Below are 72089 nucleotides of genomic sequence, written 5' to 3' on the forward strand. Positions count from 1 at the left end.
GAAAAGACTCTGAAATATCTCAGAACTTTGGGCTTGCTTGGGACTTCTTAAAGGACAGTACAGCAATATCAGCTGCTAGAGAGGCTGGAAATGAAATTTGTTTGTTTGGGCACGTACTTGCCCTAAAATCACTTCATCCTATTTCTAAAGAGGAAGAATGGAAACTGACAAATAGCAGCATCCCCTGTCTCTCTTACACATTGCAGTGCTTCTGTGATTCAGTTGAATGGTTTACCCTGTTATCTTTACTCCCTGGGGAGGGATGGAGTGAGTTGTTGATCCCACTGAGAGCTTCTGTTATCAGGCTTTCGTAACCTGTCACTTTAACTCCCTTCCTAAGCTATATACAAGGCATCTCAAAAAGTTCAAAATCCTTCGTTTTAGAGGTAAGAAAATATGGGGCAAAGGAAGATGAAATGGCTGTTAATGCTATTTTAGTGGAGCAGTATACTATTTCTTGTTATAAGAGAAATAATTTTCCTAATGTGTTTTTTCTTTTGTCAGTAAAATATGGAGTCAGTCAGTCTGAGGCAGAAAATTCTAAGAGCATTTAAGAAAATATTGGTTCCAGGGGCCAGAGAGATAGTACAGCAGGTAAGGTTCTTGCTTTGCAGGTAATTGACCTGGGTTTGATCCCTGCTATCCATATGGTCCCCCAAACCCACCAGGAGTGACCCCTTGAGTGCAGAATCAGGATTAAGTTTTGGACGAGCTGTGTGTGGGTCCCCCACCACCAGAAAAAAAAAGAAAAAAAAGGAAATACTGGTTTCTTTCACTCAGCCCTGGGTTCTGACAATAACTCCCTGTCTAGCTTTCATTGACATTCTACCTCTGACTGTGCTCTTTCTTGATTTTCTCTTTGTGGGTACAAGAGCAGTCTCCCTTAGGTATCTCACATACATCCCTTGCCTGAGCTGTGCCACCTGGAGATGGTATCTATTCTGAGCTTCTTCTCACTGCCGTGGGTGGATAGTATGAGGTGGCAGAGGGGGAGAAAGCTCAACAGGCTGCAGCCCACATTTTGCATGCTGGAGCCCCAGGTTTATCCCTGGTATGGCATCATCCCTGAAGCACTGTCAAGACTGACCCCTGAGGCAGGTTGGCCTGGGGTCTGCCCAACTGGCAACTGCTTGCTTTCACAATCCAAAATTGCTGCCATACCCCTGGCCTGACTCCTCCACTTCAGGACGGACCTCACCAAGATATAATCTGCTGAAAATTTTGGTATGCAGGTTTTGTAACTGAAATCTCCAGGCTATCTCGGGGTCGGGATGGGCTACCTCCCCCCATGTCCCTATACTTCCAGAAGCCTTGGCTGTCACATCCACAGTCCAAAGCTTCCACGCAACTGAAAAGCTACTCCAGCCTCACCATCCCAATAAAAATACCGAATGCCCTGAACAAACACCATGACCTCTTAGCACCTGTACTGCAAACTGTAATGCATAAAAGGAAAAGGAGAGAGAGAGCAGGAAGGAAAGTGCCTCCCATAGAGGGCGTGGGGGGGGGTAGAGGGTGGGGGCTGGGAGATGGTGGTGGGGAAATGGGGGACATTGGTGGTGGGAAATGTGCACTGGTGTAGGGTAGGGTGCTGGATAATTGTATGACTGAAATCCAATTATGAATAGCTTTGTGATGGTCTATCTCACAGATATTCAATTAAAATTTTTTTTAAAAAGTGGAGTTCATGAACAATTCAATCAGCTTAATCAATGGCTGAATAAATAGCAGTACTCCTGTCACTGTCACTGTCATCCCGTTGCTCATCAATTTGCTTGAGCGGGCACCAGCAATATCTCCATTGTGAGATTTGTTGTTACTGTGTTTGGTATATCAGATATGCCACAGGCAGCTTGCCAGGCTCTGCCGTGTGGGCAAGATACTCTTGGTAGCTTGTTGGGCTCTCCGAGAGGGGCGGAGTAATCGAACCCGGGTCAGCTGCGTGCAAGGCAAATACCCTACCACTGTGCTATTGCTCCAGTACTCCTACATTAAAAACAAGAGTGACCCCTGAGTACTAAACTTGTAGAAACACCCCTTTCCCCATTTTACCCCCCACCCCACGCCAGCACCTGCAATTGTGGCCCCCAAACAAGCAAAATAATAAGTAAATAAAAATAGTCTGAGATGGTGTAATACCTGATGCTCAAAACTGAGAGATGAGACTGGCAGTTTCTCAGTGACATACACTCGGAGCCCTGGAAAGGGAGGGGACCATTACATATTCACTCAGAATCTCATGGGGCAGGGCTCAGGAGTGGGGTGCACAGAGCACTGGGAGGTTGCTTTGCCATTCTCATAGCAGGATGTGATTGGCTAGTTTGAATAGTTACGTGAGACCATAGACAAAGGGGTTATTTCATAAACAGGATTCGGGTAGGACAAAGGCCCAGAGCACTTATGTGACTAAGGTGGAAGATGGATGAAAAGTGTCAGGGAGGAATGCCAGAGTGGAAAGCACACGTGCGGGAAGGATGTGTGGAACGAGAAAGGTAGCAAGATGTGAAAAGTTTGAGCTACTATTGAAAAGGTAAGGTTTGATCTGATTGTGAGTGGAAGTCCATCCTTGCGATGCTCTTGGGGTTTGTCAGACAAAAGATTTCTTATGCTAAAGGGTATTATAAGTCCTGGCAGCATGTGGACTGCAGGTCATAAGCACTGGCCGGAAGTCTTTTCACATTACCCAGGTGTTCCCTGGAGACGTTCTGAGGTCCTTGATCCTGGAGATTTAAGTCATATTCTGTCACAAATTTTCTTTCTTTTTTTAAAAAATAATTTATAAACAGTGTCACTTTTATAAATTATAAAGTATAGATTTGTAAAGTGTTTAGAGTGTTGAGAGTTGGCAAGGACCTTGGAGATCCCCTAGTTGAGTCTCAAACAGAGAACCAAAGGCAGAAGACCAGGAGGCAGAGGTGAATTAGAATTCAATGTCTGGATTCAAAGCTAATATTTAAAGTATTTTCAGTGTAAGTATATATATATATATATATATATATATATATGTGTGTGTGTGTGTGTGTGTGTGTGTGTGTGTGCATGTGTGTGTGTATATGTGTGTGTATGTATATATATATACAGGGCAATTAAACTAGACATACAATTAACTTCATGAAAGAAGAGTGATCACTACAGCAATAGTCTGGAATAAAAGCATTCTAGGTAATATATTTGATTTTAGTCTGACCTCTAAGCAAAGAGATTTCTCCTTACCTGATGGAAGCTAACATATAAATAACAGATGTCAGTTTCTATCAAGAGCAGATGGAGCTGAGCAGCCCAATGACAGATAGAACCTTCAGCAATTAACTTCTTACACTGCAGAATCTATCAAAGGTCTTGGAAATTCAGTCTTCAAAGAGCTAATCATTGAAGATAAACAATTAAAATCCAATATGGTGGGTTCTGTGAACATAGGGACCTACGGTGCTGAGGGGACTGGAAGAGGAGATAGCAGCCAGGGTAGGATGGGGGCTTCCCTGAGAGTATCTGATCAATTGCCTGATGTCCTAAGGGAAGGGCCCGTTGTAAAGGCCTTAGTGGTAGTGAAGGGTATTCCCAGTAGGGGGGGTCACTATTTGTGGGTGCAGGGAGACAGGAAAGCCTGGTGGGTGTGGGGACTTGCTCAGATCCACTGAAGTGACCCTAGCCTGAAAATAAGAAGCACCCACTGGATAAGTACTAACCATTATTATTTTCACCAATACCCCAGGATTCGCCAGCTTCCTATTAGACAAGAGAGCATCATCGTTTCTACATGTAGATCTGTTCGATGTAAAAAAGTACATGAAAACTCCCCTTATTTCCAGGGGTGACACCCACCTGGTTTTCTGTCACTCTTGCTTTGGTGAAATGGAAAGACCAAGAGCATGTCTGGGAAAGGAGGGAAAGAGAATCTGTGGCTGGCTGGGCAGATGGGTCGGAGAGAGACTCCGAAGGGGCGAGTGTGCAGCAAGGAGGCCGTGGAGGCCACAGGGCGAGCTGCGTGGTCTCCTCCGACTCTGGAGAGCCTCTGAGATTTCAGAGGACGGATTCCTACAGCAGACAGATGCTGTCCTCTGGGCATGCTTAAAGATGGGACGATGGGAGGCCATAGCAGGCAGTGACAAATCATTCAAAGGGGCAAGAGGAGGGCACGTGGGAGAAAGGAAGGAGGCAGATGGATGAGACTGGGTCAGTGGCGATGGAGTTTGAGGTCCGAGGGGCGCCATCTACTCAGGACAATCCTGTGTGTGTGCGCCCGTGAATGTGTGCATGCAGGGCACATTCACTCTGCTTGGTTCAGGCCCTGTAACACGCCAAGGGTGGTCTTTCAAGGAAATGGGCATGTTTCTGGTTGTGCATACCACACTTTCCTGCTAATTCTTCCATTTACTTCACATGACCACCACGTGAGGGAGGAGCTCTGCTGAGTGATGCAAAAACCGAGGGATGAAAGGCCCCATGGGGTCCAGTAGGATGAGAACCCCAGCGTTTCTGACCATCTGTGCAACTGCTACATCTGCATCTCCCCACACCTTGCCATATGTCCAGCACGGGGGCCCATCCCTTCCGTGCCCAGCATTCACCCATGCCAAGTGAGAGGCCTCTTCTGACTCCACGCCAGACCACCTATTTGTGCCTCTACTTGTGTCACTGTTTGTGCCCCTACCTGTGCCGTCCAGACCGGGGAAGAACAACTCACTCTTTAACTCTCTGCACTGCAGATCTGCCCTCTGCAGTGCTGAGAGACGGGACACGACTTTCCGGTTCTCCAGTAAACAGTGCTGGGCTTGGGAGGGGTGAGACTCAGTGGTTTAAACATGATCAAACCACAAACTGCTGGGAGAAATTTAACTTTGCTGGAGGTGTTGCTGAAATGTAAACCCATCTCTAGGATCATCTTAGATTTAAGGCTGAAGAAGAGTTGGGGTGATCGGCATATGCAGGAGTTGGGGGCAGCCTTCTGGGATTCTAGATAGAGGCCTTTCAAACATCTACTCCCTGCCACTGCACCTCTTTGCTCCACCCCCCAAGGGAAGTCCCCGAGATTGCGGCGAGTGCTGGCAACGTCTCCTCGGCCAATCTCCTTGGTAAAACTCTGCTCCGGTCAAACCTCCCTGTCAAGTCCCACCACCTCTTAGGAGCCTGCTATGTACTTGACCGTTTGTTTCCTTTTTTTCCTGACTTCCACTGGGGGTACTGATGAAAGCATTAGGGTCCCCCGCCCCCTTACCACCCGTCCACCCTCGGGGTGAAGTCAAGTGTTCTTCATCCATTCCTTACATCCCTTTGTCCTTTTTGTCCCTCTCTCAGGCGCCGGCCCTGCAACTTTAGCTCCAGTGAGGTCTGGCTCCATCTCTTCTGAGGCCAAAGGTCAGCGGGGCTGAGCTTGGGGGCAGCTGGTGTATCTCAGCACACCCAGCGGGCAGGCGGGCGGGAACCCGGGAACCCTGGGCGCCTACAGCTTGGAGCAGCTGGCTCCGAGGAATTACTGCAAGTCTGCACAACTTAAAAAATCTGCAGTTTGGGGGCGGGCGGGGGAGCGCGGGGGTGGGTCCCCAAGCGTCCCATTTCCTCCAGGCGGTTCACTGAACGTTCCGCTCACTGCAGAGGGGCCGGCGCGCCTTCTGGACACGCGCGCGCGGAGGTCCCCGGCCTCCCCCTCTCACCTCGCGCTTTCTCCCCCCCGCCCCCTCCTGGAAGGAGATCCCACTCGCCCCCCGCTTCCGCCGGCTGCCTATTCCGACGACAGCTCTTCTGACTCGGTAAGTCACGCATCCGAGCGTGTCCAAAACAGTTGGTTCCCTTTGGGCGCGTGCGACTGCAGGCGCGGGGCTGGCGGTGCATAGGCAGAACCCGGAGGAGGGTTTTTCACTCCTTCGCACTTTGTTTTCAAACAAGTTGGGGCCCCGCGACTTCCTAGGAAATCCCCGACCCGTTTGCGGGCGCTCGCTTGCCGGGGTCGCGGCGGAGGTCGTGCGTCCCGCTCGGGGTCCAGCGCTCCGAGTCCCCCTGGGGCGCCAGGTATTGGGGGGAGGGTGCGGGGCGCGCTCCGGCTCCCGGAGTGACAGTGCTCTTGGGTGTGCGAGCCCCGCGGGGCTGTATCTGCCAATCAATCCGGGGCCCCCCCGCCCCATTCGCCTGGCCTGACCCCTGGAGCCACCCGCCACCGGCCGTCTGTCACCGCCCGGGCGCCGCGCCCTCGGCCAGGAGAGAGCGCGGGCTGCGGGTCCGAACGCGGGCGGCGGGCGGAGCGGGGACCAATGGGGCGGCGGCCGTGTGCCCGGCTCCGCCCCGGCCCGCCCCGCCGCACCCGCGGCTCGGGGCCGCCGCGCTCCCTACAGCCCGATCCACGGACGGACCCACGCGGGCCACCCCCGGCTCTCGGCGCCGCCGTGGCCTCATCCCTGCGGCGCGGACGGGCGGGCGGCGGCGCCGGGACTCCTGCAGGTACCCGCCGCTGCCTCCACCTCCCCGAGACGCTCCGAGAGAGCCCGCAACTTTGCCCAGCCCGTGTTAGCCAGCCCGGCCCCCGCGGCGGTCCAGGGCACGGCCCCGCAGACGCGCACCTGCGTGGCAGGGGACCGGGCGTCCCGCCGCCGTCGCCGCTGCCCCCCCTCCCCGCCCTCCCCCGAGGACCCGCCTGTTGCGCGGAGCCCGGGTCTTGGGTCCCTCGGATAAGCCGAGCGGGGGGTCCGGGACCGGCTCCCGGCGCGCGTGGCCGTGGGTGGTGCCGTGGAGAGGACGAGATCGGGAAAAGGCGGCACTTGGCCCACGGGGCATCCCTGGGGCGTTTCCGCGGCCGGGAAACCTGCCTTCTCTTCCTCGAGAGGAGGCGCTTTCCTGGCGAATGTAAGTGCTTCCCGGGCCGCCCGCTCCGCCTTCTTCCCAGCCCTGCCTCCCCTCCCCTCCGCCCTGCCGCGGTGCCGGGCGCCCCGCGACAGCCGCGGGACGAGCGCACGCAGCGCCGGTGGCCCCGGGGCCACGATGCGCCCAGACGTCGCCGGCGCGCTCGGGGTGGGGGCGTGCGGGGTCGCTGAACAGCCGCGCCGCAGCCTTTGGATCAGTTGGGAGTGGGTGCCCCGAGATGAGGAACTTCCAGTTTTGGCGCCCCCCCCCAACCTTCACCCCCCACCCCCAAACCGGGAATGTCTTCTAGACCTCGGGGGAAGGAACCTCGGCCCGCGGGGGCTGCGGCAAGCCAGGCCCGGTGTCTTTCGCATTGCAGGGCTCCTACCTTGGTTCTACTCCCCACCCCTTACCCCCCCTTCCCTTCTTTCCTCGCTTCTTTTGAGAGATTCTGGCAGACCGCGGCAGGGAGGGAGGCCAACAAATAACTAGACCTATTGACTCGAGTAACCTGGGGGAGTTTCTTTGGGGGAACCTTCTTTTTTGGATGTTGAGACATGAGGGGTGAAGGGATTCCTTAGGGCCCTGGTGGAGAGGATTCTTGAGGTCCCCCAATTCTTGGTTTTTGTATTTCATCTTCACCCGCCGCGAAGAGTGGGGCGGCAGAGGAAAAGCAGATCAGAAACCTTTCCTGGGCCTTTTTTTATTTTTATTTTTTTATGTATTTAAGTGGCTGGCATGGAATCGCCCCTGGAAATGTTTGTGTGTGGCCCTCGCTGCTCCCCTTTTAGACTGCGTGCAAATGCCTTCCCAGGTAAATTGGGAAGTTTCCTGCTAAAAGACAGCTGCTCTGTGTTCTTGAGGCTGAAGGACAGCCGCCTGGATTCTGGGGCTTTGCTTAGTGCCATGTGTAAGTTTCACGGGTAGTGAACCGAGACATGGAACGTGTATTTGTAAGGAGCTCTCCCTGCCCACTTAGGGACAGGTTCTGGGCTCTGCAGATGAAGTTTCTATGCCAGTGCCACCCTTCTCCATCTTTCCCACCCCCACACCATTTCTCCTTTCTCTTGTTCGAATACTGTTTGTCACTGCGGAACTAAGAATTGTCAATATTGGGCTAGGGAGGAAAAGGTGATACGGAAGTGCTTAAGAACTCAAGCATGTTGCGAATATTCTAGGGAGACAGTGGTCACTCTTGTGTTTCAGTCTTGGTTCTGAGCCATTATTACCTGGAAAAGCTGCCCCAAACGAAAAGCCATTATTGAATGCTGCAAAAATCTGAGCTTTTTTGCCAGTCACATGTATGAGAGCAGATTGGGAGTTTGGAAGTAGTCTTTGCTTTGTTCGGCAATATTAAAATAGTACCAGTCCAATGCTTTGGAGCTTGAGCTTGGCAGCAAAGCACCAGCTAAGTATTTTTCTGCCTTATTGTTGTTTTTTTTTTTCTTTCCAGACGGGGAAGAGTGGGGCCTCCAGAAAACCTCTTCTGTCTTCAGTTAGCTCTCCCCTTCTCTGCATTCCTTCATAGATTCCCCAAACCCTCTGTTCTCCCAGAGACGTCAATCTGTCCGTGGTCTGGCAGTTGGGATGTGTGTCATCTTCCAGGGAGCGGGTACCTGAGGGCTTTCCTCTTGCTCCTGCTTTTTTTCTTTTCTTTTCTTCCTTCTTTTTTTTTTTTTTAAAAAAAGGGATTTATTGGCGGTGTACCATCTGCCAGCTACTCTGCTTGGCACTTTTCCAGGCATTATCTCATTTAATCTTCAGAAACAACCCCAAGAGGCATGAGGCGCTTATCCTCGCTGTATGTCTGAGGGAGCCAGCAGTAGATGGAGTCCCTCCAGGTCGGTGCCCAGTGGGATGGGAGGCCACAAGGACGGGACTGGGGCTGAGATCTCACTAGCAGGTGAGTGCAACTCTGCAGGGGAGGTGGAGGCAGAAGAGAAGGTTGCTTAGTTTATTGCCTTGCTTCTCAGGTGGATTCTCTATCACCTGTCATCTCTATCACTTGTCCCACACACCTAAAGGAGAGAACAGTATAGGACATAGCTGGGGGTGGGGGGTCATGTTTTCCAACTCATTTTTCTGTCTTTCTGAACCTTCCTTGTCTCTTTGATTCTCTGAATCTCAATCTGTTTAGCTAAGCTATTGTCATCTTGTCCTAGACACAGGGTTAAAAGCTCTGGATGCGTTTAAACATTCTGATGACAAGTCGGAGGTGGACTCTTATTATCCTGGTTTTGGATGATGAAAATGAGACCAAGTGAGTAACTTAGACAAAGTTAGGTCAGTGGGACTCTGGATGCTGTTCTTAGCAGTCGGACTAGAGCTTCTTAGGAGATTGTGTCCTTCTTGACTGTCCCTCAAGTCCAACGGTCCTGAGACAGTGCCCACCACTTTGAAGGACTTAGACTTTGCTGAACCAATGTGTTGAAACATGTAGGGTATCTTTATTACGAAGGGACTTTGATCCCCTATGTCATCCTTAAAAGGATTCTTTTAAGACTGTTCTAGAAAAATGTTCATTTGGCTTTTGCCAAAATAGTCTTCTCTATGGTGGAATTCTGCTCAGATAGTTGAGACAAAGGAAGGGAGTTCAGAAAGATCACAGGTTAGGTAAACATTATGGCTATTTCCAGAGACTCTGTTTATTATCAATGGGAGCCCAGCAGAATAGCAGAATGCTGTACTGTGAATCATTCATTAAAAACAAAAATCCCCCAAAAGCCAACAGTAACCAGCCTACCAGGAACTATTGTGTGGGTGCGGTGTACCCGATGGTGAGGCAGAATACAAGACATTTTCACAAACTCAAACTTCCACTGGACTTGAGTCTTCACAACACGAGACACAAATTGTTTGAGTTCTCATGAACATCAAAATGATTATGATGCATTTTGTATAGACTGTTGCGACTGCCAAAATATTCATGGAATTACCTCATTTCAGTTCTCATAGTAACTGCGTGTGATAAGGACTGAGCAGGGTGGGAGCCAGAAGCCATGTTGTAGCTGAAGGAAAGAGCATCTTCGAAATAAAGAGCCTTGAACTTTACCACAGCTAGAGGTCTTGTGGCTTTAAGTCTCCTTCCCTCCCTCCCCCCCTCCCACCCTCCCTCCCTCCTTCCCTCCCTTCCTTCCTTCCTTCCTTCCTTCCTTCCTTCCTTCCTTCCTTCCTTCCTTCCTTCCTTCCTTCCTTCCTTCCTTCCTCCCTCCCTCCCTCCCTCCCTCCCTCCCTCCCTCCCTCCCTCCCTCCCTCCCTCCCTCCCTTCCTTCCTTCCTTCCTTCCTTCCTTCCTTCCTTCCTTCCTTCCTTCCTTCCTCCTTTCCTTTTCTTCCCTTCCTTTCTTCCTCTTTCCATCCTTCCTTCCCTTCCTCCCCCCACTATGGTCTTTCTTTCTTTCTTTCTTTCTTTCTTTCTTTCTTTCTTTCTTTCTTTCTTTCTTTCTTTCTTTCTTTCTTTCTTTCTTTCTTTCTTTCTTTCTTTCTTTCTTTCTTTCTTTCTTTCTTTCTTTCTCTCTCTCTTTCTTTCTTCCTTTCTTTTTTCCTTTCTTTCTTTATTCCTTTCTTTCTCACTCAGCTATGCTCTCAGGGCTCCTGGGTGACTCAGGGACCATACGGGGTACCAGGGATCAAGCTCAGCTCAGCCATGTGCAAGGCAAATGCAAGGCAGATACCATACCCGCTATACTATAGATCTAGCCAGGCCCCAAGTCTCTCATATTTTTACCTCATAAAGAGGAAAAAGAATTGCAGAGCATCCTTGGAAGTGGCTGAATTGGATTTCATCCTGGATTTGTTTTTGGTTACTGGTCCTTGTATTAATGTGCATAACAGGGATGGGGAGGAGGAGAAAGCATGTTTTGATGTTGATTAATTCTTGCTTCCAAGGACTTGGTAAATAAAGTATAGAGGCAATTCCCTATGATGATGACTACAATAGCAATATTTAGAATGTGCAATTGAATATAGGAGGTGATGGGGCCTGAGAGCTAGTGCAGTGGGTGAGGTGCTTGCTTTGCATGCAGCTGACCCTGGCACCACATGTCCCCAGGAGTGAGCTCTGAATGCAGAGCCTGAGTAAGCTCTGAGCACTGCCAGGTATGGGCCCCAAACAAATAAGTGCATGTGTGCGCGTGCGCGCGCACACACACATACATACACACACACACACCTCCTTCTAAGTTATTATGTATAATGTGCAATTATGTATAATGTATAATTATGTATAATACATAATTATGCATAATGACTTAGAAGGATTTCCACCCCCAGTTTCCTTTATCGTTTCTATCATTTCTAGATCAGTGTTTTTCAGCCTGGTGCCATATGTCCCACTCTGGGTCTCTAGGATATTCAAAAAGAACCAGAGGAAAAGATCAAGTAAATGGGTGGGCCACAATGTGAAAGTAGGGGTCAACCTGTAAAATGGAAAAGGGCACAGGAAGAAAACAAGATGGGAAGGGGCCACGGTTATCAAAAAGATTGAGAAACATAATTCTAGATCATCTTTGAGAGTTTGGAGTGCACACACAAACACACATACACACACAAAAAAACACAATCAGATGCATGCACCTCCTTTTCAACTATAACTAGTTATTAGACTAGATTTCAGTATTTTTCTTTGTGGACAAGGGGGTCTTATTCTCTCTGAAATCCTGCAGAATATTGCATTGTGATTGCTTGAAGTGAGACCCCCATCATCATCATCATCATCATCATCATCCCATTGATCGTCAAATTTCTCGAGCGGTCTCAGTAACATATCCATTCGTCCAAGCCCTGAGATTTTAGAAGCCTCTCTACTTGTCCTTCCAATGATGCCGTACTGGAGGCTTCCTCAGGGTCAGAAGAATGAGCCCCAGCTTGTTACTGGCTTTGGCATATTAATACACCATTGAGACCTTGCCAGGCTCCCATATGGGCAGGAAACTCCCAGTAGTTTGCCAGGTTCTCCCAGAGGGAGAAGTAGGCTATAAGATATTGTGCGGCCGCTTTGCGGCTGCGCGCTTCTGGGAACTTGCTTTTAAGTATCTGGATGCTGGTCATTGACAGGATTACACAGCGCCGGGGGCAATCCTTGGGTGTGACTGCCTAGCTACTGGGAGATGGGAAATCTGGGTGGAGGAGGCCCAGTCCCGATCCAAGCAGCCTTGGAGGTCTCAGCCCCGGGTTCCATACACCTGGGTTCCTCTGCTGTTTCCTTCATGTGTGAGGTTCATCCGAATGTGTGGAAAGGGGCCTTTTGCATGGCTGTGGCTAGGCCCTGGAGGTCTTTGGCTTCCAGGAGCTGTGCTCGGGGTTGGGGGGAAGCTGGAGCCCATCCCCTCTGAGGAGGCCCCGGGGAAGACAGCCAGGTGCGCGGGCAAGAGACCCTATAACTTTATTTTCAATTGTGTAACTTTAGTAAAAGTTCAAGATGTGATTTTAACCAGTAATGTACAGATAAGCACTTAAGGTTGATAGCGCTTGGTTTTAATGTGCTTGCTGAAATCACTGGACAGGAAGTGTCCTGCTGGTCATCCTGAAGATTCTGCTGAGCTCAATCCACAACTGGTAGATGCTTATCAGTGTTTATGAAATGATTAACTTATGGAACCATACGTATATATTCATCTTCTATACATAGACAAGTATGTTCAAGCATTCATTCAACAAGTATTTCAGTGCTTAGTTGTAATTCAGTGTTATGTACTATGTTGGGCCTTGGGTACACAGTGATCAACGAAGCATTGATGAGGAGGTGGTGGCAGACACAGACAGAAAAATGAATGTCACGGTAGAGAAGAAACTAGTTTATTTGGGGCAGGGTGGGGTGGAGTGGGGGCCTGGGCCACATCCAGCTCTGCAGGGTTTATCCTGGTTCTGTGCTCAGGGATCATGGCTGGCTTTGCGCAGACGACCATCTGCATTGTCAGGGACCAAACTGTGGTTGTACCTGTGCAAAGGCAAGGGCCTCCCCCTGGACTGTCTCTCTGGCCGGCAGAGAAGACACTGTGAAAGCTTTGAAAACTTGATTTGAGAACAGGTAAAAGATGTTCAAGCATGGCAGTTGGGGGCCTGCTTATGAGGGGAGCTGCAGAAGAGAGAATTGAAGTCAGATCAGTCAGATGAGGGTTAAAAAATGAATGGGAGGTGAGGAAAGTGAAGACACCACATATACATCCGGTTATGAAAGGAAACAGACAGAATGGGCCCAGGGACTGTTTGTGTCTCCTGGAAGGTAGGGTGTAGATGAAGTCAGGAGGCTGAGTCTGATTTCTTAATAAGTCAGCACAGACATACACACACATACATCCACACACACACACACACACACACATCCACACACATCTCTGTACAAGTACTTCTAGAATATTAAAAATTGAGTCCTAACTCTGGATGCTGGGCAAATTTGAATCTGTTGCTTGTCCCACCCTGTGTCCTGGTCCCCCTTCCCCTCCATCCCTAGGACCCCCTCCTTCATTAAAAAAAGAAATATTTCTGTGAATATTCTTGGCGTCATTTTTCTGTGTTCATTTGAACCATTTTAATAAATTGGGTTAGGAAAACTCTTTGAGGTGAGAACATTTGTGAAAATGATGAGCGAAAATCTGTGAAAACAAGAAGTTAAATTAAAAAGTTTTGGAGCATTTGATCAATGATAATCACCGATAAGGTGCTTTTGCCTGAGCATAAACAGAGACACTGTGATAAGTCTGGTGGGGAAGAGATGCCCAGCTGCTCTGACAGGAGGGACGGGGCTGAGGAAGAGCACCAGGCTTGCTCTAAGCCATCTGTGGCTCAGTGGGCCCCTTCTCTGATCTTCCTGTCTGAGGAGACTGCCTCTGAACCCATGAATGTTTTGTAAAAATTTGTCCGGTGTGATTGGAAAAATGGGAACTCGTGTTGAACAGAATATATTGGCCCAAAGGCGGTAAGTGAGCATCACAGAAAGCCCAATGGGACTTTGAAGTGGCAGAGTACCCTGTGGCCTGTTCACGGGCAGAGGGAATAAGAATGCAAGTCAGACCATAAAGTTAAAAGTTACTTCATTGATTAGCTGGGGCTCAGCTTCAAGACTTTTCTTCAAGACTGCTGCCTCTTCAAGACTTATGCCAAGAATGCTGACTTCAGCCCTGTCAAACGATGAGCGTGGAGCAAAAGGGGGACATGCTTATATGTCATTCTTCTGGAATGAGTTTGACCTACCTACGCCCTGATAGGCATGCTGAGATGAACCTAAAAAGCATGCCAAGATGAACCTAAAAAGCATTTAAGGTAAAAAATTAAGTTGACCAAAGAGATGGATGAACTTGGTGGTTTAGGACTGTGGTTTGCTGATTTGGATTGAGAGGGGATGTCTGAGTCCAGGAAAGAGCAATTTTAGCTTTCTTATCTCTAAGATCAATGCATCATACCTGTGGAGCAATATTTTTCTTGTGGGTTCTTAAGATTTAGTTTTTTAAGAGCGGTGCTCTCATGAGACCCTCTGAATCAGGCATCCCCTTTGGGGACTGGACATTGCATGGCCACAATTATCTCGGAGGCCTTTTCAGGGTTGAGTCTCCTAGATGAAGCTTGTCTCTTTGGGGATAAAAGTAAAACAAAAATGTTCCTTTATGGGGAAAGCGTCCCCTCACCCCACTCGGTCTACATTCTCACGGTCATTATCCTTGCTTAAATATGTTGCTTAGCAAGGCATTTTTACAGCCTTCACGTCTCCGCACCTCCTTTCTTCTTAAGATCACAAATCATCCAGTGAGGGCTCTAGAGATACACCATTCAGAATCTCCTAGAAGTCCATGAGTTGCTTGAGAACTTTACCTTCTAGCATTTTCCCAGGGCCTCTAATTAGAAATTGAAAAAAAAATTGAAAAAAATTAAAATAACCAGAGCCATGCATTGTTTTTGGGGATTAGCACAGAATTTCTTTCTGCTGGTGCCTGCAGACTTAAAATGTGCAGGCTGGGCCTGGAGAAACTACAGAAGGTAGAGCATCTTCTCTGCATGGAGCTGATGTGTGTTTAATCCTTGGCACCACGTATGGTTCCCTGAACCCTGCTAGGTGTGATCTCTGAGCTCACTGTCAGGTGTAAGCCCTGAGCAAAGCCGAGTGTGTCTACCCCAATCCTCACCCCACCCCTCAAAGTATGGAAGCTGTCTCGCTCTTTTCCTTCTCGTCTAGTGGCTCTTTCCCTGCAGTGTTAAAACAATGACTGCAGGGTGTGCAGTTATGCAATACCTTGAATGCATTTACTCCTTGTTGCCTTATTTTTTTTTTTCATTTTTGGCCAATAATTGTACCATTCACATCAACAGTGAAGAACTAGTAAACAGGTCCTATTGGACCCTTCAATTGTAATTTAGTATCCATAATTTAGAAATAATTCCTTGTTATAATGGTCTTTGGCATTTGGGTTAGTTGCATTGTCCTACAAATGCAGATTTCGGTTGTGAGGTCTGGAAGTTAGTTTTGAGTGTGAGAACTTGATGACTATCTGATGCAGAAGGGAGGTGATGGAAGTAGATCTCCTAGGAATAAGGTCCTGCTCTTCATAGTCAAACCCAGAGGTCACTTTTAAGGAAACTGTGATTGTATCAGGCAGCTTACTTGATTGGACAGAAGTGGATAGAGTTTCTGTTTTACTAATTGAGGTCTGCAGAAGGCTGGTGGTGATGGATGCATGACTTCATTAATGTATTTAATACCATTTACAATGATTAAGATGATGAATTTCATGTCCTGTGTATCTTCTGCAGTAAAAATCATTGAGGGGGGAAGAAATTGAGATTGCAATATTGGAATATAATAAATGTCTTGATCTCAAGATCACTATATGCTTAAAAATTGAGAATTTCCCCCAAGCCCCCAAATGATTTTATTAATGTAGTTTCTGTCAGCTAATATTTATATTAGAAATTAAAACAGAGAAGTTAAAAATTGCATAATGAGAATTTATCAGTAATAACAGTCATCTTAAATGTTGAAAAATGGCCAATTTTTATGAAAAACGACTTTTAAAAATAAAAAAAGATGACTGAAGGGCCAGAGAGATAGTACAGTGGAAAGGTGCTTGCCATGCATGTGTTTGACCTGGGTTTGATTCCTGGCACCACATATGGACCCTAAGCCAGACATGATTCGTGAGTGCAGAGCCATGAGTAAGAACTGAGCACAGCTGGGTGCAGTTCCAAAACAAAAAAAAAATTACCCCATACCAAAAAAATGATGACACAATGTTTTATGAATATAATTTTTGTGTGGTTGTAAGGAAGTGGGAATCCTTAAATCTGGTTCTACATTTGGTCTTACAGTCACATTTCTGTTTTGTTATTTAGATTTTGTTTTTTTGCTTTTTGGGTCACACTTGTCGATGCTCAGGGGTTGCTCCTGGCTCTGTGCTCAGGAATTACCTCTGGTGGTGCTGGGGCACCATATGGCATGCCGGGGATTGAACTGAGTTGGCAGGCTGCGGTGGCTCCCGCCCCTAGTCACATTTCTTACACCCTCTGGAAAACTCCATTGTATTCTTCTGAGAGAATGAGAGGAAAACAGGAAAAGAGCTTCTTAGTTTATACAAATAGTTTTGACCTTGTGGACCCTTTGAAAAGCCTGAGGAATTTTAAGGTCCCTCGGCTATACCTCGTAGAGTAACTCTTCTGCCAAGTTAAATTCATTGTTTTATGTGTTGATCTCTTTGCATCTACTATGTTCTGAATCAAAATTTTATTTCGTCTGGTATATTACTGATCTGTGACTTCAAATAAGCGAATTAGACAACTTCTTCCCTTTAGATACACCATATATATGTATATATATATTTTTTTTTACCTTTTGTTTCTGAGTTTATGTAGCACACAGTAACAGTTCCCTTAAACCTTGTTTGCACTGACCGTCTTGAACTTCTTCAGAAGCAGCTAAATTGATTAAGGTTGGTATTATTTGAATGTTCTTTCACTAAGCCACATTCATAGGAAACTCATGGGTATGATTAGCCTGCGGTGAAGATTGGGTAAAGAAAGCCATATTTTGGGAAGGAGCAATAGGACTGCGAGCAGGGCATTTGCTTTGCACATGGATGACCTGGGTTCGATCCCCAGAATCCCATATGGTGTCCTGAGGTTAGCCTGCTGTGGAAATCAGGTAAAGAAAGCCATATTTTGGGAAGGAGCAATAGTACAGCGAGTAGGGCATTTGCCTTGCACATGGATGACCCAGGTTCGATCCCCAGCATCCCATATGGTGCCCTGAGGACTGGCAGGAGTGATTCCTGAGTGCAGAGCCAGGAGTAACCCCTGAGCATTGCTTGGTGTGACCCAAAAAGAAAAAAAAAATGAAGAAAGCCATAGTTTGCATGGCAAAGGAAGGATACTCACAGTTGGGCATTTCTAATTTGCTGAGGAATGGGCATTTCTTCCAGCATCTCAGGGGGAAAGCCTGTTCTTAAGCAGTTCCTGGGGTTCATTCTGAGCTGTCAGATGTCAGTGTGTGTTCATGGGGGAAACATATATCTGAGATCCTCTCCCACTCTTCTCAGCTCTGTCCTGCTGTGTTTCTCCTTGTTTGGAGACCTGAAATGAAGGGAAATGGATTGCATGAAGGAACGGTGGGAGAATTAATTTTAACAAGTCAAATTGAACGCTCTCTGGACTTGTGTTGCCTGGGGGATCTCATTACTTTATCATTTTTTTCATGTTGATCAAGTTTGGAATTAGTTACAGTAGTTTTGAGCAGAACGCACTAAAAAAATCCTTCCAGGATAGCTTCCAGGAGCTGGATGAAGATGTTTGCTAAACATAAAAACCTGTGTTCTAACTTCCAAATAATAGCTCAGGGGCTATCGAAACCACTGCGTTTATTTTATTATATCTTTTAAAAAGTCACATGAAACTTTTTTCACCCCAGGAAATAAATAGTCACGGTGGCACATTGCTACAGCAATAGACACTTGGCTCCCGGGAGGTTTTGTTGTAAATATGCTGAGGGTTTATGATTTGGCACAAAACACAGGGTTTCTTGAGCGTGCTTCTACATCCCTTGGAAATTACATGAGGTGCCGGAGCCTGGGCTGCTGTAGAGAAACAATAGCTCGGTCAAGCTTTCTCACCTCAGGATCCAGGAGTCCCAGGGGAGGCTGGGTGGTATTCGGACTCCTCACACTCTACTTTGAGCAGGTAAAATTCATTCAACTTTTTTGCTGAAGGAAAAATTCATTTAGTCCTACATCCACCAGATCTGCTGTGGAGCTGTCTCTGGTGTCACTGTGTATTAGGTTCTTGGAAATAAATGGAGTGTAAGCGCAAAGGAGGGGCTCCTATTTAGTCTTAGATGTACCTCTGTGTGTGTGTGTGTAAGAGAGAGAGAGAGAGAATGAGAGAGTGTGTTTGTGAGTGTGAGAGTGTGTGTGTGTGTTTATGTGTGTGTTTGTGTGTGTTAGAGAGAAATGGAGTGTATGCGCAAAGGAGTTTCCTTTAGTTTAGATGTCTCTGTGTGTGTGTGTGTGTGTGTGTGTGTGTTAAGGGAAAGTGTTTTGGTATGTATGAGCGCAGTTTTGAAGACAAAACTGGGATTGTGAAAGAGAACAGAGGGAAGAGGTCTCCGGAAGGGAATGGAGAGTACACTGTGAGGTTAAGGACCAGAAACCAGGTTATGGGTGATGGGCCAAGGCAGAGGGCTTTGAAGTGGACAGGTGTCTGGAGGCCAGAGAGTAGGCCCGGGTGTTCTTGCTTGACATCAAGGATGAATTTGAACTCCTTCCTTAAGACCCCGGCAGTCTTTGAAGATTTATTAGATATACTCTGATCTTTACTTTTGAAAAATCCTTCTAGTAGCCTATGGAGGGGAAAGGGATGTTACTGAGAAATGCTGCGTGTGTGTGTGCGTGTGTGTGTGTGTGTGTGTGTGTTGTGTGTGTGTGTGAGAGAGAGAGAAAGAGAGAGAGAGTTAGAGACAGACAGAGACAGAGAAAAAGAGATGATGTAATTGAGTTGTCTACAGAGTGATTTGGGAGCACTGGAAAGAGGGACTTTCAGTCATCTAAATGATTCATTTGGCCTGTTCCTTGGAGCTGGGCACTCTTTGTTTGGGCTATATCTGGTACTGCGTGGGTGGTACTTCCAACTCAGTACTTGGAGGTGACTCCTGGTGGTGCTTGGGTCACTGTGGGGTGCTGGGGATCAAACCGAGGGCTCACACAGAGAATGTGTTCCAACTCTTTGAACTATCTCCTGGCTCCAGGAATTATATGAAAATGGCAGATGTGGATTTAAATGAATGCAGGCTTGGTATAGTTTGTTCTTTTACCCACAAACTTAAAATCTTACATCACCCAGTAACCTAGCTGGAAAATTCACCTTTCTGGTCTCAGTTTCTTTCTCTGATGAATGGGAATTAATAGCATTCACCTTAATGCAGATAAAACAATGTATTTAAAGCAGTGCCTGATGCGAAGTAAATTACATAAGCATTTGTGAGGAAGATGATTTTGTAGATTGTATAAAGAAGACAGAATTACATACATTTATAAGGATACACCTAGAAAAAACAGTCACTGGTCACTTTTACTCTGTATTTTATAACTCTTCATAGAAAGAGCAGGAGATGATATTAATTTAGGGGCCGGAGAGATGGCTCAATGAGCTGAGGGCTCACTTTGCATGCTGAGGGCCAGGTTCATTTCCAAGCATTGTTTGGTGCCCTGAGCATGCTGGGTGTGGGGGAGGGGCACTTCTAAGCAGGAGTAGTCCCTGAGCACTGTCTGTTAGGTCCCCAAACCAAAGTCCTTCTCTACCGCCCAAAATACTAAACAAAGCTAACACTGAACTTTCCTGCTCTTTCCTACTCTTTTGAAAAAAAAATTCATTTGTATCTTTCCTTCATTTAGCAAAAGGAAAGAGTGTTTTAAGGATATGAGCCCAGAGTCTTAGGATGGAAGGTGGAGCCCCACCAATATGGCAGAAAGTGGCCCATTTCCCACCATGGGCATGTCTGGAGCCAGCCTCTGGCTGTGCTCTCTCCCCTTTGAACTCAACTAGGCAGACTCTTAATTTCCTCGTTCCTAAATGGTGGATCATAGTAATGCCCCCTCTCTAGGTTGATCTGGGGATTAAAGAGCACTTGGCATTTGTTCATTCTTTTCTGCTCTACATTGAGGGTACAAAGAAAAAAATATTGTCACCCCGCCTGTGGTGGTGGAAGCTTTGTGGAATGGTTACCTGCCCTTCAGCAAGTTAAAAATGGGGATGGATACAGGCCCTAGTGGATGGAGGAAGGGGGAAGTTTGGGGTTACGGCTTGGCTCTTCGAGGTGATGGGCTTGGTTCTTGAAGAGATGGTGTAGCTGGAATTCAGACTAACACAGTTAGGATCCATTTTTTTTTTAAAGCCAGGGATGCCCAGGGGTTACTCCTGACTCTGCATTCAGGAATTACAGTTACTCCAGACAGTGCTCAGGTGGACCATATGGAATGCTGGGGATCGAACCTAGGTCTGCTGCATGCAAGGCAAATGCCCTACCCGCTGTACTGTCACCTCGGCCCCTGGATCCAAAGTTTATCCTGAAGGCTCAGTAGCACCATCAGAAGACTTTAAGCTCTATCTTTTTTTTTTACTTTATGTAAGACCTGGCAATGCTCAGGGGTTACTCCTGGCTCTATACTCAGGAATTTCTCCTCATAGTGCTCTGGGGACCATTTGGGATGCTGGGGACTGAACCCGTGTTGGCTGCATGCAAGGCAAATGCCCTACCTGCTGTAATTATCACTCCATCCCCTAAGCTATGTATTTTTGAAATTCACTTTAACTTGGCGTAAAGAGTGAATTTGAGGGGCCCACAGATATGGTTCAGTGATTGCACCCACCTTACAGGTGTGAGGGTATACGTTAGATCCTTGGTACCACCTTTTTATCACCAGTATGGTCCCCAGTATTTTCAGGTGGTTGTCCCTCATGCCACAAAAAGTGACTCCAACTTTTTTCAAAAAGTGACACTGCAGCCAATGTGTGTGACCTCCTGCCACTGCAAGCATGATGACAATTTTTGTTGTTTGTTTTTGAGTCACACCTGGCTGTGCTCAGAGCTTATTCCTGTCTCTGTACCCAGGGATCAGACAAGCGCCAAACCCCAGTATTTCTGTGGCCCGACAATGACAATTTTAGCAACAAAAAGATGGAGGAAACAACAAAATGCAGTGTAAAAAAGCACGAAGCAACAGAGGATGAATTTGAGGGTAGGGAATGGGGATAGACTTAGGGCTGGGAGGACCGTTAGCAGTCACGTGCAGTAAGCCATGGAAAAATACAGTGTCTTAGTAAAAGCAGAAGCAGGAGGGATTGGGAAATGGAAAGGATATGAGAGCTATTTGGGAACAAGGGTGAAGGAACAGTGTGGCCGTGATTATTTTAAGGCCCCAAGGACATGTCCAGTGGGCAGTTACAGGAGTTGGAAATATGGAAGGGAGGTCTCCGGGGTGAACTGGTGATTCCCAGAGGGATAAAAAGCAGATCCTGGGGATGGAGTGGGCGGGAGGAGACCTCCTGGCTGAATCAAGGGTACAGATAGGTTGAATTTGGCTTTGAGAACTAACACCTCATGGGGCTGGAGAGGTGTGGGGGTGAAGGTGGCTGCCTAGCATGCATTTGACCCCAGTGGTCTCTCCCACTACATGGTTCCCTGAGCACTGCAAGCTTGGCTGGGGGTAACTCCTGTCACTTCACGTCCTAAGCAGAGCCATATCCGAGGGCTGTCGCATTGACCTTCAGGCCTGGCTGACTGAGAATGGCCAGGAAAGGTTCCGCAGATATAAAACAGAGCAAAACAGATCAAGACATTGTTGCCAGTTTAAGACTTGAAAGAAATGAGCAAGTTTCCCTACAAACAGATTAGTGGCTTTTCTTGAGCAGCCGTAGAGTCTGACTTCCTGAGACCCACAGACGAGGAACAAGAGGGCTGGACTGTGTCACTGCAAGTCCGCTGTCCTTTCTCATTTCCGGTTCTTTCCTGGTCCCCACAATATTTCATTTATATGATGCTAAATTTAAGGTTTGGGAAGAAGATGCAGAGATGGCAAGTTGGACCAGTGGTCAGATCACTGGCATCTGCTACTGCAGGATCGGAGGGTGGGCAGTGACAAATACAGATTTGTCGTGTGCAAAATACAGATGTTCTGGGGGTCAGCTCACCTCCAGGTGTCCTTAGCAGAAGTGCTTAGTGTCAGGGCAAGAAAGAGAGGAGAAGCTGCACGAGGGTAGGAAGCAATTTCAAACAGCTTTGTCGCAAAAACTACCTGAAGGTTGGGAGATTTACTTTTTTTTAATTTATTTTTTAAAATTTATTTATTGAATCACTGTGAGAACAGTTACAAAGCTTTCATGTTTCAATCTCAGTCATACAATGATCAAACACCCATCCCTTCACCAGTGCACATTCTTCATCACCAAAAAACCCCGTGTGCCCCCCTCGCCCCCCGCCCATTCCACCCCTACCCCTGTGTGGCAGAAAATTTCCACATTACTCTCCACTATGATCACATTCAATATTTTGACATCAGTCCCACCATTATTATTTGGAATTTTCCCCTACCACTCAGACCTGCCGAAAAGGCAATGTTAGACAGTTTGTTTTGTATTGCTGGTTATGAGTAGTAGCATATAATGTTGTGCGGTCACGAGAGTGGCCTTGCGGTCCTGGAATTCTAAAAGTTTAATAAGTAAGGTCTGGAGAGATTTCTACCAAGAGCCGCTCAGTTTCGAGATTCGTTTGTGTGTCTCTGGGAACATGGCCATTAAGGAGCTTAATCAGTAGCCGAGGTGTGTGTGTGTGGGGGGGGGCACATTTGTGGGCATCATCTCGGTCCCTTTGGGTTGGGGGAGGAGAAGGACTGGCTGCTCCTCTATCCTGTGAGACCTGCCCTGTGCTATCACCGCTGGTCGGTACCTGGGTTTTCCATTGAGTTCTGGAAGATGGCGGCCGCTGGGCTTCCCGGGGAACAGGTGGAGGGACAGCACCTGCTGCCGACTTGGGTGACCGAGCGAAGGTGGCCTAATCAAAGTGTGGAGGCATTTCTGCCAAGAGCGCTTGGTTCCTAGATTCATTTGTGTGTCTCTGGGATCACGGCTGTTAAGGAGCTTAATCAGTAGCCAGGGACCGTTCGTGGGTATCATCTCAGGGTCCCGTTGGGATGGGGGAGCAGGAGATTTTATTTTTAATGTTCACTTTAAAGCTTCCCCCCCATTTTCTATTTATTTATTTATTTATTTATTTATTTATTTATTTATTTATTTTGCTTTTTGGGTCACACCCGGCAATGCACAGGGGTTACTCCTGGCTCATGCACTCAGGAATTACTCCTGGTGGTGCTTGGGGGACCATACGGGATGCTGGGAACTGAACCCGGGTCGGCCGCGTGCAAGGCAAACGCCCTACCCGCTGTGCTATTGCACCAGCCCCCCCCCCCCCCCATTTCTATTTAGACACTCTGATTTAGAAAGCTGTTGGCAATGGAGTTTCAGGCACACAGTGTCCCAAGCCTGGTTCTACCACCAGGGACCACATCCCTCTGCCAGTGACCCTAGGTCCCTGCCAGCCACCAACCTATATGCTTTAAACTTTAATTATTGGAGTTTGGATCCTTTTGAATATGAGGAAGTCCCAGCATCTTCATATAAGAAGGTAGAAGATACAGAAATGTCCTTTCCCCCTCCCTTTGTTTTATTTGTCCTTGACTTATATTTTATAACTTCATGGAGTCCATTCTGAGCCTCGCTGGCTAGAGAGAGGAGTGGTGTGATGCGTGTGTAGTGGACACAGCCCTGTCAACTGGGAAAAGCGCTGTTAAAATGTGTCTTTTTGCTGTGTGACTATGTAGGCAGCCATGCCTGAAAATGGCTAAAATCACTTTACCATGATAAGTGAAGACAAGCAGTGCTCACATTGTGATTTATCACCTGCATTTTCTCTTGTTTGTGTACTGTCCATTTCTATTTATCATTTGCCGGTTGGAATCTGTGTGATGATCTTATCAAACCAGCATCACTTCCATTGCAGTCTTCACAGGCGGTTTATTGGTTTTATGCTATATGCCAATTTTCCCATTTATTTTTGTATTTGTTTTATGTTATCACTTGATCCACGAGTTCAGTGCCTGTGTCGGTGTGAGAACTTATCTGTCTTGTCTGAGAAAACTTTTTATTAAGGATGAAATTTATCTCTTTGCTTTGCAGTGGCTGATATAAATAGCGGCTTTTCTTCTGTGGTGACCACAATTCCAAAAATAAATTTGCTAAAACTTTTTATTTCACTCCATTCAGGAGTTGGCAAGAGGGATTTTAAAATTCAAATTGTAGTACCAGAGAGATAGTACAGTGGCTAGAGCGCTTGCCTTGCATGCAGGTAACCTGGGTTTGATCTTCAGCATCCCATATGGTCCCCGAGTACCACCAGGAGTAATTCCTGAGTACAGAGCCAGGAATAACCCCTGAGCATTGCCAGTGTGGCCCAAACACCTGAATTTGAAGAAGCCAGGGACTAAACTATGTAACAAAGAGCAAACAGTAATTTACTCATCAACTCCTTTTAGAGAACTTACCGGTGTGTCCAGTGAGATTCCAGGTGATGAGCACATACCTGCATAAGGAATGAAGCAAACAGTAAGATAAAGAAATAGAGTCTTTGTCTCTGAATATATTTTAGGGAGTGGGAAATGCTTACAAGAGAAAACAAATCAAGAAGGTTTCATAGGAGCTTCATTGAAGGCTATTATAGGCAGATACACAGACCAGGAAGGTGTCGTTTGGAAGAAATTGTTGGAGTAAAGAAAGGAGTAACAAAGGTTGACATGCAGTCACAGGGTATAAGGCTTGGCCAGTGCAAAAGCCCTGTGGCAGCCATGTGCCTCATATAATAGAATCCCATGTGCCAGAAAGGAACAAAAGAGACTATGAACTCAGAAGAGCTGAAACCAAACCAAGGAGTGAAATGCAAGAATTAACAGGAATTACAGTTCGGGAATTTGTGCTTCCCCCCCTCCCCCAATTTTAATTGAATCACTCTGAGATACACGGCTACAAAGTTGTTCATGATTGAGTCTCAGTCATACAATGTTAACACCCAACCCTTCACCTGTACATGTCCCACCACCAATGTCTCCAGTGTCCCTCCTGGTACCCACCCCCAGCCTGCCTCTATGACAGACACTTTTGTTCTCTCTCTTTTCTCTTGGGCATTGTGGTTTGCGACACTGGTACTGAAAGGTTATCATTTTACCTCCTCTTAGCACTCAGTTCTTGTCTAGAGTGATCATTTTCATCTGTCATTGTCATGGTGGTCCCTTCTCTCTCCTAACTGCACGCCCCCTCCAATCCCTGCCACTTCTGTCAAGCTTGCTACCATGGACCAGTCCCCTGGCTCTTGTTTTTGCTGTCCTTGGTATTAGTGTCATACTATCATACAAATGAGTGCTGTCATTCTATGTCAGTCTCTCTCCTTCCGACTCACCTCACTCTGCATGATATTTTCCATGTCCATCCATGTATAAGCAAATTTCATGACTTCATTTTTCCTAGCAGCTGTGTAGTATTCCATTATGTACATGTACATATATACATGGGCTGGAGCGATAGCACAGTGGGTAGGGCGTTTGCCTTGCACGTGGCCAACCCGGGTTTGATTTCTCTGTTTCTCTCAGGGAGCCCGGCAAGCTACGAGAATATCCTGCCTGCATGGCAGAGCCTGGTAAGCAAACCGTGGTGTATTCGATATGCCAAAAATAGTAACAACAAGTATCACAATGGAGACGTTACTGGTGACCTTGAGCAAATTGATGAGCAACAGGATGACAGTGACAGTGAGAGTGACATATATACATATTTATATCATTGTTTATTTATTTATTTATGCTTTTTGGGTCACACCTGGCAAAGCACAGGGGTTACTCCTGGCTCTGCACTCAGGAATTATCCCTGGCAGTGCTCAGGGGACCATATGGGATGCTGGGATTTGAACCCCGGTTGGCCACGTGCAAGGCAAATGCCCTACCTGCTGTGCTATCGCTCCAGCACCATTTATATCATTATTTTATCCAGTCATCTGTTCTCTGGCACTTGAGTTATTTCCAAATTCTGACAATTGTTCGTGATGCTGCAATGAACATAGGAGTACAGATAGCTTTTCTGCGTTCTGTTTTTGGCCCCCTAGACTATCTTCCCAGGGGCAGTATTGCTGGGTCATATGGAAGCTCATTTTCTAGTATTTTGAGAAACGCCCATACTGTTTTCCAAAAAGGCTGGGTCAGTGGGCATTTCCACCATCAATGAATGAGATTTCTTTTCTCTCTTCATCTGTGCCAGCACTGGTTGTTTTGATCTTTCTATGTGTAGTCAGTCTCTGTGGTGTAAGATGATATTGTATTGCTGTTTTGATTTGCTTCTCCATAATGGTTAGTGATCAAGAAGGTTCATGTGCCTTTTGGTCCCTTGTGTTTCTTCTTTAAGGAAGTTTCTTTAGTTAGGGCATTCTTAACTCCCTCCCTCCCCCTTCCCTCCCTCCCTCCCTCCCTCCCTCCCTCCCTCCCTCCCTCCCTTCCTTCCTTCCTTCCTTCCTTCCTTCCTTCCTTCCTTCCTTCCTTCCTTCCTTCCTTCCTTCCTTCCTTCCTTCCTTCCTTCCTTCTTCTCTCCCTCTCTCCCTCCCTTCCTCCTTCCCTCCCTGCCTTATTTCCTTCTGTTATTCTTCAAGATATAAAATAATCCAATGGTCCAGATATTTAAATCATTTTATGATTTAGTACTGCTTCTTTAGTAGTTCACTAGAGGTGGTATAGCAGTAGGTCTGTAAATAGAGTAAATTCAGAATAATAATGGGAATTCCTGGTGTTTTGAGAGACCTGTAACAACTCTGACATACAAAATTATCTGTGATTTCTACTCAGATGATGTCCCAGAAAGTGCTAATGCTGCCTTAGGCCACTGTCTACATTTTTAATGGGAAGAATCATTACATTTCAGTTAGGTAGTAGTGAAAATCAAGAATTTCCCCCCATCTCAGCTCAAGACCTTTTGAGTTCTCTCTACAGACCCCTACTGTGTCAGGGGGAGACTAGATTAATTGGGGTCTACTTAGTTCAGGGCACCTAATGAAATGCTGCCACTGCTTTTGCTGTTTTCCCTGTCTGCTTTTCACTCGGCATTGCTGCAGTTCTTTTCTGGCCAGGCTGTACTAGTGGCAGCTACTAAATTTTTTAGACATTCTAAGAACCAGGATAATGTTAAGAGGTTTTTAAAAAAAACTATATATTTCTCTGAATGGCTCCTGGGTAGCTCAGTAGTTTGGGATCCTGAGCTGCAGTACTTTTTTTCCTGCAGATTCTCTGGATGACCACATCATCTGTTCTCCTTTCCTAGAGTTATTTCTCACCTCCAATATTTCTGGTTCACAAAGGTGTGAGGACTGAAGGCAGAATTCTTTATATCTGAAGAAGAATCTGTGAAAAATATCTGCGGGTCATCTGCTTGCTGGTCCAACTCAATTATCTTCTGCTCTCTATACAAACCACAAGCTATCTAGTGCTACCTCTTTGTATCTGTACTTTTTTCCTCCTTGAGAAGAGCCTTCTTTTTGAAACCGGTCTCTTTTACTTATTCATAGCCGACCTGACCCCGAAGGTTCAGCTCAGATGCTATCTCTCTGTTTATGTTTCTGATTCCAGAGGGAACCTTTATCTCCTCCAAACCTCTGCGGCACCTTCTTGGTGACTGTCCTCATGGTACCCAGTTCTCCTGCAGTTATCACAGTTATTAATTACCTCCCTGCTCTCCCAAGCACCTATCAGCGCAGAGGGAAAGAGCCTTGCTGTCTGCTTCTCTCTAGCTCCCAGGCTGATGTCTGCGCTAGAGATGATGTGAATGAACTGCAGAAGCTTAGGATTCCTGCCCGTGACCGGAGACCGTGGGGAGAAGATTTCATCTCACTCCAATCCGTAAGTTCAGTGAATGCCTGTCTGCCTTCCTTCACCCCTGTCCAGATGCTGACAGAGACTGCTTATGACCTTTAATATTTTTTCCAGTAGAAGGAACGATTTTCCTAAGTGTATCAACACTTTTAATTCTTTGTCTCAGCGCAATGTTGAGAGGTACAGTAAGTGAAAATTACCCTGGATTTTATCATCTGGAGAGAATGCAGTTAACATTTTGGTGTATATTAAAAAAAAAATTAGTACTAGGGTTTGAACTCAGAGCCTCACACATCCAAGGCTACATCTCAAGGCAAGAGTGGTAGGTACTTTTAAAGACTTTTCCCCCCAACTTTATAAAGTCAGGCATTCTTGTCAAGATCATAATATGCTATGTATTTTATTATAATTATGACCTCTCTTCATCTCTATTTTACACAGCATATTGTGATGATCTGCGTATGTCCTTGTTGTTGGGTAGAGACTTATGGTTAAGAGAATGGCTTAAGAGCACTATTTTTTGTTGAAATACTGAATTTAATCAAAGTAAATAGAAAGTAAAGTGAAATTTATCAGCTACATAGGCAGGGTAGGGGGCTGGGGAGGTGGGGGGGTGAGGGGGAGGTTTACTGTGGTTCTTGGTGGTGGAATATGTGTACTGGTGAAGGGATGGGTGTTCAAGCATTGTGTAACTGAGACTTAAGCCTGAAAGCATTGTAACTTTCCACATGATGATTCAATTTTTTTTAAAAAAGAGCACAATTGTTTGAATCCAAACCATACGTTTTTATTTAATAGTGTTGACCGTGGAGATCACTTGAGGTCTGTATCGACCAGCTCATAGTAGTTGACTCTGGAGTTAGTTAACTCCTCTATCTATCAGCTTCTTCATGTATGAAATGAACCCAAGAACAAAATGCTTGTATGAGAATTGTCAGGATTAAATATGTTCAGAAATGTAAACATGTAAGAGCAGTGCCTGATTCAGTATTCAGGAGTCCTACTATTATTTCCCCATTTTTAATGTTCACAGGTTAGTCCATCACATGGTAACTTCCTAATCTAGCTAATCATTCTCCAATTGATGAATATTTAGGGTGCCTTTTTGGTGTGCTTGTTTTGGGGCCACATCTAGTTTTGCTCAGACACTATTCCTGGGTCTTTGCTCAAGAGTGACCCCAGATATTGCTGAGGGGTTGCGTATGTGGTGTTGAGTTATGCTGGGTCTGCTGTGTGCAAGGCCAGTGCTTTACCTCAGTACTATCTCTCTGGCCTTGGCTTTTGGCTTTGATGAGCAATGATTCAGTGACTATCCTTGTCTGTGCCTCCCTGGACATGTATCTGATGACATATTTGATTTTCCAACATCCCACAATAGGGCACCGAGATACATAGATCACACATTGTTCCTTAGGAGGGTTCTTTGACTGGTTTACAATCACTATTCTTAGAGGATGTGCTTTCTCCCTACACCCTCCAAACTGTGTGCTTCCCCCACCCTTCTTAGCCCAGATATTTGATGTACTAGCTATTGAAAATGTGGGAACCAGAGACAGTGCTGGGCCTACAGCCCCCGATAAGCTGAGTTTTTTTTTCTTTTTTGCTTTTTGAGTCACACCTGGCAATGCACAGGGATTACTCCTGGCTCTGCACTCAGGAATTACTCCTGGTAGTGCTCAGGGGACCATATGGAATGCTGGGAATTGAACCCAGGTCTGCCATGTGAAAGGCAGACACCCTACCCACTGTGCTATCGCTCCAACCCTGAGCTGAGATTTCTTGGCTGCAGTTCCAGCCCTGCTAGTGGGGGAATTCCTGAGGGATGAAGGGACAGAGCAGCTGATTCCTGGGGCCTGTGGATGGTGGCTGCCATTTGGACCTTTAAGGTTGGCCCTTAAAGCCCTGTTGGCAGTGACTGGCCTCCGTGGCTGTGATGTTGTTGCCTTCCCCTGGGGGCACACACCTGCCACGGGCACTTCTTGCCTTTCTTTTCTGCAGAATGTGGAGGTGACTTGGCAGCAGCCTGCACCGGTTTCTGCTCCCCAGGGTACGTTGTCTGGGAACACAGAACAGTTACCAGTGTATCAAACCTTTGGGATTTATGGGGACGGAACTTCTTCATTTGCTCTCGATGGCTGAAAAACATAATTTATATTTATCTAAGTGTCATTTAGAGGCCTTGCTTTAGAAAGTATTGACTGTTTTATTTTCTTTTAAGTCTCAGAAGACCAGAACTTCTACACATGGAGTTTTAACTCCTGTAGATATTAGACCCTGATTTTTTTTTTATTTTCTTCTTGGGACAAGTGAATGGAAAGGAAAAAAAAAGATTATTAATTCAAGGATTCCCATATGATCCTAAGGTATGTCTTGAAAGTTCGAAAAAGAGGGTGGGGACAGTTTGAGTTATCTGAGTCAAGTGGAGGTGTTGTGTTGTTTGGATTTGCTTTGGACTGTAGTATTTACATATAAGTTATATGTAACTTGTTTCCTGGCATGTAAGTTTCCTGGCATGCTAACTCCAAATGATGGTGCTCTGATTTTATTTAAGCAACAACCTACACCATAGTTCTCATTAGTTAAGCAATATAGAGGTAGGATGGAATTTTGCCTTTCATTATTCCTATGTTTACATGGCTCTTAAATTGTATTGAAAATTGGTTGATAATTTATAACGGGTGACAAGTTTGTGCAACTAACCTGTGTTTGTGATTTTCCTGGGGCATCAATGATTTTCCACTGAATTGAAGCATCTGTCAGCGGTGGGTGTGGGCGGCATTGCTCCCACTTCCTTCAGAATGTAATAGCAGGCCACATTTTCCCAATTGTTAGGGCACACGCCCTACGTGTGTGCCAGTCTGGCACTGAAAAGGTTAGCAAATAGAACACAGACTTTCTGAGAAAACCACTAACCTTTACTCTAGACTCAAATTTCACGAAGCATGCTTTGAGTTTCAACAAAAGGTTAACCTTGCTTTTATCTTTCCTCATTTGCAAAGTTTTACTTGTCTGACATGGGAAATGCCAGGCCCGGTTTCTTAAAGAACAAGGATTTGGGAGAAGAGCCCTTCAGCAGGTTAGCATTCTGTCCTTCAGAGCCTTCTGGCTTCTAACTCCCGGATCAGGTGTCTGAAGTCTTTTGACAAACACTTGTAAGGGCTGAGGTGCACTGCTGGGGACGGTTCTGTACTCAGGAGCACATATGCCAGTGTCTGGAGACACTTTAGTTGTCACAGTCCTTCGGGGTAGGGAGGAGATGCACTGCATTTAATGTGTAGAAACCAGAGATACCGTGAAATTTCCCCTAGCACCGCCACACCCCCTCTCCTTTGCTACAGAAGAATCACTTAACCTCTAAGTGTCAGTAACGCTGAAACCAGGGACCTGCTGTAAAAGATTGCCCGGGCCCACAAGATTAGAATGTCTGCAGGGAAGTGCCTGGCAGCCTGGAGGGTGATCAAAGGCGTCATTTTCTTGAAACTCCATCACAAGTGAGGGTCCTTCTCTCCCCCAGTCTTACAGATCCAGATACTTGCTTTGGGTGTCTCAGAACTGATCAGACTCTCTGAGACTGGCTCAGTCAGAAATACAGAAATAGAAAAATGCACTCCTCTTGCTTTACCAAGTTCCACTCTTGAGTTTGGTTGGCTGCCTCACTCAAATGCTTGCTATTGGCCAAGTGCCAAGGAGCTGCAATCTCCAGGAGGGACGTGGGCTCCAGAAAGGGGAGGGTATCCACTGGTACCTGAAACCGGGTGTCTGAGCTCCAGTCAGGATATTTCGCAACAGGGTTGGAGATGCTGTGGGCTCAGCATAAAGCTTTCTCCTTTAGAAAGTGCTGGCGTGGAGCTTAGAACCATTTAGATCTTTTGCAATTTCTCTTTCTTTTTTCTTTTTTTGCTTTTTTGGGTCACACCTGGCGATGTTCAGGGGTTATTCCTGGCTCTTCACTCAGGAATTACTCCTGGCAGTGCTCGGGGGACCATATGGGATGCTGGGAATCAAACCTGGGTCGGCTGCGTGCAAGGCAAACACCCTACCCGCTGTACTACCACTCCAGCCCCTAGATCTTTTGCAATTTCTATCTGCTTCCATTGTGGCCCAACTGTTCTTTATTATCCACCGTGATATTTTTAAAGCTGCTTATTTCTATTTTAAAAAAAGAACTGTGATTTACAATGTCATTGATGGTCTTAGGCATGTATCTCCACACCAGTCCCACAGAGTTTCCATATTTCTCCCCATCCTCAAGCCCTGCCCCATCTCCACCTGCCAGCTTGACAGGCACATCACCAAGTTCCGGTGGTTGCAGCTTAGCTCTCATGTTGTCCTATTGAGTCTGTGTTTTGGATACATGGCTATACCCCTCACCCGTACCACCGGTATAACTGAAGCCCTGATGCCTGCTCACTTCCTGTTCTCTTCTCCCCAACCTTGATCTATTTCCTTCTTAGACTTCTCTCTAAACACTGGGGTCATGGCTGCAATCCGTTTGGAACTGGAAGATATCATGCTGAATTAACTAGGCCAGAAGAAGAAAGACAAACACGGGATGATCTCACTTATCTGTGGTACATAGAATACTAGATGAGGAAATGTAAAGGGGTGATGCCTAGACCATATTGATTTTTCTTTTTTTTTAAATAAAATATACTTTTAATAAAACTGATTATGTCAGATTCTCTGGATTTATAAAATATCATATGCCTGATACAGTTCTATTATTTCCTTTTATTTTTCATTTTCATTTAAACTTGAATATATGAACTATGCTATCTCAATTTTTTTTAATTTTTTTAAATTTTATTCTTTAATTAGTGAATCACCATGAGGGTACAGATACAGATTCACACATGTTAGAACTTGTTTTTCCCTCATACAATGTTCAGAAACACATCCCTCCACCAGTGCCCGTTCTCCATCACCAATAAACCCAATATCCCACCCCCACATCCCATCTCCCCTCCACCCCACCCTGCCTCTGTGGCAGGGTACTCCCTTTTGATCTCTCTCTCTCCAATTGGGTGTTGTGGTTTGCAATAGGGGTATTGAGTGGCCATTGTGTTCAGTCTCTAGTCTACTTTCAGCACACGTCTCCCTTCCCGGTGGGATCTCCAACCATACTTTACTTAGTGTTCCCTTCTCTACCTGAGCAGCCTTTTTCCCCAGCATGTGAGACCAGCTTTCAAGGCATGGAGCCAACCTACTGGTACTTATTTCTACTATTCTTGGATATTAGTCTCCTATTCTGTTATTTTATATTCCACAGATGAGTGCAATCTTTCTATGTCTGTCTCTCTCTTTCTGACTAATTTTACTTGGCATGATACTTTCCATGTTGATCCACTTATATGCAAAGTTCATGACTTTATTTTTTCTAACGGCTCCATAGTATTCCATTGTATAGATGTACCACAGTTTCTTTAACCAGTCATCTGTTCTCCTGTTCTCGGGCACTCGGGTTTTTTCCAGATTCTGGCTATTGTAAACAGTTCTGCCATGAACATATAAGTGCAGATGTCATTTCGACTATACTTTTTTGCTTCTTTGGGGTATATTCCCAGTAGTGCTATTGCTGGGTTAAATGGGAGCTCAATTTCTAATTTTCTGAGAAGTGTCCATATTGTTTTCCAAAAGGGCTGAACCAGTTGGCATTCCCACCAGCAGTGTAGAAGGGTCCCTTTCTCCCCACATCCTCTCCAACAGCAGTTGCTTTTGTTCTTTTGGATGTGTGCCAGTCTCTGTGGTGTGAGGTGGTATCTCGTGGTTGTTTTGATCCGCATCTCCCTGATGATTAGTGATGTAGAGCACTTTTTCATGTGCTCCATATTGATTTTTCAACTTATTTTTAGTTTTTGGTTTTCGGGCCTTACTGGTGGTGGGCCTACTGGGCCCTACTGGGCCTACTCCTGGCACTATGCCATGGGATCCCTCCGGACTGGGGACCATATAGGGTGTTGGGGATTAAACTGGACTGGCCACGTCCAAGGTAAGTGCCCTTCTTGCTGGACCATCTTCTGCCCCTCATATGGATGCTTTGTAATTGATCTTTTTTTTAGTCTGCTTGGCTTGGGAGAGAGGAATAAGTTTAACAAAAATGTTTTCAGTACCAGTGTATAACCAGGGTAGTTACTATGAAGACTGACATGGGGACCCTATGGTAACTAGAGGGTTTCTCTGCCTGGTGGATGGCACAGAGGTGCCAACATTTTATAAGAATGTAAACAGAGTGGTACCATGTTCACTCTGAGTTCTATACAAGTGCAGGGGACACAGACCTCTGCTGCAAAGCCACACGGAGTGGGTCTCTTGGATCTCCCAGGCGCTTCTTAGTTTAAGTTTTGGAGAGCAACTTTATTCTCAGGCTTGTGAGACCTGGGAGAAGGGGACAGTGGCAGGGGGTCACTTATTCTGTTTGTAGATTGGATGAATCCAAATGGCACTAAACCTTCGCCCATGCCCTGTCAGTGAGGGAGGCTGCACTGGGTACATGGGGGATGTTACCGTCAACGGGACGTGGCGTCAGGCTGGAGCGAGGCCCAGGCTGCTGCAGAGTACTCCCTTTGTGTTGTGAAAGGGGAAACTCTGCAGAGGGAATGGGATTTTAAAAAACGGTATTTTATTCATTATTGAATCACTTTGAGATATTCCGTTACAAAGCTGCTTATGATTGGATTTTAGTCACACAGTGTTCCAACACCCTTCCCTCCCCCAGTGTCCATTTCCCAGCGCCTGTGTCTTCAGTTTCCCTCCCATCACCCCCCTACCACCTCACCCAGCCTGCCTCTCTGGCAGGAGCTTCTCTCTCTCTCTCTCTCTCTCTCTCTCTCTCTCTCTCTCTCTCTCTCTCTCTCTCTCTCTCTCTCCCTCTCTCTCTCTCTCTCTCCCTCTCTCTCTCTCTGTCCTTTTGGGCTTGTGGTTTGTAACACAGATACTGAAAAGTTGTCTTGTATATCCCTTTACCTACTTTTATTATTCAGTTCTTGTCCAGCCTGATCAGTTTCAATTTATTATTGTAATACTTGAAGAAACAAAATTCGAGTTTGACATGGTTTGACAGGATCCTGCAGAATCAACCTGCAAAGTCAGAAACCAGCTCCAGTGCCCTGCCCCCAGCCCTCCTCGCTGCTCTTGAACAGTGGCTCACCGATGAGATGGTGGCAACATGCAGGCAGACACACGGGGCCACGTGGCTAAGCAGGAAGTGGCTGAGCAGGTTGCATGCACACATTTCTCTCCCCCAAAACGGGCTGCTGTGGCCTGTATTCTGCCCATCCCTCCCAGTATGTCTTGAGCTTTCCCCAGTGACTGGCAACTGAGCATGACTCTTGGTTGGCTCTGCTAATGGGAATCAAAAGACCTTCCTAGGTTTGGCTCGCAGTATGGAACTTTGAGCAAAGAACTTCTCTGAGCTCCCATGGCCTACCTAGAAAATGGAAGAGCAATCATTAACTGTCACGGAACCGCAATCAGTAAAAAATCAAAACAAACTATGGAATAGCAACATCTGCCACTTCAGTGGTTGAGAAGAGCCGTGCCATGACTGAGTCTCCCAGGACCGGTCCAGGCTAGGTCTGGGGACTCAGAAAATATGCAAATATGCTCACTACTGTTTTCTATGGAGAACTCACACAGAGGGTGTGAATGTCCTGGGGTGGGTGTTAATGGGCAGAAATTCACACCTGGGAGTCTTGCGGGCTCTTCAATCTTAAAAAAAAAAAGGAATAAAACTATAGGAGAGAATTTTGTCTGGAGTCATGGGGGACCCCCAAAGCATACGAATTCTGTGACGTGAGTGGAGGGAGCAAGAGAAAGATCTCCTGGGCTGTTACTTTTTCATCAGATATTGACCCACTCATTGCTGGTTGCTGTGAAAAAGACTTGGTGGGCCTCTGGGTCTGCCCTGCAAGGGGGCAGCATAGTGCACTGTGCGTGGGAGTGCGGGGGAGTGCGTGGGTAAAAGTGCCACAGACCAAAAATCTTTGTTCATTTTTTCCCTTTTGGTAACTAATATAGTGGTATCTATATCACTATATTGGGTTAATTATCTCCCAACTCAATTAGTTTATGTTCCCCTAAAATAGGCTTCATTAGAAAAGGCCTCTGATAGGGAAAGGAAGACTAGCCATGGGAGCTTTTAAAATTTATTTGTTTATTTATTTATTTAACGGGGCTGGAGCTATAGCACAGCGGTTGGGTGTTCGCTTTTCACATGGCCGACCCGAGTTCGATTCCTCCGCCCCTTTCGGAGAGTCCGGCAAGCTACCGAGAGTATAGAGCCCGCGCGGCAGAGCCTGGCAAGCTACCCATGCGTATTGGATATGCCAAGATTAGTAACAATAAGTCTCACAATGAGAGACATTACTGGTGCCCGCTCGAACAAATCAATGAGCAACGGGATGACAGTGACAAATTTATTTAACGAATCACCGTGAGATACAGTTACAGACTCACAAACTTTCGTGGTTACGTTTCAGTCAGAAAATGATGGAGTACCCATCCCTCCACCAGTGCCCATTCCCCACCACCAATGGTCCCAGTATCTCATTGGAATGCAAATACCTGGGACTGACCTGGTGGTGGGCTACTGAGAGAGGGAGGGCGGGGGCGGGGGGGGGGGGATATGGAGAGGAGGGGGCAGATGATTTTGGTTCCTGTGCGGGTTTTATTTATCCCTATTGAAATTTTTTCTTTTTTGCCAAGAATGCCCTCTCAGACATATTCTGCCCTCTGGATCTTTCCTCATTCTCATCTCCTTGAGAGCTAGAATTTTTCTGAGGGCTTGCTCTGCCTATTTTGGGGACTAGTCTGAGATTTTTTTCTCACTTTCCTCCTGCTCCATTGGCCCTTAAATATAGGAAACAGTTATTTGTTTATAATTGGGTTTCGGGGCCTGAGAGCCCCTTCGGGAAGGAGGGAGCTAGGACTGATCCTATTTGTAATATCAAACCCCAGCATAATGCCCTGCAGATCTTCAAACCCGACGAATGTTTGTTTAATGCCTGACACAGCCAGAGGCAATTATATTCCCATTCTTAGGCTCCCAATCAATGCTTTCTCTCCCCACCCCTTGTTTTGAAACAGCACTGATTGAAAAACCAGAAAAATCAGTGGATGCAGGCTTAGACATAGTATCAGTCTATGGGGTATCTCAGCATGAAGCAAGCTTTACCTCACGGGGAATTGGATTTTTTTGCCTTTTTAAAATTTACTCAGAGAGAGAGATTGAACTTTGCCTTTTCCTTGTTTAGTTGTTAAATCTGTTCCCCATAAGCAACACTCACAGCTACATGAATGTGTGTGTGTGTGTGTGTGTGTGTGTGTGTGTGTGTGGTTATTTGTTTTTATTTTTTTGAGCCTCACCCAGTGGGACCCTGCGGTGCTGGGGATTGAACCTGGGCCTCTGGTAGCCAAAGCAGGCCCACTAGCCTTTTGAATGCTCTCCTCTGCCCCACATTCTCATGTCTTAACCAAAGAATCCTGGAATTCAGTCTAGCACTTGAAGTCATCGGATCTGTAATATAGAATTGTGTTCCATGAAAATGAAACAGAATTTGGCCAGTCTTTAGAATTTGCTGATCTATGATGAGAGCAGCAGTATTCACTCTATCCAGGCAGCAGTCACACTCAAAACTTGGCTTCTAACATGGATTTAACTCATTTATTCAGAGACGTATAAGTATGACCTTGCCAAGTTAGCCAGGAGACTAATGATCCTGGAGACTGTGTGGGAGGTGAGTGAATGCAGTCCCAATCCTATACTTGGTTGATGGCTTGTCGTGTTGCTGGTTTGGCATCAGTGGAAATGTCCCGAGTGTCCATCAAAATAGAGATCAGAGGGCCAGAGAAACAGTATAGTGGGTAGGGTGCTTGCCTTGCAGGAGATTGACCTGGGTTTGATTCCTGGCGCCGTTGAACCCCACCAGGAGTGATCCTTGAGCATAGAGCCAGGAGTAAGCCCTGAACACTGCTGGTTGTGGCCCCCAAACAAAAAAATCCGAGAGTATTCTGAATCCTGTAGTTTTGTGTGGGCTGGAGCAATAGCACAGTGGGTAGAGAGTTTACCTTGCACACGGCTGACCTGGGTTCAATTCCTCTGCCCCTCTCGGAGAGCCCGGCAAGCTACTGAGAGCATCTCGCCTGTACGGCAGAGCCTGGCAAGCTACCTTTGGCGTATCCAATATGCCCAAAACAGTAACAACAAGTCTCACAATGGAGATGTTACTGGTGCCCTACTGGTGCCCGCTTGAGCAAATCGATGAGCAACGGGATGACAGTGCTACAGTGACAGTAGTTTTGTGCAGTCCCTCATCTGTGTGTCTAGGGGCTTTAAGCTAGGGAACTAATCAGAAAAGCACCTTCACACTGAGAGGCAGTGTGTAGTGTGAGTCTTCTCCCTGGGGTTCAACTTGACCAATGTTTTCTCTTGCAGATAGGAGCGATTTCTCAGCAGCCTCTCCGGGGGGTGTAACAAGAGAACAGCAATCTTCTCTTCTTGTCGGACATTGCTAACCTATGTGCACCACACATCCCTCCAGAAGAAGGGCGGAGCGTCTTGGATGACGATGGACCTTCCACCGGGCAGGATGAGGGCAGAGTGTGTGACATTCACACCACAAGGGTAAGAGCTGCCTCTGATATTTTCTTAGGCACGATCAAAGAAATGAGAGAACAATCCATATGGTGTAGTGACAAAAATGAAGGTCAGGCACCAGAGATACTCTTCTGATGGTACAAATCCACTGGGTGTATGGGGCTGGTGAGTAACAGAGAAAGGGAGAGTGCTAGCGTGGTAGGATTCGATTGGAGTTCTGTACAGGGGGATGCAATGAACCAACCACCAACTTTATTTGATTAATTGGTTTACTTGACCACTGGAGACATTTTATTGTGCCATGCCTATGTTGCTGGAGCGATAGCACAGTGGGTAGGACATTTGCCTTGCACGCGGCCGACCCGGGTTCTATTCCTCCGCCCCTCTCAGAGAGCCCAGCTAGCTACTGAGAGTATTCCACCCGCATGGCAGAGCCTGGCAAGCTACCCGTGTCGTATTCGATATGCCAAAAACAGTAACAAGAAATCTCACAATGGAGACATTACTGGTGCCCGCTTGAGAAAATCGATGAACAATGGGACGACAGTGCTACAGTGCCTGTGTTGCTAATTCTTTGACAAACACTGAGAGCTTTTGCTAATTCTTCCAGATAAAAGTCAGTATCCTACTTTTCCCTCTGGACAACAATTAGCACAAATGCATGAGCTACTAGAGAGAAAAGCTCATGTAGAAACCCCAGATGCCTTGGAAACCAAAATCTCAGATTTGGAAGGCTCTTTGTTGTTTCATATGTTCAGTATCTGGTTCTGGGCAGGTTCTTCTAATTGTCTAACACACTTATTAGTCATAAGAGCATCCTGATTCTCGAAGGACCACCAGCATCTCCATTTCCAAATCCATATTCAGAGGATTTTGGCGCCACTGATAATTATTTCATCAAACTCTGCTATCCTTTGCATGAATTGACTTTTAATCTTTCCCCTTCTATGCTTGGTGAAAGAGTGCACAATATAGGGGTATGGATTGAATTTAGATTTTCCATTCTGTTCCCTTTTGCTTGATTTTAATTGGAATAATTTCACATTGTATATAGACAGAATAGAATTTAGCATAACCTACCTTTTATAACTCATGACTGATTTTCTTTTGCTTGGATTTAAATTAAAAAAAATTTTTTTTCAGTGCTCAAACCCAGATCTCATGCTTGAAAGGCAAGTCTGCTGCCACGAGCTACATCCCCATCTTTCTTGGGAACTTAATAGAAAGGAATACGTCTTTAAAAAGTATTAAATAATATGGCAATAGTCGTGATGAAAATGCTTCCCTTTCCTTTCCATTTCAATGAAAGGACTAAGTAGATTTTTGGATAAGTGGGAAGGAAAAAGGAATGTGGGGTTTCAGTTAGTTTTATGAAATTGATTTTAAAAAGTAGTTCTACCCAATAAAGAAGATTACATTTATTGTCCTTTTGTTGCTTTTCTGAGCAAATCAAGTGCCATATCAGAGCCACTCACACTTACCTGTGCTTGTGTATGTGTTGGCCTTGAAAGGACACAGCCTGGAGAGCATTTTTCAAAAGTGAGTTTGAGAGCATCAAGCAAGGAGAGAGGTAAGAGGTTAATGGCTTTGAAAATGGTTTTATGAAAAGAAGAGAATCAATGCCGTTTCTCTTCTCAGCTGCCAGTGAATATCTTGAATTTTTGACAGTTTTGTCTTTCTTTTCAATCTTACGAACACCAGGAAGCACAAGGTGGTCAAATATAGTAGATAATATTCTCTGTGTGAGTGACTTGGGCTGATAGTAGGGAGGCAGTTGAGATCTTAAAAGTCTGCTTGCAGAGGAGAATGAAAACATCTGATGATTTTTCATTCCTGTGGCAACATATTTTTTATATCCACAGATGACTAAAACCCCATTTTGCCCTTTGGCATGCTAGTATGCATGCAAATCCCCTACCAGAGCGCAGATGCACCTTGGAGATAATGCAGATTGAGTTGCTGACCACAGCAATAAAGCAAGTCGATCTTACTGTATATAGTAGTTTATTAAGTGCGAAATAACACAGTATCTATTTGTAAAGAATTGTGCATATTCCTTAATGAAAACTACTTGTAATAACCACTATCATCTAAGCCTTCAGTGGGTTAGATCCTTTGACTCAGGGAAGGTCATGCCTTATGTTAATGACTACAGAGTGATGTATAATAGTAATGTTTACTAGTTACTAATAGTAACTAATAGTAATGTTTCAGAGTGTGGCATCCTTCTACCACTGTGTCTAGGTCCCGTTATCCCACCTCATACCCCACGTAGCAAACTCAGTTAAATAGCCAGATTCTCAGGGTCATATCAGTGATATCATTGTCCTGTTACTGTTTTTCTTCATGTGCATACAGATGTTTGAGATGATGTGGTATTTTTCCTTCATTTAACTCACTTTTCAGCATGTCACCCTTCAATTCTATTAAAGTTTTGGCAAATTTAAGAATTTTATCTTTTCTTACATCTGAATAACATTCCATCATTTATTTTTATTTATTTATTTTAAATTTTGTATGCTATGGCACAGCAGGTAAGGCATTTGCCTTGCACACAGCCAACCCAGGTTCGATTTCTCTGTCCCTGTTGGAGAGCCTGGCAAGCTACCAAGAGTATCCCGCCCGCTTGGCAGAGCCTGGCAAGCTACCCGTGGCGTGTTTGATATGCCAAAAACAGTAACAACAAGTCTCACAATGGAGACGTTACTGGTGCCCGCTTGAGCAAATTGATGAGCAATGAGACGACAGTGCTACGGTGCTATGGTTTCCAAACTGTTATTGATAGAATTTCATACATAAAGTATTCCAGCACCTCACCCTTCACCCGAGTATCTGTTTCCCTCCAGCATTATCCCAGGATCCCTGTCCTACTCTTTTGACTTCCATAGTAAGCTTCCTACGAAAGAAAAATTGTCAGATTATGCTATTCCACAATTCTTTTTTTTAATCCATCATCTGTTCTTGAGCCCTTGGATTGTTTTCAGGTCTTGGCTATTGGAATAGTGCTGCAATGAATATAGAAGTGCAAATATCTTTTTGAATTAACGTTTTTGTATTCTTGGGTTTAGATACCAAAAAGTGGAATTGCCGGGTCAAATGCAAACTCTCTCCTTTCTTTTTTGAGGTCTCCATACTCTTTTCCTAGAGACTGAACAAGGTGGCATTCCCTCTATCAGCGAATGAGAGTTCATTTTTCACCACATGCTCACCACTGATCATTTCCGGTCTTACTGATGTGTGCCATTCTCAGTGGTGTCAGGGAATTGCTCATTGTCAGTTTACTTTGCATTTCCTTGATCAATGACACAAGGAAACTTTTTCCTTATATCTTTTGGCCATCTGTTTATCTTCTTTAAGGAAATGTCTTGAACATAAGAGATCTAAGATTTTTGGAATGACAAATGAACATTGGCTACATTCAAAGTCACCAGCTGCCTTGACTCCAATAAAGGACTTAACCTGTGAGGCCTTTGAAACCTTGAAGCCGTGCAATGAGCTCTCTCTAGCTATGGAAGGTTGTGCTTTTTTTACAATCAAGGCTGTTTCATCGGTACTGAAAACCTGTTGTCTAGTGTAATTAAGTTACCTTCATTTATGATCTTAGATATTCTTTATTAGTTGCTTGCAACTTGACAACTTTTGTGTCAGTTTTGCATGTGCTATCTTGCACTTTTGGAGTCTGTTTCTTTCCTTAAACTTTATGAAACAACCTCTGCTAGCTTCAGACTCCCCCTCCCCCATCTTTATCATAACCTTTGTTATCCTTCTAGAGTAGCTGAGAGTTAGGGGATTGTTCTGGTTTAGGTTTTGCCTTAAGAGAACAGTGTGGCTGGTTTGATATTCTCTTTAGACTACTAAAGCTTTATGTCAGCAGTAAAGCAATTTCTTGTCATTCTTATGTCCTTATGATTCATGTATTCACTGGAGATGCATTTTTAATTTCCTTCAAGAACGATTCCTTTGCTTGCACAATTTGGCTAACGATTTAGCTCGAGGCCTAGTTTTCAGTTTGTCTCTGTTTTCATCACTGTTTAATAATTTCTAACTTATGATTCAAAGTGATAGACATGAGAGACTTTATGCTTGAATACAGTGGAAGGTATCTGCACCATAAAAGCCAGACAATATTTGTTGAAATCTGATCCTTAGGTTTCTCTATTTGAAACATGGGTATAAGAGCTCCCACTTACAGCTGCTGAGAATTCACTGGAAACTTTTACTCATTCATTTATCTTATTCATACATAATTATGGTCTCTTAGGGTCCGATACTGACAAGTGGGAATTAAGAGTGACCAGTAGTGGGCTGGAAAGATAGAAAAGTAAGTGGGATGATGGATTTCCACTGGCCGATCCAGGTTTGATCCCTGGCATCCTTTATGGTCCTCCAAACCTGTCAGGAGTGATTCCTGTGTGAAGAGCCAGGAGTAGCTCCTAAGCACTGTTGGGTGAGGCCCCCAAACAAACAAACAAAAACAAAGAAACAAATAAAAAGGGAGTGAACAGTAGTATATATGAAGCACTTAGTATAATATTTGCTCCCCAAAAGATTTTTAGTAGTTTTTTATTATATTTTTGACAGAGAACTTTACCATGTAAAATTATAATTATTGTATGATATAACTATATGTTAAATTATTTGAAATGAGTCTAAATTGTTTTTCAAAAGGGCTGCACCATTTTACATTACTACTATAATGTTTGACTGTTCCCCTTTCTCTCTTTATTAATATGTCATGTATATAGCCTTACATTATTATTACTCTTTGATTATAACTATTCTTGTCATTAAAGAGATAATCTCATTGTGATTTTATTTGTATTTATATATTTATATATTCTAATGACAAATTTGCCAAACACCTTTTTATAATTTTTTTTGGTCAATTGTTTAGAATTCTTTACCATGTAAAGTTTTTGCCATTTTTATTATAGAGTTATAAAATTCTTTGTCTCTTATGGGTACTGGACCCCTGTCATATATATGGATTGTAAACATTCTATCCATTTTGTTGGTTGTCTTTTCATTTTCTTGATACTTATACTCTGGTAATGTCCTTTGAAGGACAAAAATTTTAATTTTGATGAAGTTTGTTTTTATTTTTTTTGTGTGTGTGATTTGGTATCCTATTAAGAAGTCATTCCAAAACCCAAGTTTGCTAAAATTTGTGCATATATATTTTTTCAAGAGCTTTGTAGTTTTAACACCTGCATTCAGATCTCTGATCCATTATAATTTAACTTTTGCAGGTGTCCAACTCCATTCTTTTGCATATGGTTAGCCAGTTGTAACAACATTTATTGAACATTATTTTTCTCCTCTTAATCTTGAACTCTTGTAGAAAATTTGTTGATCATAGGTGGCTTATTTCTGGATGCTTGATTTTATTCCTTTGATTTGCCTCTCTGTTCTAATCAATACCACCCTGCACAATTACTGTATCTTTGTAATAAGTTTTGAAAACATGAAGTATGTGTTTTTCAACTTTACTCTATTTTTTCAAAATTGATTATTCTTAATAACGTGCATTTTCATGTAAAATTAGAATCAGCTTGCTTACTTTTTGAAAAAAAGACAGCTAATATTTTTACAGAGATTGTGTTGAACATACAGATTAATTTTGGTTATTACTTTCATCTTAATAGTTAATCTTTCAGTCAGTAAACAATGGGATATCTTTCCATTATGTTTTCTATAATTTCTCTCACCAGCATTTCATAAGTTTTGTTGTAAGAATTAACATTACTTTGCTTATCATGCTAAGTGAAATGAGTCAGAAAGAGAGAGACAGACAAAGAAAGATTGCACTCATCTGTGGAATATAGAATAACAGAGTAGGAGACTAACACTCAAGAATAGTAGAAATAAGTACCAGGAGGTTGACTCCGTGGCTTGGAACCTGGCCTCACATTCTGGGGAGAGAAATTATAGAAAACATAATGGAAACTCAGATAGAGAAGGGAACACCAAGTAAAATGTGGTTGGAGGCCACGCGGGGGAAGGGTGATGCGTGCTGAATATAGACTAGAGACTGAACACAATGGCCACTCAACACCTTTATTGCAAACCGCAACACCTAATTAGAGAGAGAGAACAAAAGGGAATTCCCTGCCTAGTGGCAGGGTGGGGTGGGGGGAGATGGGATTGGGGAGGGTGGGAGGGATGCTGGGTTTACTGGTGGTGGAGAATGGGCACTGGTGAAGGGATGGGTTCTCAAACTTTGTATGAGGGAAACATGAGCACGAAAATGTATAAATCTGTAACTGTACCCTCACTGTGACTCACTAATTAAAAAATAAATTAATTAAAACATATATATATTTCTACAAAAATATATTTCCCTCTAAAAAAGAATTAACATTACTTTCCTTAAACTTATTCCTATATTATATCCTTTAATGTTATTATAAATAAGATTATTTTCTTGGTTTTATATTTGTATTCTTTTTCTTTTTATGTATATTTATTTTGCGAGGGGTCACACCTGGCAATGCTCAGGGCTTACTCCTGGCTCTGCATTCAGGAATTACTCCTAGTGGTGCTTTGGGGACCATATGGGATGCTGGGAATCGAACCCAGGTTGGCCTCGTGCAACGCAAGCGCCATACCTTCTGTAATATCTCTCCAGCTCCTGTTTACCTCATTTTACTTTCAGTCTGCTTATATTTTTTATTCTGAATAATTTTGGAGAACAATGTACCATTTTTATTGCTTCCATTACTATTATTGACAGTTTGGAATTTTTTTTTAATAAAAATTACCCTTGTTAACTAATTTTGGTCTCCTAATATATAATTCTTGCAGGATAGCAGGATAAATATTTGACTTTTCTTTTTGTATCATATATTCCTAAATAGAAGTTGGTATTCCAGTACCATCCAAAAATAATCACATTTTTTGGTCCTTTCTTTTAAAACAATAGTATTAACTTAAAAATCTTTAATGTAATTGGTGTGTTTCAGTTCACTGGAGAGATTTTTTTTCCTTTAGAGGTATACAGTTCCAATCTCTGACTGTGAGTGTCTCCTCAACTTGGCACTGAGTCCTTTGGACTGCTTCCTTTGTATAGCTCTCTTCCTTTCAGGTGGCGCAGGTATTCAAGACTTATTTTGTACTCTTGTCTCTCTAGATTATTGGATATGCCAAAAACAGTAACAATAAGTCTGTCAATGAGAGACGTTACTGGTGCCTGCTCAAACAAATCGATGAGCAACGGGATGACAGTGACAGTGACAGTCAGTCTGTCTAGACATGGGACTAGCTATTTCTCATAAAAAGCTTGGTTTGGTGTACTAAGGAATTGTGTTTTGTTTCTTTGGTCTCTATAACCTAGGCATGTTAATTGCATCTGAGTTGGTGTCTTTATTTGGGTTCCCTTGGAAATAGATGGAGACAAAGATTTAAGTGCCAGGGGGTTGTGGGAGTTACTCTAGGGGAAACCACCTAGGGGAAGGAAAGGGAGGAAGTAGAATTGGGCATAGGGAGCAGTCGAATATGATGAAATTGCAACAGAAATCTCAACTGAACTCTGGAGTTTGATTGCATACTTTAAGAAAAGTCTGCTGGATTTTAGACGCCCCATACAAGAAGTAAGTAAGCATGTAGGCTAACCTGGTAAGGGACTAGGGCTTTGGACAAGGTGATACTCTTTGGTTGGGAGTGATTCCCAGAGCAGGACTTAACTGAGCACCCTTAACTATTAACACTGCTGGTGAGTGAGAGAGAATGTTGAGTGCTTCTATTCTGAAGATGAATATTCTAGTGCAGCCACTGTATTTGGTACTTTCATTGTCTTAGGTCATTTTAGTGGAAATAATTTTTTTCTTTTACTTAAAAATGAATTCTGAGTTCACAGTTGTATTCTCAATTTATATTTTTGATCAGTGAGTTTTTACTTAATTTCTTTGATTTTGTTATTTATATTTCTTTTATTTTGGATCCAACCTTGGAGTTGACTAATGTCAGCAACACATTTGTTTACTTGCTTATCTGTGTGTGTATATAAAAGTTTTGGGGTAATTACATCTATATACTAAAGTATTTTAAAGTTTTGACTGTGTTTCTGACAGGGTTTATCAGTAGGGATTACAATCAAACTAGAATTTTAAATAATTAATAAAATAATCTTTTATAGGCTAATGGTGAACATGATACACAGTAGGCTACAATTTTCAAGGACTGTCTCTTTGGTTTGATAATTATTTAAATATTTATAGGGTTCCCCAGAGTCTAGCTTCTAATTCTTCCATTAGGAGCCATTCCTTTTTCTCTACATAAGGAAACATCTTTATCATTTCTCATTTCTCCTGCATATTCTGTTTTTTATTACATTTTACTCTGTTTATTTTACTGTTTGTACTTTTATACATAAGGATATATATGTATGTATACGTGCACATACATGCATTTCTACTGTACTCTAAAAATCACTTTATTGCATATCTATCTGTGCATAGAGATTGATCGTCCTTTATGCAGCCAGTATCTATTGATGGGCTCTTGTCACTCCTCCACCTCCCCCCCACCCCAATTTTGTAGATATTTTATGTTTGCCTATCTTTTGGAGAGAAGTTTCTAGGTGAGGGAGTATAGGGTTTACTCAGTTTTGCTAAATCTTGCCAAATTCCCCTTCAGAAGGGTTCTCCTGCATTTGGCAATTCCACTGTGATGAGTGACTGTGCCTACTTCCTCAAACACTTGTTTATAGATGATTTAGTCTAATTTTTCAATCTAATTTTCCAGTTTGAAAGATTGGCTACGATATTTTAGTATAGTTTTAAATTGCATTTATCTTATGAGCACGGTTGAACATTTTTGCTCCCTGTTTTAACCCTCATTTGCATTTTTATTCTGAAAGCTGTCTTTTCTATTCTTCTGTATTGCTGTTGTTATTTTTTTCTCCTCTAGTTAGAGTTCCTTCTATTACCCTCTTATCTATGATGTAAATGGAAAGTGTTCTTTCCCATATTATCTTCTTAATGTTGCTTCAGGGTATGTTTTCCATGCAAAATTTTAACTTTTTGTTTTTTTGTTCTTTTTTAGTCATACCTGGTGGTACTCAGTGGCTACTCTGGTCTTAGTGCTTGGGAGTTGCTCCTAGTGGGGAGACCTTGCCAGGGAACCTCGACTCCCTGCATGCAAAGCATGTGCTCTCTGTCCTAATGCTAGCTCCCAGGCCACCCCAAATTTTCCTTCTGTGTAACAAATGTATTTCTTTTTTCCCTGTATTTAGAATCCGAATGATTAAGTTTTTTTCTTTCTAATTATGAAGTTGCTGACCCATATTTTTATTTGGTATGTGTATGATTCACTTTATATGTGCACACAAATCTTTATATTGATATATGTGTATCGTCCTATGTAAGTTATACATAGAGTAATGTACAAAGATGAGTCTTTGATCCTGTAAATGTTTTCTGAATAGTAGTAAATCAGTGGCTATGAAATTAACGCTGTTAATGTTCTGAACATAGAACCTTGAAAATAGTGATGTTTAGTACCTGTCTGTATCTGTTCAGGCTCTGCTCTGTACATGAGTCAGAAGAGCACTGTACATGTCTGAAGAGCACTGGGCTTGGCATGAGGAGCCCTGGCTTGGACTCTTAATCTTAACAGCTTCATTACATCTACTCATCTCTTCCGAAACCATTTCCTCATGTGTAAAATCCAGGGTAATAGTGAGGAACAAATAATATAAGGAATGTTGCAGAAGGTGAGAGACTGCGTGTTAAGGAACTTTACTAAAGTTTGTAAGGGTGGAGGCTCCTTTCCTGCTTCTGCTGTGGGTCTGACACAACCAGAGAAGTCATCCTTGTTGTGTGGCTTCTGTGACTTGCGTCATCTCATCTTGCTCTGAGCTGACGTCTGTGATAAGGTCAGAGCACCTATTTCTCTCTTCTAAAAGTCTCTTGGGATGTCCTTCGCTTTATGATAAGAATTGCTTTTAATATTAGAATTCATGGGGAGAATGGGGAAGGAGAGACCTTTGTTCATTCACAGAGTCAAAGAAAGCAAGGAGAACAGAACAAGGGGATATCTCGGGCTCTTGTGGGTGATCACTGTTTTTAATGAAGAGTTTTCAAGAACCCTGGGCATGAGTTAAATGCCTTCTGATTATGAGACTAACTTATGTACGTCATATCATAATTTTTTTTCATCACTGTGGGATTTTAGAATAGCCAAGGAGATGACCCAGAATCCACCAGAAGGTAGCATCCAGTAAAGTCTTCATGTCAGCTTAGCTAAAACTAGCTCCTCAGAACATTTTACACAGTTTATTACTATTCATGCCAATAGCGTAAGCTGACTTTCAGAGATTTAAGGTTCTGAAAACATTTGTAAGAAACCATGTGCTCTGCTTTAGTTCCCTTCACAGAAGATATCTAACTAAAAAGAGAAATCAGCAGTGGAAAAATGTCCCGTCCCCCGGGACTTGGTCAACATGGGTAGCCGGGAGAGGGTGTGAGAGTGAAAAGGAGACAGACAAAGAAGAAAGAGACAGACACAGACACACAAGAATGGGACGGACACAAGAAGAATGGGAGCAAGCTCCAATTTTATTTCTCCTAAGCTAGTCTTTTATGATGATTGATTATATGAGGAAGTGGGCAGAATGGGAGAATAGCAAAGAATGCAAACGTTTAACGAAACTGGATGTGGGCCCTGATGGCAGTTACCCTGGGCATTGTTCTGCAGCTTTCAAAAGGCGCATTGATATTTTTCCCAAGAAGCGGTTGTTCCTTAGTTACAGGTCAGTTTGTACCGACATATTGGTTCCCAGGCATTGGTTTCTGGCAGAAAAAATCGTGTCCTTTGGAGGGGTCAGCAATTTATCAGATGTTGTATTGAGCCATGTTATGGCTTTTGGCTTGATGGGATCTCATTCAGTGTTGGTATCTCAAGTGCTCCTTTTTTAAAAAAAATGTAGTTGAGGTAACATGATTACAGCAGAGCTAATGCTTATGCTTTTGGTTTACAAAGCTGTTGCATCTTCACCACCATTGGAGGGTCGAAGACACTCTACATCTGTTTAGAAATAGTTCAGACCACTGGCTTTCTTCGGGGGTACATGTTATCGAGGGCTATTCTTGAAGGCAATGTCCTCTGGTATGTTGTCTTTCAGAGGACTCTCTTGTCTTGTAGACAGCCGTGACTTTCCAGAAATGTAAGGGTCCCATATTTCTGCCTCGTAGTAGCTTCCCCATCCACCTATTTGTGTGCAGGGCAGAATGTGTGTTCTCCTTTTGTCTTTCCTCTCTGTCTTTTCTTAAGAGCAGACACCAAATTGCCAGTTGTTCTTCATACAATTCATTTGCATTTGTCTTTTCCTCTGCAATATGCACCCGCAGTCTGTGAGTACAGGCTTTTTGACACCCTCTCTTCTGCTCTAGAGTGCAGCCTGTTGCATTTCAGCTTTACCTAAGAGTTGTTTGCTGTTGCTAGTGGGAGCTTTGTAGGTTATGGTCATAGATACAACTACATCCACCCATTGATTAGGATCCTTTTTCATCCCTCTTCTAACATCTGGCAATGCTCAGTGCTTACTTCTGGCTCTGCATAGGGATCACTCCTGGCAAGTTACCTTAACCCCTATACTCTTTCTCTGTGTCTCTGTGTCTCTGTCTCTGTATCTGTCTGTCTCTGTCTCTGTCTTTCTGTCTGTATGTCTCCTCTCCAGTACTGATTGGGATCGATTAGTGGTATTTTCTACAGAGTGAGGTAGATTCTAGGTGGTATAAAAGATTCTTCTCACCTTTTGGCTCTCTGGGTATAAAGTGCCCTTTACCCATATAAAGGTTCACCACTGCTTTAAACCTTGAGCTGAATATAACTTTGCTTTTCTGCAGACAAAGCTCATTGACCTTTTCTCAGGATTATGGATTTACTCTGCTAATGGGACTATGGAACACTTCTCAGATTAGATTATTTTATTATAATAATGAAGAAAATGAAAGGGTTATGTGTAGGGAAAAGAGCATGAATACTAGGGTTGATCCAGTCTGCATTTAAATACTGGTTCTATAATTTCCCTGTGATCTTGGGCTGAAGGTCTCTGAGTATCCATTTTCCTATATATTCATTTTACAGTGTTGAAAGGATGACATGCCAGAATATTTACATGGCAGCCTATAGTGCTCACTAGAAACTTGCTCTAGAACAGTCTAATATTTTATTTGCATCATCTTCTCTGGGAAAGCATCATCATGTTGGGTTACTTTTCTATAAGAAATAGCACTGCACTGTAGCACCGTTGTTCCGTTGTTCATCAATTTGCTCAAGCGGACACCAGTAATGTCTCCATTGTGAGACTTGTTGTTACTGTTTTTGGCATATCAGACACGCCACGGGTAGCTTGCCAGGCTCTGCCATGCAGAGGGGATTCTCAGTAGCTTGCCAGGCTCTCCAAGAGGGATGGAAAAATTGAAACCGGGTTGGCCGTGTACAAGGCAAATGCTCTACCCGCTGTGCTATCACTCCAGTCCATTTCATAAGAAATAGGTCAGCATATCCTGATTAATGTTAGATTAGAAATAATTTGTGCTGGGCCAGCATAGACTTGGAGACCAGGATTGGGAGGGTGTAGGAGACTGAGAATAGAAGGAAAAGTAGAGCTGAGCATGTTGGTGACAGGAAAATGACAGTGCAATTAGTTTAAAATGATTCCCGTAAGTCAGTTTCTCCTATGTGGATGTACCTGAAACACCATCCCATGAAGTGTAACTGTATCTTTAAGATAGGAGGCATTTATAAACAGGGAGATAATTATATCCTCTTGATTGCCCAGCTCTGAACAGGGAATGGGGCTCTCACAGAAGGGACACACTGGAGCATGAGGGGAAACCTACGTCCTTTGTAGGAGCTGAGCAGGGCCCTTGGTAGTGTGTGGGTTGAGGGTAAGCGTCTGTGAAGAGGACAGAGCTGGTTTTGAGGGTGCATGAGCAAACTCTGAGGACAGGGACATGAGAGCTGCCAGCTGGACAGTACTGGCCCTTCCCTTCTAAACATTCCCCAGTGCCGGGTCACTTGGTTCAGCCTGGAGCTGCTTTCACTGTGTAAGTAATCTAAAATACCTTGATTTTTAAGGGCCGGGGAGAATGAGAGATAAAGTTTGTATGTTAAATAGAGAATTTAGGATTAGGAATCATAAGAATTTTTATTGCAGGTTTTCTTTCTGAAAAATGAATCTATAGGGGTCGGAGAGATTGTAGAGTGTGTGAGGGGCTTGTCTTGCACGTGTCTGATGTGGCATCCCGTATGGTTTCCCAATCCTTGTAGGAGTGATTCCTGAGCACAGAACCAGGAGCCAATCCTGACCACAGTTGGGTGTAACCCCCCTGAAGAAAAGAATCTTTAGTTATTTTAAATTATTTTTATTAAAGTAATATTAGTTCACAGTAATATATGGGTTGGGTAATCAACATCTGTATATGCCACATTATATTTGCAACCAACATTATAATTTGCTTTCATTACCATAGAGTTCACCCCTTTTATCTGATTTACTTCCACCCCTGTTCTATCTCTTCTGGTAACTTCTATTTTGATTTATTGTTTAGGAATTCTTTTTCATTTTGTTTCATTTGCTTATTAGTTTTTTTTTTATTCTCCACATTTGAGTGAAGCTGTACAGAGTTTTTATTTTCCCATTTAGCTTGTTTCCAAAAGTAAGATAACTTCTAGGTCCATTCATCAGTGACAAGATTTCATCTATTTTATAATTGGATAGAATTCCAGCTTTTTTTTTTTAAAATCTGATTACTGGTGAGTACTTAGCTAGTTCCTAACTCTTGACTAGAGGGAAAGTGCTGAGATGAACAGAAAGGTGGATCTATGTTAATTTAATGTTTTGTTAGTTTGGGGTAAATAACCAGATTTAGCATCACTGAATCATGTAGAAGTTCTCTTTTAATTTTCTGGATAAACCGATATAGTGTTACTCAGTTACTCATAATGATAGGACCAATTTACTTTCCTGACGACAGTGTGCATGTATATTTTGCCTCCCCCCTCAAAATGAGTGTAACAAACCATTAATTTTTCTTTTATATATGTTTTTATTGATGGCACATGGTTGACAGAACTATTGATGTCATTTTTCTATACTTGCAGTGCTGAAACACCGTGCCCACCAATAGTCCTAGTTATTTGTATTGATTTTCATCAAGTCAAAAGGATAAAGGGTCCAGGAAAATAATACATGGTTTAAGATGCTTGCCTTGAATGCCAACGGCTCTGGTTCAGTTCTGGCCTCTTACTCCAGCAAGACTTACTAGGAGTAACCCTCTCAACACCAAAGAAAAAGAAAAGAGATACTTTTTACATTAATTTTGGTACTTTGGGCCACTTTGGGCCACACGTGCTTGTGCTCAAAACTCAGTCTGGCTCTGTGCTCCCGGGTCACTCCTAGAGGGGGCTCATGGGACCAACTGGGGTGCCAAAGACTGAACCCGGATCAGCCACAAACAAGGCAAGCATCCTACCCACACGTACTATTTCTCTGGCCCTGAAACACAGTCTTTCAAATTTCATGTCTGCTTTGCTTTGAATGTAGCTCATCCTCCTGGAAAAGGCAGATTGAGACGACGCTGGTATGGTACCCGGTGCTAATGCCCATTGTCTTCTGCTCTTTCTGGGTGCAGCGTGAACTTCCTGGTCTCCCTTCCCAGCCAGCTCTCTGCTTCCTGTATCCACCATGGTGTTTGGTGAATTTTTCCATCGCCCTGGACCAGACGAGGAACTTATCAACTTGAATGTGGGGGGCTTTAAGCAGTCCGTGGACCAGAGCACCCTCCTGCGGTTCCCGCACACCAGGCTCGGGAAGCTGCTCACCTGCCACTCGGAAGAGGCCATCCTGGAGCTGTGCGATGACTACAGCGTGGCCGACAAGGAGTACTACTTTGACCGGAACCCCTCCTTGTTCAGATACGTGCTGAATTTTTACTACACGGGCAAGCTGCACGTCATGGAGGAGCTGTGCGTGTTCTCCTTCTGCCAGGAGATCGAGTACTGGGGCATCAACGAGCTCTTCATCGATTCCTGCTGCAGCAACCGCTACCAGGAGCGCAAGGAGGAGAGCCACGACCGAGACTGGGAGCAGAAGAGCAACGGCGTGAGTTCCGACTCCTCCTTCGAAGAGTCTTCTCTGTTCGAGAAGGAGCTGGAGAAGTTCGACAAGCAGCGGTTCGGCCGGATCCGGAAGAAGATCTGGATTCTCATGGAAAACCCCGGGTACTGCCTGTCGGCCAAGCTCATCGCTGTCTCCTCCTTGAGCGTGGTGCTGGCTTCCATTGTGGCCATGTGTGTCCACAGCATGGCCGAGTTCCAGAATGAGGACGGGGAGGTGGAGGACCCCGTGCTGGAAGGGGTGGAGATCGCCTGCATCACCTGGTTCACCGGCGAGCTGGCCATCCGCCTGGTGGCCGCGCCCTGTCAGAAGAAATTCTGGAAAAACCCCCTAAACATAATCGACTTCGTGTCCATCATTCCCTTCTATGCCACCCTGGCCGTGGATACCAAGGAGGAGGAGAGCGAGGACATCGAGAACATGGGCAAGGTGGTTCAGATCCTCCGGCTCATGAGGATTTTCCGGATCCTCAAGCTCGCCCGGCACTCGGTGGGGCTTCGGTCGCTGGGAGCCACGCTGAGACACAGTTACCACGAAGTCGGCCTGCTGCTCCTCTTCCTCTCCGTGGGCATTTCCATCTTCTCTGTGCTTATCTACTCGGTGGAGAAAGATGAGCTCTCCTCCAGCCTCACCAGCATCCCCATCTGCTGGTGGTGGGCCACCATCAGCATGACGACTGTGGGCTATGGAGACACCCACCCAGTCACCTTAGCCGGGAAGCTCATTGCCAGCACGTGCATTATCTGCGGCATCTTGGTGGTGGCCCTGCCCATCACCATTATCTTCAACAAGTTTTCCAAGTACTACCAGAGGCAAAAGGATATGGATGTGGAACCGTGTAGTGAGGACCCACCAGAGAAGTGTCATGAGCTACCGTACTTTAACATCCGGGACATTTATGCTCAGCGGATGCATGCCTTCATTACCAGTCTGTCTTCTGTGGGAATTATGGTAAGCGAACCCAATTCCACAGACGCTTCCAGCATCGAAGACGAGGATGTTTATAACACGGCGTCCTTGGAGAATTGCACCGCAAAATGAGCAGAAACGTTTGTGCCTGTATCTCGTGTCTCTTCTTGATGTTAGGTTAACACAGCTTTATTATAAACCTCAATGGGTTCGTTAAAATCATTTAATTCTCAGGGTGTACCTTTCAGCCATAGTTGGACATTCATTGCTCCAAAAACTGATAAATCGCCTTTATTTTTCTCAATGAAGTAAATGAAATGCCTTGCTCTGAAATTTATTTTTTACAAGAGAGTTGTGAATATGATTTTGGGGAAAACAAGCCAATGATATTGGGTGGAATTTGCTGCTATAGCTTATGTGTCATTCTGTGTTTGTCATTTACTCACATTGAGCTAATTGTAATTAACTGACAAGTAGAATCAAAGGCCCAGCTGGTTGAAGACTACATGCATGTAGCACTGTAGCACTGTCGTCCCGTTGTTTATCGATTTGCTCAAGCAGGCACCAGTAATGTCTCCATTGTGAGACTTGTTACTGTTTTTGGCATATCAGATACGCCACGGATAGCTTGCCAGGCTCTGCCATGTGGGTGGGATACTCTCGGTAGCTTGCCAGGCTCTCCAAGAGGGATGGAGGAATCGAATCCGGGTTGGCCGCGTGCAAGGCAACCGCCCTACCCGCTGTGCTATCGCTCCAGTCCACATGCATGTAAGAGCTACAAAATGAGACTATGCATGTAAATCCATGTTCATGTTCTAGACATGGAAATTAGGAGCCTAATAAAAATTGCCTAATTCATTATGCAAGACTGTCTTGGTTGTATGTTTTTATGTCTGGTTTATACATTTCAATCTGCTCAAAACTGGTTTGGAAGGGAAATGCTATACTTTCTCTCTCTCTCTCTCTCTCTCTCTCTCTCTCTCTCTCTCTCTCTCCTCTTTTGAAAAATTGAGAGAATTTTTCAATATTTCTGACTTTTAAATGTTCACCACCAATATGCTAGTTCTTATGTTCAGTAGACTTAGTAGTGGTTGACAAGTTGCAGTATCATATTCATGATTAAACCACTATGCCCATTATGAAATAATTAAACATGCACATGGTTAGGAACTACTCCAACTGGCATAAATGAATAAATCTGTGTGCCCTTCTTATTGAGATAGTTCCAGTTTCTGTTTTGTGTTTCAAAATTTCTCCTGCTAAGATAGAAATTTTCAGATGATCCCTCATCACCTGAAAATTAACCAGAGCAGAATAAGTGTACACACTCGCAGGCAGATACGTTCAGTGAATGGAAGAAAGAAGGTGTGTGGTACAAACACACAGCTGTGACTCATTATGGCCAGAGCAGTGAAGTTGAAATCACTTCAAAAAAAAGCAATCCCAGCAACTATAAAATGAGCCAACATTTAAAAATAGTCTTGGATTCAGTAATGCCTTCATCTTATGTAGAAACCCCTTACACTGAAAAAAGACATGCACACTCATTTCCAGAGCAGAGAGAGAGAGTGAGCGAGTAATTCTATCTACAGAGAGAAGTTGGTGAGAGTCTAAATGTTGGTGATGCATGGTGGCGCAAACTCATGCTCTCAGCCCAGGATCTTTCACCAAGGTGCTATTAATGGAAGGTCCTCATGGATTCAACATTGAGCCATTTCTGTTTGCAGATGCATCTTTTGGAAGAAGAATGTTGTCTGTGAGTTATCTGATGAAGGTCACTCTGATGTCTTACTCTCTAAACATGGGCCCTAGGGAGAGGTTCAGCACCTTCTGGGGGGTGGGCTTTGTTGTGCTCCTCTGTGAGCCACACGTGCTGCCTGTGGTTTATTCCCACCTGTGGGAGGCAGGTTCCTTCTTGCGGGAAAGGGCTCCTGCCCAGTGCCCTGGGTGCTCAGGGTAGAAGGGGTTTCTGAGAGGGCAGAGTGGTTCTTGAGCGGTAGAGTGGGTTCTGAGGGCTGGATGGGGTGCTAAAGGTGGAAGGGACACTAGCTCTGGAGTGGGGTGCTGAGAGGTAAACTGAGGCACTGAGGAGGATGGTGTAGGAATAAAGTGGTGGTGCTGAAGGTGGAGGAGGGGACTGAGGGGTGAGGTGGGTGCAGGGGATAGCAAGAAAGGTGGATAGATGACCTTAACCCTGTTCCTGCCTCTTTCTGATTGGTCCTGAGTTTTGGTTGATGGCGAAGGATTAGAGTCACTTTGTGGCATTTTTTTAATATATTTTTTTAATTTTATTGAATCACTGTGAGATAGTTATAAGGCTTCATGTTTTGGTTACAGTCACACAATGATCAAACACCCATCCCTCCACCAGTGCACATTCCCCACCACCAATATCCCGGGTATACGCCCTCCCCGATTCCCACCATTCCCCTGCCTCCATGGCAGACAATATTCCCTATACTCTCTCTCTACCTTTGGACATTATGGCTTGCAACACAGATACTGAGAGGTCATCATGTTTGGTCCATTATCTATTTTTGGCACACATCTCTCATCCCGATTGATTCCTCCAGCCTTCATTTTCTTAGTGATCCCTTCTCTATTCCATCTGCCTCCTCCCCTCCGCTCATGAAGCAGTCTTCCAGCTATGGGGCAATCCTCCTGGCCCTTGTATCTACTGTCCTTGGGTGTCAGCCTCATGTTATGTTATTCTATACTACTTTGTGACATCTTGAAATTCTTCCAAATCCCTTGCCTTCCCAGTATCTTTCCTTTGCCTCCAGTTTATTTGAGTGTCCTACTGAATGGGTCTTTAAGATAGATTGTAAGGGCTTCGGCTCACAGAAGGACCTATCATGTCCTGTGCCTGGGCTTCCTGAGACTAGAACCAATGAGGCATCATCCTTGCACCTTGGGAAAATTTAGGGGCTAATAGGTGTGTGTGTGTGTGTGTGTATGTGTGTGTGTGTATGTGTGTGGTGTGTGTGTGTTTGTGTGTGTGTGTGAGAGAGAGAGAGAGAGAGAGAGAGAGGGGAAGATAAAATGAGAGAAACAGAAACACACAAAGAGAAACAGAAACAGAAAGACAACTAAGGGTATATGTAAGAGAGAGGCAGAATGAATGGGGAGGAAGGAGAAAGGTATGAGAGCATTATTCTGTGATCTGGTGAGTGCAGTTTAGTTTTAGGGCTAAGATTTTCCTTGACTTCTTGGAATTTGGGTCACAATTGATTTTGTATCAAGACAGGTTCGGTCCTCTTCGATTTTGTAGGGATTTGTTAATGTTATTTGAGCATTTCAAACATACAGAAAAGCATGATCTGCATGGTATACAATCATCATTATTCTATTAGCTGACAGAATATTCTGTTAGCTAACTATTTTTAAAAACGATTCAATCTAATGTGAGGGGTATGCTTTGTGTTAGTCAAAAGTTGCTCCTCTTGTTCTTAGGTACACTACTGATTAGATGTATCTAGATATCTAGTTTAAAGGAAAAATGGACATTAAGAACCTGGGGATTCAGTATTAGCAACAGGGCTTTCTGTGGGATCAGGATACCAGGGGGTACCTCTCTGAACTTGTTTTCCCTCCCTCCCTCCCTCCTTCGCTGCCTCCTTCCCTTCTTTACTCCCTCCCTCCCTCCCTCCCTCCCTCCCTCCCTCCCTCCCTCCCTCCCTCCCTCCCTCCCTCCCTCCCTCCCTCCTTCCTTCCTTCCTTCCTTCCTTCCTTCCTTCCTTCCTTCCTTCCTTCCTTCCTTCCTTCCTTCCTTCCTTCCTCCCTTCCTTTTAATTTGAAAAAAACTCAAATACATAAAAAAGTTGTAGGCACAGTATTCTGTCTCTACATGTACCTTACACCCAGCTTCAACAGTGATAAACTAGGAAACTTATTATCTCTATTTCTCAGCTCTCTTCTTCACCTCCCCAGTTCATTCTGAAGCAAGTCTTAACCCATGAGATTTTTAGTATTTTAGTTTAGAAAAATAAAATGGCAATGTCATTCATAAAGTTTAAAAATAACCCGAAGTCTCTCAAGAGACTCATTGGAGACTCAGGCTAGGGATCCCAGCTTCTCCTGCACAATGTGCAGAGAACAGCGTGTCTCCGTGCTGGGAAGGCTGTCTCCTTCAGCTGAGTGTGTAGCTTTGCCTAATGGTGGTTTCTCTCTTCTCTCAGATGTCCAGTCCTGAATGTGGGTATTATGAACTCACCACTTGCCAGTTGTTTGGCATTTTCTATATAGCAAATTCAGGTGAGACTTTCTAAAAAATGTGTTTAAAAGTCATGAGGGAGCAGGGAATCTCTAAAAGCAATCAAAATTATTTTTGTTTATACTGTTAAATGCACAGAGACAGATAAAAATTGATGTTGTTTGTTTGTGTTGGTTTAGGGTTTGCACCATAGAAGCAGTTCTCAGGGATTGCTCTTGGCTCTGCATTCGGGGCTCACTTCTAGCAGCCTTGGGAGACCATGTGGGGTGTCAGGGATTACACCTTGTTAGCCACATGCAAGGCAAGTGCCCTCTCCACTATACTATTTCTAGCCCCAATTTATTTTAAAGCTAAAAACTTTAGGAAGATGTGCCTCATAGCTTGTGTTGAACTTCAGTAACAATTTCAAGTTCTTTTGTCCTTGTTCAACACTTACCCTAAGATGACACTTACCACACTTTTACACCCCTCCCCCAGTAGTGTTTGTATCCTTTAAGTTACCCAGTTTCTATTCTAAACTTTCCACTCCTACTTTAAAGTATGTCAGTTTTGTTTAGTACATCTACACAATGGAATACTATGTACCTGTTAGAAAAGATGAAGTCATGAACTTTGTATATAAGTGGATCAACATGGAGAGTACCATGCTAAGTGAAATGAGTCAGAAAGAGAGAGATAGACATAGAAAGATTGCACTCATCTGTGGAATATTAAGTAACAGATTGGGAGACTAACACCCAAGTATAATAGAGATAAGTACCAGGAGGTCTACTCCATGGCTTGGAAGGCGGTCTCAAATGCTTGGGGAAAAGGCAGCTCAGATAGAGAAGGGAACACCAAGTAAAGGGTATTTGGAGGACCAACTCTGGTTGAGAGATGAGAGCCAGATGTAGACTATGGATCGAACACAATGTCCACTCAGTGCCTCTAGTGAAAACTATAACACCCAAAAGGAAAGAGAGAACAAAAGGGAATGCCCTGCCACAGAGGCGGGATGGGGTGGGGGGAAGGGGAGTGTGGGTGGTGGGAGGAATACTGGGATCATTGATGGTGGAGAATGGGCACTGGTAGAGGGAATGGGTACTCGATCGTTGTGTGACTGAAATGCAAACAGGAAAGTTTGCAAGTATGTAACTGTACCCCATGGTGATTCACAATAAAACATTATATAAAAAAATATCAGTAGGGTGTATGACCTGGTGCGGTCATCAGGTCAACCTGTACCTGTGGGGCGAGTGCATCAGTGCCTTCAGGCTTCCTGATACCCCAAAATTGCCACTGTGACTTTGGCTGGACCCCATCAACTTGGGACTAAGTTAACAGAAATTAAATGGCCAAAAGTTAGGTATGTGGGAGACACATCCACAACCACTTCTGACTCAGCTATGCAAACTCAACACAGGCAGGGGAAGGGTTGGAATGGGGATGAGGAGGCGGCAACACAGGGGATTTTGGTGGTGGAAAATGTGCACTGGTGAAGGGATGGGTGTTTGATGATTGTATGACTGAAGTTTGAACACGAAAGCTTTGTAACTGTATCTCACAATGAATCAAAAAAAGGGGAAAATAATAAAATAAAATTAACATTCAAAAAAATAAAGTATCTCAGTTTTGGGATTCACTCACTTTCTTCCCCACAGGAAATTAGGAAAAGAACAAGAAATGTTTATTAGATGCTACCCTATTTGACAACATCCAAATGAGGTCTGAGTTTTGATAAGGAGTTTAAACAGTTTTCTCTAAAGTATTTGTGTGGTAAGTTAAAAAATGAATGTAAAATAATGGAAATTTATGCTGTCACAGTTCTGGAGATCAGGTGTTAGAAATGCATCTTGGAAATAAAAAATTAGCTCCCCCATCTCTCCTCTTCCCAAATTTAAGCATATTTCCCAGGTTCCTTTACTGACATGAAGCCTGATTCAGATTGGTTCGTGGGCTGAGAACCTGTATATCTTTGTGAGCTAATATCCAGTTCTCAACACTGAAGTTATACAGCCACATGAAGAATGTCCATATTACCTTCCAAAAAGCATGGACCAGTCGACATTCCCGGCAGCAGTGAGTGAGGGTCCTTTTTGCCCCCTGCATCCATGCCAACACTGGTTGTTATTGTTCTTTTTGAGGCATGCCAGCCCTTTTGATGTGAGATTATATCTCAATGGTTTTGATCTGCATTTCTCTGATGATTAATGTCACGAGTATATTTTTCATGTGCCGTTTGGTCACATTTCTGAGAGGAAATTTTTGTTCTTCTCTTCTCATTTTTTTAAAAATGTGTTTGGATTTTTTTCTTTAAAGTTCTGTCAGTGCTTTATATATCTTACTATTAGCCCTTTATTGGATGAGTGGTTGGAAAATAACTTTTCCCAGTCTGAGGGCTATTTTGTATTCTGATCATCATTTCTTTTGAGGTGCAGAAGCTTCTTAATTTAATGTAGTTGCATTTGTGTATCCTTGCTTCCACTTATCTGGTCAGTGCTATTTCATCCTTAAAGATGCCTCTAGCTTCAGTATCATGGAGAGTTCTGTTTTCCTCTAGGTACCTTATGGATTCAGGTCTCATATGTAGGTCTTTATTTGATATTAATTTGACTTTTGTGTATGACATAAGAAAGAGGTCCAGTTGATTTTTTGAATGTAGCTGACCCATTTTCCCAGCACCACTTATTGAAGAGGCTTTCCTTGTTCTGCTTCAGAAATCTTAATTTTTTTGGTGTGCTAATATAAGTGGGCCTCACTTCATGACTGGGACAAAGTCACAGTGGGTAAGAGCATGAGTTTTGAACTTGGACACAAATTGTTGTTTTTGAGTAGTTTAAGAAGTAGTATTATGGGACTCAAGACATAGTGTAGCAGGTAACCCAGGCCAATCCGAGTTTTTTCCCCCAGTGCTACATATAGTCTCCCAAGTACTGCCAGGAATGATCCCTGAGCACAGAGCCCAGAGTAAACCCTGGGTGTGAATACCCCTGTCCCTGATTATTATAGGGGCTGAAGAGATAGTACAATGCGAGTAAAATGCTTCACTTTCCTTGCATGTGGCTGACCCCAATTTGATCTGCAGCAGTACATGTGGTCCCCTAAATACTGCCAGGAGTTACTCCTGAACACAGAATCTGGCATAGCCCCTGATTACAGGATAATTCTCTCCCCTCCCGCCGAAAAGTATTGCTGTCTAAAAAGACATGGAAACTAACTGAAAACTAAGAAATAAAGATTAATCCAGAGAGTCACATTTAATTATTTATTTATTTATTTATTTATTTATTTATTTAATGTATCCCTATGAGGTACAGTTACAGACTTACAAACTTTTGTGCTTGCGTTTTAGTCATACAATGATTGAGTCCCCATCCCTCCACCAGTGCCCATTCTCCACCACCAATGTTCCCGATATCCCTCCCGCCACCACCCCCACCCCATATCTCCCCACCCCACCCTCCTCTGTGGCAGGCACATTCCCTTTTGCTCTCTCTCTCTCTCTCTCTCTCTCTCTCTCTCTCTCTCTCTCTCTCCCTCTCCTTTTGGGTGTTGTGGTTTGCAATGCAGGTATTAAGTGGCCATCATGTTCGGTCTGTAGTCTACTTTCAGCACACATCTCCCATCCCGACACATTACATTTTGGAGCAAGATTTTGCTCATTAACCTCAAGGTTACACACAGGCAGGCCTGTGTCCTGCATGCAGCCACCTCATCAGACCTTAATAACTTACGAGTTTTTGGAAAACAAACAAAAATCCTGCTGAGATGCAGAGATTTGGCAGATGGAAGAGAGCACAGGGCCTGGAGCCAGAATACCTTCTTTTTGTGTTCTAGATGTGTTTGTTAACTCTCTGACTGGGCTTGGCAAACTACTTCTCTTTAAACTCAGTGTTTTCATGCAAGAAAGGAAATAAAAGTCATGACTGTGAGGGTATATAAAAATGATTCACGAATGTTCTGGAAGCTGAGTCAGAATCTATCACAAGGTCCTCTCTCCTGATGTGCGTAAGAGAAGCAGCTGTCTCTGTGATGGGACTTGCCACATCATTAAAAAAATCAATGAACAGAATATTTGGTTCTCGAAGCACTAGGCAGTTTTATTTGAGCACTGTTTTCTTTCCAAATGAATTCTGCCAACTATCAATGCGAATTTATGTTTTATCCAAAACCTGCCACGGTGCTGTAAGACCAGATATATGAAGCACAGGCAGAGAACTCTTTTCCAGGAGCAATTATCTGATGAAATTGCACTTTACTGCAGACGAATCACATCTATTTCCACTGGAGTAGAGAGCACATGCTGCGGTATTTATAAATTGCAAAAGATGTTTGTCAGCATGCACAACACATGTACTCATTTCCCAGTGCCAGCGAGAATAGCCTCATTGTTTCTGGAGCGCTAATGATGGATTCTTAAATTCCGTCAGCAAATCTATTGCCGCCAGGGGTTCTCTCCATAGATGGCGATGGTTCCAGCACGTGCACATCTAGTCGTGGACTGAATAGAGAGTAAGACTCTAGGTCTGATGCTTTTCCGCCCTTTTCTGGGGCAACTCCAACAAGACTCCAGAAACAAGGGAAGAGATGGTGACTCATGGGAGATCAGCGTCTCATAATTTGCATATTTATCTCTCCAACGGCTTAGCAGGAGAAAGTTTTCCAGGCAGTCTCAAGGGGTTATGTTGACTGGGTTGGAGTTGGGGGCTAAAATGGCTCATGTTTACATACCCTTGACCTCTGACTAGCATGACTAGACCAGCATTCTCCAACCTTTTCAGACCTGCAGATTGGCACTTGTCCTGCCTACCAATGATGGACTGGCAATTATAACCAGAGTAATAGACCAATAATTTTCAATCATGCTACACCTGTGGGTCCACAGACCAGTAATTGCAGAGTGCTGCATAAGGAAGTGAACCCTCTGCCTTCTGTGGTCCCCCTTCCCTTCCTGAGCCTCTTGTCTCTTCTATCTTTTGATGTAATCTAGCTCCTGATTCCCAGTTTTAACTTTTTTTCTTTTTTTTTTCTTTTTGGGTCACACCTGGCGATGCACAGGGGTTACTCCTGGCTCTGCACTCAGAAATTACCCCTGGCAGTGTTTGGGGGACCATATGGGATGCTGGGAATCGAACCCAGGTCAGCCACATGCAAGGCAAACGCCTTACCCGCTGTGCTATTGCTCTAGCCACCCAGTTTTAATCTTTGTTCCTAAGTTTAAAACTGGGTTTTGGAAAATGCACTTTCTTTCTTTTTTAAAATTAATTATTTTTTTAATTGAATCACCAAGAGATACAGTTACAAAGCTTTCATGGTTGAGTTTCAGTCATACAATGATCAAATACCTATTCCTCCACCAGTGTAGGAATTTTTCACCACCAATGCCCCCTGTATCCCTCCTGCTACCCCTACCCCATCCCTTCCTCTGCCTCTGTGGCAGATAATTTCCTTCTTTACTCTCTCTCTCTCTCTCTCTCTCTCTCTCTCTCTCTCTCTCTCCTTTTGGGCATTATGGTTTTCAGTACAGATACTGAGAGACCATCATGTTTTGTCTTTTATCTACTTGCAGCACACATCTCCCATCCCAAGTGATCCCTTGAACCATCATTGACTTAGTGATCCCTTCTCTATCCCAGCTACCCCAGCTCATGAGACAGGCTACCAACCCTGGGGCAATATTCCTGGCCCTTGTCTCTACTGTCACATTTTCTTCTCTTGACTCCATAAGCCCCCAGGTGTCTACATGTCTTCTCATTTCAGACCATCTCTAGCAAACCCCAAGCCTCAGCCTTTCTAACCTATAACGTTCTGCCTGACCTGCTGCCAGGAGAGTTTTAAATTCTCCAGATTCTTGGAGGCAGTGACCTTAAGTGGTAAATTATCCCTCATCACTCAGTGTCATTATTCACAGGTATAATATACCTGAGTATACCTAATATACCTGAGTATACCTCAGGTATACCCAGAGAACCCAAGGTCAGACATAAGAATCTGCATAATATAAAATAGGATTAAATTGATTGAATTAAATGGATGACCCATTCCCTTTTCTCCCCTCACCCCACCCCTGCCCCACAATCCTGGAATCTTCAGCATAAATGTGTCTTCAAACCCTCCTACACTACTGGCTCAAAGATTGTTGGTGAGAGTCTTTGTAAAATTTTGTGGTTATTGTGCAGCTTCCTAGAGTGATAGGACTGTAAAGTTCTTATTCTCAGTGATTGTCCTTAAGAACACAATTTTTGTTATAATCCTTATGATATCCAGTTTCATTGCTGAGGTTTCCTGATATTAAATGAGTTGAATTGTTCATATCCATTTACTTAATCTAAATAGTGTGGACACTAAATCAGATGAGTCAGATGAACTCTCCTGTTCATCTCATCCTCTATTTGGCTATTTGTTTTGCTCACCAGTTGCCAATGCTGCTCTAAATCAAGATCTGACACCTATGCTCCTGACTTCTAGTAAACCGCCTTTCCTTTCCCCCTAATCTTTATTTATTGATCTATCTATTAATTTATTTATTTGGATTGGGTCACACCTAGCAATGCTCAGAGCTCACTCCTGCCTCTGCACTCAGGAATTACTCCTGGCAGTAATTGGGTGACGATATGGGATGATGCCAGGGTCAGCTCTCTGCCAGGACACCGCCCAACTTGCTGTACTATCACTCTGGTTCTGACAATATTCTTTAAATGAGACAGGAACCCCCAAATCTTAGGAGCTTTCTTGAGCAGCAACATATTTGCTGACATTTATGAATCTAGTATTGCTGTGTCAAACAACGACAAATTCTAAAAGCAACATGGGCTCAGAATAATCAGTTCATGAATGTAGGCCTTGAATTCTAACAGTCTTTACCATGGTCCATAAACATTTTCTCAGAAGTTTCCATCTCTCACTGAGCACCTGACTTGTACAGTGGAGCTGCATAAGTGTTGGGGCATAAGCATCCTTCAGTGATGATGAGTCAGAACACGAATTTTCTCATCATCCCTTAAAATATTTAACAATGCTAACAATTTCTTCTTGTACGTCCCTCCTATTCATCTATACTCTATCTCTCTATCTCTCTGTTTATCTCTCATTATCTATCTATCTATCTATCTATCTATCTATCTATCTATCTATCTATCTATCTGTCCACCCATCCATCCATCCAAGCATCCATCCAACCTCTATCATTTATATTACATTATTCTCATTATAAAATGTATATATAAGTATTTCTTTCTCCATGAGACTGTGGGGTTTTTAAAAATGTATTATAGTTTTTCAGTAGATATTCTTCAGTGGATATTTTCCTAATGAGAGAAATATAAAGTCCAGTGATTTTGTGAAGAATAGAATCAGTGCTCTTGGTCCAGCAAGCATTCCTTTAAGTCAAGACCAATCCTAATTAGCAAAAAGTGCATCATGGCCTCATAGCTTGTACTGTGTGTCACTTGAACAGCAAGGCAGGGATGGGGCTGACACTGGTATATTTTATCTTCTTCTTGAGCTTTTCTCATCTTTTCACCCCTTCTCTTATTCTTGTTGTCTATTCTTCCTGATGAAGGCGGGGGCGGTCAGTAAAAATGAAATTATCATCAGAAACATTTTGGAGACTTATTCTTATTTAAATTTACTTTTCCTTTATGCAAGGGTGTTCCAGTTTTCACAGAGACCCTACAAAGATCCAGGTGACTTAAGGCTTTCTCCATTGAAAGAATCAAAAATGGTAAGACTCCAGCTAGTCGGTCATAGAAGGCCATGGCCCAGCTATCCTACTACAGCTGCTCCACTTTGGTCTGCCCACAGAAATGCAGAGGTGCTCTGCTTCCCTCTTGCCCATTCGTCTCAGCTTCCTGGCTCTAGTGAAACACTAGTTCGCATATGCAGAGTTAGAGTCACTTCTGAGGAAATGAGCATTGCAGGAATGGCTGTGGATAAATCCATTTTTCCAAGGCAGTCTGGACCCAGCTTGCATGAATCAGAGGTCAGGTAGGACAGGAGGTGTCCCTGCCACTCGTGGTTCTGCAGCTGTAAGTTGACACCAGGACTCACAATCCTTACCATTTACTAGTACGGAATGGAAAACCTAAGTGGTAGGTTATTCCTCAATGGTGGATTGTTTTTTCTCTTAAATAATCAAGGGAACTTGCTTACAAGGTTTCCTTAGGCAACTGCAAGACAATAGAGTTTTCTGTATTCAATTGGCAAATCTAAAACATTTTTATACAGATTTTTTGTTTCAATTTTGGGCTACACCTGGCAATGCTAGGAATCACTCCTGATGGTTTTCAGGGAACCACATCGCATGCCAGGGATCAAACCCAGGTTGGCCACATGCAAGGCAAGTGCGTTACCCATTGTATTGTCTATTAGACCTCATATAAAGGTTTTAACTGGGTTTAATCGTTTGGTCTTAATAATACATTGAAGTCAGGGATGTGTCTTTGGGCAGTGTCTCAGAGCAGGGGAGGCTGGCAGGGTACACATTTCAAAACTGGCTGGGACAAAGGAATCTCCAATTAGAGTGCCTGGGTCCAGCTCTTTGGTCAGCAGGCAGTGATGTTCCCTTGGCTTCCCCAATACCACCCTTTTCTGAGGCAAGACATGAGTGGGGGACACTAAGGTCACTCAGCACTGTGTACCTGTGAATTCTCAAACCAGTGGATTGAGCCCGAGCATGTATGACCTGGAGACGAAACTACACAGCTACAATCATTTCTCCATGCCCGAGTTCAGACAGGGAGAATGGTCTGATGACTGACTGCATTTGGTGGCACATTCTGTCTTACAGCCCTTTCCATTCTGTGGCTTTCTGTCCCTGACCTTTTTATATGCATGTACAAGGCAGAGGAAAGAGTCAGAATTTGGGGGTCTGGGAAATCTTGGTTTTAGGTCCTTAGCTGAGTGATCTCTGCAGCTTCTACATCTCCAGTGTTTTTGTCAGTTGATGAAAGCAGCTTCCTTGGTGATCATGAGGGTTATGTGAAGTGAAATGTGAAGGCAGGGTACTCAGTGACTTGGTTCACAGTAAATAATATATATTGTTCCTATAGAAACAGGCCACATTTACTAATTAACCCTTTACCTGGAGTAGCAGAGTTAAAAGGGATTAGTTTCCTACACATGTTTAACCCCAGCTACTAACCTTGATTGAGATTCTGTGGAATACAGAGGAGAGAGACTAGAATAAATTAGATACAGAAAGCTGGCAAACAGAAGAATTAGAAAATGGACATTTGAAAATATATGATTTTCTAACACTCTGACTTCTTGTTAGAAGAGGGCTTAACATAGCTTGCAAAGATATGCCTACCTAATATGGCAGAGTTAAAACAGTATATTCATTCATGTCCTGACAACTTCCCTAGAGGACTTTAATTTGTAAAATTGAAATATAACAAATGGCTGGAAATTACTATTATTAACACAAAAGAACAGAAGTGAATTGGAGGAAGAACTATTTAGTAGTATAGATGGGAAGAGATACTAAGTTTGTGGTTTAATTTTTAAAAAAACCAATACCTCTATAAAATTGAACCCAGCCACAGCCATGTTCAAGGCCCCTCTCCACACATTTGGTCGAGCCTCATGCATGAAGGAACTGGCAGAGGAACCCAGGTGTGTGGGACCCGGGGCTGAGATCTCCAGGCCTGCTTGGATTGGGACTGGGCCTCTTCTGCCCAGATCCCCTATATTCAGTAGCTATTAGGTCACAGCCAGAAACTGCCCCAGGCGCCATGTAATCCCATCAACGGCCAACATCCAGAGACTATAAAATCAAGCTCCCAGAAGCACTCTGCCACTTTTGCAGCTGAGTGACATCTTATAGCCTAGTTCTCTCTCCCGGAGAACTTGGCAAGCTACTGAGAGTTTCCTGCCCGCATGGGAGAGCCTGACAAGCTCCCGGTGGCGTATTCATATGCCAAAACCAGTAACAATGATAGGTCTTATTCCCCTGAATCTGAAAAGGCCTCCAATGGAGCACTGTTGGGGAAGGACGGGTAGAAAAAGGCTTCTAAAATCTCAGGGCTAGGACGAATGGAGATGTTACTGAGGCGGCTTGAGAAAATCGATGATCAACAGAATGATGATAAAGATGATGATGATGATGATTTTTTTAACAAATCACTGTGAGATACAGTTACAGACTTACAAACTTTCATGATTACGTCTCACTTATACAATGATCGAGTACCCACCCCTCCACCAGTGCCATTCTCTACCACTAATATTCCCAGTATCCCTACTGTCATCCCTATCCCATCTTCCCCCCCACTAAGTATGTGGTTTATGTGTGCAGTGAGAGGACTGGAATATGTACCAACCCTCCATTTAAATTTTGAGCCCCGTGAGTGATGCAGATAATGCAGGAGCAGTGGTGGTGCATCTCTGTTCATTGGTGACTTCCTGGTTCTTCAATACATTCAAAACAAACAAAAGCAACTAGTGCTGGTGTGGATGTGTGGAAAAAGGGACGCTTCTTCACTGTTGGTGGGAATGCTGACTGGTCCAGCCTTTCTGGAAAACAATATGGACAGTCCTTCAAAAACTAGAAATTGAGCTTCCATATGACCCCGCAATACCACTTCTGGGAATATATCCCGAGGATGCAAAAGAGCACAGTAGAAATGATATCTGCACCTATATATTCATTGCAGCACTGTTCACAATAGCCAAAATATGAAAACAACCCGAGTGCCCTAAAACAGATGACTGGTTAAAGAGACTTTGGTACATCTACACAATGGAATACTATGCAGCTATTATATATATAGGAGAGATGAAGTCATGAAATTTGCTTATAAATGGATAAACATAGAGAGTATCATGCTAAGTGAAATGAGTCAGAAAGAGGGACAGACGTAGAGGGACTGCATTCGTTTGTAGAGTGTAGGCTAGCATCACATGAGGCTGACACCCAAGGACAGTAGATACAAGGGCCAGGGGGACTGTCCCATAGCTGGAAGACTGCTTCATGAGTGGAGGGGAGAAGGCAGATGGAATAGAAAAGGGATCGCTAAGAAAATGATGGCTGGAGGAACCAGTTGGGATGGGAGATGCATGCCGAAAGTAGATAATGGACCAAGCATGATGACCTCTCAGTGTCTGTGTTGCAAGCTATAATGCCTAAAAGTAGAAAGAGAGTATGGGGAATATTGTCTGCCTTAGAGGCAGGGGGAGGGTGGGAAAGGGGGGTATACCCGGGATATTGGTGGTGGGGAATGTGCACTGCTGGAGGGATGGGTGTTTGATCATTGTGAGATTGTAACCCAAACATGAAAGCTTGTAACTATCTCACGGTGACTCAGTAAAATTTTAAAAATTAAAAAAAATAGAATGAAAACATTAAGTAATAAAGATACTCAGACTCAGAGTTATTGGAATGTAGAAGTTTATTAGAAAGTAGGAGTGAAAAGAAAAGGAACTCCCCAAGTGTGTGTGTGTGTGTGTGTGTGTGTGTGTGTCAGGGGGACTTATTGTAGGACTAAGTTAGCTATGGCTCTTTTTGTGTGTCCTTAAAGGAAATCTGGGTCTTTGAGTTACAGGAAATTCAGGGAAGTTAAAGGTAAGGGTTTTCTGTAGACCCTTTTAAATGAAAATTGGACTTTTGGCAAGTGTTCCAGAGGATGCCAGGATCCAACAGATCCTTGTCTGGCCATTTGCCTTAGATATTGTCCACTCTCGGTGAGCCTAAGCTCTGTGACAGAATTTTATGATGGACAATTGTTAACTCTCTTAACTAACAGAAAATGCCCAGGGATTTGCACGAAGTCAAAAATTTAAGATGGTCCAGCTCAAAACAGGACTGCTCATCACAGATGACAAGGGTAAACTGAGGCTTCCTCTTTCATGAGGACATGTGTGAGACCGTGAGCAGGGTTTTATGCGATCATCTGGCTCTCTCTGCTTTCTTGCTTTCTATTTCCTGTTTTCCTTCAGTACTGACTCTTTGATTACTTTTTCCAGTTCTGTCCCCATCTTCCAAACCCTGTGTCAGGCCTTCTCTTTCCCACTTCAACCTATCAAAACACTTCTCAGGACTTTGACTTAGGAACTCTGGCTTTCCATGTTGTGTTCATGGATCTGAATACTCCATGGGCAAGTGCTATTGGGGAAATGGCACTAACAAGCATCAGTTACCAGCCTCACATCTGTGCAGACTACCTTGAATGGGTGTTTCATTTGTGTACCGGTGTTACCCGAAGGGCTCTCTGTGATGGGGAGACAAAGTTGGGGGTTACTTCCTTTGTGTTTTGGGTTTGCGACTACTCTACGCGTATTTTGGTAGCTTCCCTCAGCTACTGACCAAGTTGTCCACTTGCTGATGAAACAAGCATTTGTTTAGTGCTGTGCAAGCAGTCTTAGGACCGTTTTTTGAAGTAAGGGATTCTTAGGTTTCTTCTCTGTTAAACAAAGGGTTTAACTGCAAGGGGATCCGCTTTTCAGCTGCAAAACAACAGCAACAAAACAACACCAAAAAACAGCTCTAACAGTGATGGCATTCTCAATTTTTAAGTTCTTCTGAACAAATTGTGCTTAGTAATGCTGTACTCATTCTTGAAAAAGCCTGCAAATACAGGATAATTATTAGCACCATTCTATAAAGAATAAAGCTTTCTGATCCCGATCCCCAGTAATCAGGCATGAGTATTAAGGTTTTTTTTTTTTTAAATCACTGTAGCTCACAGTTACAAAACTTTTGTGTTTGAGTTTCAGTCACACAATGATCGAGCACCCATCCCTCCACCAGTGTATATTTTCCACCACCAATGTTCCCAGTGTCCCTCCCGCCACCAACACCCTATCCCAACCCCTGTCCCACCCCTCCTCCTGCCTCTGTGGCAGACAATTTCCCTCTTACTCTCTCTCTCTCTATTTGTAGGCATTATGTTTGCAATATAGTTACTGAGAGGCCATCATGTTTTGTCCTTTATCTACTTTCAGCTTGCCCCTCCCATCCCAAGAGAAGGAATCACTAAGTCAATGATGGTTGGAAGGAAAGAGTACTAAGTTTTTAGACTGCTCAAAAGTTGTATCTTCCTGACGCCAAAGACCAGCTTTCCCCATGCCACAGCACCTGCTATTTCACTTGGTGGCATTCCTGGAAGCAAAGGTGTAGCTGCCTGGCAAGCTAGTATGTCTCATGTGGGATCACTGCATGGCAAATGCTTTTGCATCCCTACACTGTGTGTCTCCAAATAGCTAATTAGTGTTTACTCAAAATAAAAGCTAGGCAGTATGTGGGGAGACAATACAAAGGATTGGAACTCATGGTATTTGGTGGGGGGTGGGGGGGAGAGAGAGAACACTGGTAGTGCTCAGGGATTACTCCTGGCTCTGTGTTCAGGGATGACTCCTGGTGGGCTCAGAGAATCATATGGGGTGCCAAGGATTGATTCCGATTAAGGTATGTATATGCAGATCAGGAACCCTGCCTATTATACTCTCTCTCTCCAGCCCCTGGCTCATGTTTCACATGTGCAAAGTCCTTGTTTGATTTGTTTTAAACATGCAATATT

General features: G+C 44.0%; 1 protein-coding gene across 11 annotated transcripts; it reads left to right on the forward strand.

Annotated features, from left to right (window-relative positions):
• The first annotated feature begins 5631 nt into the window (after positions 1-5631).
• On the forward strand, positions 5632-55235 carry KCNS3 (potassium voltage-gated channel modifier subfamily S member 3). Of its 11 annotated transcripts, none has more exons than XM_055121386.1 (4): positions 5668-5747; positions 27511-27780; positions 38186-38374; positions 52987-55235. In XM_055121386.1, the coding sequence occupies exon 4, from the start codon at positions 53040-53042 to the stop codon at positions 54510-54512; it is 1473 nt and encodes a 490-aa protein (XP_054977361.1). In that variant the 5' UTR covers positions 5668-5747; positions 27511-27780; positions 38186-38374; positions 52987-53039; the 3' UTR covers positions 54513-55235. The 11 variants fall into 11 exon arrangements, with proteins under 11 accessions (XP_054977367.1, XP_054977361.1, XP_054977365.1 ...); XM_055121390.1 differs by having other exon boundaries at positions 5708-5747; positions 27672-27780; XM_055121385.1 differs by lacking the exon at positions 5668-5747 and adding an exon at positions 6239-6432.
• Positions 55236-72089: the final 16854 nt, after the last annotated feature.

The sequence above is a fragment of the Sorex araneus genome, chromosome X, assembly GCF_027595985.1.
Source record: "Sorex araneus isolate mSorAra2 chromosome X, mSorAra2.pri, whole genome shotgun sequence".
Taxonomy (NCBI): Eukaryota; Metazoa; Chordata; class Mammalia; order Eulipotyphla; family Soricidae; genus Sorex; species Sorex araneus.

Excerpts from the sequence above, each read along its gene's own strand:
- KCNS3 (XM_055121392.1), top strand. The coding sequence starts at position 53,040 with ATGGTGTTTGGTGAATTTTTCCATCGCCCTGGACCAGACGAGGAACTT.